General features: G+C 40.8%; 2 protein-coding genes across 4 annotated transcripts in view; one reads left to right on the plus strand and one right to left on the minus strand.

Moving 5' to 3' along the window:
• Positions 1–3320: 3320 nt before the first annotated feature.
• On the plus strand, positions 3321–39452 carry LOC132430008 (organic anion transporter 7). Of its 3 annotated transcripts, none has more exons than XM_060019084.1 (10): positions 3321–3970; positions 4628–4731; positions 19756–19910; positions 20013–20181; positions 21319–21442; positions 32312–32427; positions 33090–33304; positions 34931–35039; positions 35620–35710; positions 36610–39452. In XM_060019084.1, exons 1-9 carry the CDS (start codon positions 3569–3571, stop codon positions 35660–35662), a joined length of 1437 nt encoding a protein of 478 aa, XP_059875067.1. In that variant the 5' UTR covers positions 3321–3568; the 3' UTR covers positions 35663–35710; positions 36610–39452. The 3 variants fall into 3 exon arrangements, with proteins under 3 accessions (XP_059875067.1, XP_059875066.1, XP_059875068.1); XM_060019083.1 differs by having other exon boundaries at positions 35507–35710; positions 36610–39447; XM_060019085.1 differs by lacking the exons at positions 19756–19910; positions 20013–20181 and having other exon boundaries at positions 35507–35710; positions 36610–39450.
• Positions 39453–49579: 10127 nt separating this feature from the next.
• PLAAT5 (phospholipase A and acyltransferase 5) overlaps positions 49580–72089 on the minus strand; it is a 23304-nt gene continuing 794 nt past the window's right edge. Inside the window, 6 exon segments of the mRNA XM_060017482.1 lie at positions 49580–49672; positions 51744–52001; positions 53935–54026; positions 54029–54047; positions 70508–70607; positions 71896–71989. Coding sequence (XP_059873465.1) covers positions 49580–49672; positions 51744–52001; positions 53935–54026; positions 54029–54047; positions 70508–70607; positions 71896–71989 — 656 coding nt within the window.

Below are 72089 nucleotides of genomic sequence, written 5' to 3' on the forward strand. Positions count from 1 at the left end.
AAACTGTCAGTGTTTGCAGATGACATGAAACTATACATAGAACATCCTAAAGGTGCTACCAGAAAACTACTAGAGGTCATCAATGAATTCAGTAAATTTGCAGGATACAAAATTGATACAGAGAGATCTCTTGCATTCGTATACACTAACAATGAAAGATCAGAAAGAGAAATGAAGGAAACAATCCCATTTACCATTGCATCAAAAAGAATAAAATACCTAGAAATAAACCTAATTAAGGAGGCAAAATACCTGTACTCTGAAAACTGTAAGTCGCTGATGAAAGAAATTGAAGATGACATAAACACATGGAAAGATATATGAAAGTTCTTGTACTGGAAGAATCAATATTGTCAAAATGACTATACTACCCAAGGCAATCTACAGACTCAATGCAATCCCTGTCAAATTACCAATAGCATTTTTCACAGAACTAGAACAAAAAAATCTTAAAATTTGTATGGATACACGAAAGACCACCAATAGCCAAAGCAATCTTGAGAAAGAAAAACGGAGCTGGAAGAATCAGGCTCCCAGACTTCAGACTACACTACAAATGTACAATAATCAAAACAGTATGGTACTGGCACAAAAACAGAAATAGAGATCAAGGGAACAGGATAGAAAGCCCAGAAGTAAACCTACGCACCTATAGTCAATTAATCTATGACAATGGAATCAAGAATATACAATGAAGAAAAGATAGTCTCTTCAATAAGTGGTGCTTGGAAAACTGGACAGCTCCATGTAAAAAAATGAAATTAGAACGTTCTCTAACACCTTACACAAAAATAAACTCAAAATGGATTAAAGTCCTAAATGTAAGATCAGATACAATAAAACTCCTAGAAGAAAACATAGAACACTCTTTGACATCAATCACAGCAATATTTTTTGGAGCCACCTCCTAGAGTAATGAAAATAAAAACAAAAATAAACAAATGGGATCTAATTAAACTGAAAAGCTTTTGCACAGCGAAGGAAACCATAAAAACAAACAAACAAACAAAAAAACCCGAAAAGACAACTCACAGAATGGAAGAAAATATTTGCAAATGAAGCGACCAACAAGAGATTAATCTCCAAAATATACAAACAGCTCATGTGGCTCAATATCAAAAAAGCAAACAGGGCTTCCCTGGTGGCGCAGTGGTTGAGAGTCCGCCTGCCGATGCAGGGGACACGGGTTCGTGCTCTGGTCCGGGAAGATCCCACATGCTGCGGAGTGGCTGGGCCCGTGAGCCATGGCCGCTGAGCCTGTGCGTCCGGAGCCTGTGCTCCGCAACGGGAGAGGCCACAACAGTGAGAGGCCCGTGTACAGCAAAAAAAAAAAGCAAACAACCCAATCAGAAAGTTGGCAAAAGATCTAAATAGACATTTCTCCAAAGAAGACATACAGATGGCCAAAAACACATGAAAAGATGTACAACATCACTAATTATTAGATAAATGCAAACTACAATGAGATTTACAATAGCCAGGATATGGAAGCAACCTAAATGTCCATCAACAGAGGAATGGATAAAGAAGATGTAGTACAGGGCTTCCCTGGTGGCGCAGTGGTTGAGAGTACGCCTGCTGATGCAGGGGACACATGTTCGTGCCCCGGTCCGGGAAGATCCCACATGCCGCGGAGCGGCTAGGCCCGTGAGCCATGGCCGCTGAGCCTGCGCGTCCGGAGCCTGTGCTCCGCAGTGGGAGAGGCCACAACAGTGAGAGGCCCGCATAACGCAAAGAAAAAAAAAAAAAAGAAGATGTAGTACATATATACGGTGGAATATTACTCAGCTGTAAGAAAGAATGAAATAATGCCATTTGCAGCAACATGGATGTACCTGGAGATTATCATACTAAGTCAGAAAGAGAAAGACAAATATATCTCTTATATGCAGAATCTTTTAAAAAAATGATACAAATGAACTTATTTACAAAACAGAAACAGTTTCACAGGAAAGGTGGGGGGAGGGATAAATTGGGAATTTGGGATTGACATTTACACACTGCTATATTTAAAATAGATAACCAACAAGGACCTACTGTATAGCACAGGGAACTTTGCCCAGTATTCTGTAATAACCTAAATGGGAAAAGAATTTGAAAAAGGATAGATACATGTATATGTATAACTGAATCACTTTACTGTACACCTGAAACTAACACAACATTGTTAATCCACTATACTCCAATATAAAGTAAAAATTAAATATATAGGTAGAAAAATAATAAAGTCAAATTAATTGCCAAAAATAGAATTAATTAGTCATAAAAAGGAATGAAAGAATGGCATATGTTACAACATAGATGAAACTTGAAAACATTATGTTAAGTGGAAAAAAAAAAAACAGAAAGAAGCCAGATACAAAGGCCCACATATTTCATAACGTGATTTCTATGAAATACATAAATTAGGCAATTTCATAGCGACAGATGTAGATTAGTGGTTGCTAAGAGTTAGGGGTAAAGTGGGGAATGGGGTGTGACTCCTCGTGGGTACAGGTTTCTTTTGTGGTGACGAAAATGTTCTGTAATGAGAGCGTAGTCATGGATGCACAACTGTGAACAAATAAATCGATGTAAGTGTATATTTTAAAGAGAATTACGTGTTATATGAATTATACCACAATAAGGCTTCAAAAAATTTTAATGGAAAATTTAGTGCTAACAAAGGTGACAGTTTTCCTATATTGCTCTTCAGTTCTTCCATAGCACATTGTGCATTTGCCATACATATGTTTTATAATATCAGATTGTAGTTATTTACATACCTCTCCCTTACTCACCATAGCCTTACACTTAAAGACCTTGCCTAACACAATGCTGTATTCCTAGAACAGAGCAGGTCCTCACAAATGTTATCCGAATGAATCTATAAGCCTGTAAAAAATAAACTTCTCTATGCACTGACTTAGCCCTCTGCCCTCCATCACTACCCACCCTGACCCCATTTTGAGTAATTTATTTTCAATGTGAAATCATGGTTTGATTTGACTTTCAGCAGAATAATGTCATTTACCAAAAGAAAAATATTGTATCATATTTCACTTGCTTTAAATGAACTCAGGACTATTTTCATTAACTCTTTTAATCAAAAGTCAGTACTAAAAAGCAAAGCACTTACTTTCAGTACTTTTCACAGAAAAACAAAACACGTTTCACTTTCGAGTCTGACAAATGACATGTTCTGAAAGGGACTGCAAACCATGTAGCAGGTTTATTTTATTTTATTTACAGATGTGTAGCTCAAAGTCCAGTGTCACTTTGGGACACTGCTGATAAAAAGAATTTTCACAAAGTAGACCTTTAAACAGTTTTGTCAATTGCTGGAAGCATCTCAGCAAAATATTTCTCTGTGACTTTAAAGAAGACAGTTACCGACCAGATCCCCAAACAAGCTGGAGAAATAGCTTCCATGGCCTTGCTGTGAAGGTGAGACAGGGCCCATCGAGCTAATACTGAGATCAGGATCAATACACACTTAGTGTGTGACATAGTGAAAGGAAACTTTTTCTCCCTTTGAACTTCTCTAAATAGTCATTTTGCCTCCCCTTGGGGCTCACTGCTCAGCTCAATGGCCTTTCAGGACCTCCTGGATCAAGTTGGAGGCCTGGGGAGATTCCAGATCCTTCAGATGGTTTTCCTTTGTATCTCCAGCCTCATAGTGTACCCTCATATTCTATTGGAGAACTTCACTGCAGCTGTTCCTGGTCATCGCTGCTGGGTTCACATCCTTGACAATGACACTGACTCTGCTAATGGCACTGGGACCCTCAGCGAAGACACTCTCCTGAGAATCTCCATCCCACTGGACTCAAACCTGAGGCCAGAGAAGTGTCGTCGCTTCCTCCTCCCCCAGTGGCAGCTCCTTCACCTGAACGGGACCTTCCCCAACATAAGTGATCTGGACACAGAACCCTGTGTGGATGGCTGGGTGTATGACCAAAGCTCCTTCTCCTCCACTGTCGTGACTGAGGTAAGAGGCCCCATTTACATCTTATGAGTGCATGGTCTGGGTGTTTAAGGGTAACAGAGTAATGAACAAGCTTCTAGAATTTTTAGTCACTATTAGGTGCTCATTCTTCATTCTTTCAGCAAATATTAATTACTTCTTTACTGAATGCCGGACACCTATATATTTCATGAGTCTAATGAACTCAAAAATAGATGTGACCTTGCTATTATATGGCTTTTATTATTTAAAAGACCAAAGGTTAAGCAAGTAATTTATGCGATGTGTTTACAAGGTCAGTAATGCTCAGCCTGGCTTGAAAATTAGAAATATCAGGGATATTGATCAAAACCTCCAAGCGCTGTACCCCAGAGCAACCATATGAGAAGATCTGTAATGAAATTCTGGCCTCAGTAAATTTTTAAATCTCCTCAAATGATTGCACTCTGTGGCCATGTTTGAGGATCACTTATTATGGAATTAAAAAAGGCATAAATATAACCAACAGGTTTAAGCTGATACCTGAATGATAAAAGTCAACTAAAGTAAAAAAGGAAGCTGGAGAGGAAAAAAGGGGCTGAAACAAAGAAACGTGTAAATCATTTAAACTGTTTCAATCAGGTTTCCACTGAGGGGTTATAAGTTGTGGAGCTCTCCTTTGTTGGTTTCCTTCTCTTCCAGTGGGACCTGGTATGTGAATCTCAGTCACTAAAATCAATGGCCAAATTCTTATTCATGGCTGGAATGCTGGTGGGAAGCATCATATATGGCCATTTCTCAGACAGGTGAGTGTCTCTGGATCACAGCTCTCTTTACTCATGTATTTTCATGAACTCATAAATCATTCTTCAATTAAGCAACACTTATGATTACTGTAGCTTTGTAGTATAGTCTGAAGTCAGGGAGCCTGATTCCTCCAGCTCCATTTTTCGTTCTCAAGATTGCCTTGGCTATTCGGGGTCTTTTGCATTTCCATACAAATTGTGAAATTTTTTATTCTAGTTCTGTGAAAAATGCCATTGGTAGTTTGATAGGGATTGCATTGAAACTGTAGATTGCTTTGGGTAGTAGAGTCATTTTCACAATGTTGATTTTTCCAATCCAAGAACATGGTATATCTCTCCATTTATTTGTATCATCTTTAATTTCTTTCATCAGTGTCTTATAATTTTCTGCATACAGGTCTTTTGTCTCCTTAGGTAGGTTTATTCCTAGGTATTTTATTCTTTTTGTTGCAATGGTAAGTGGGAGTGTTTTCTTAATTTCACTTTCAGATTTTTCATCATTAGTGTATAGGAATGCCAGAGATTTCTGTGCATTAATTTTGTATCCTGCAACTTTACCAAACTCATTGATTAGCTCTAGTAGTTTTCTGGTAGCATCTTTAGGATTCTCTATGTATAGTATCATGTCAGTATGATACTGGCACAAAAAACAGAAATATAGATAAATGGAACAGGATAGAAAGCCCAGAGATAAACCAACACACCTATGGTCACCTTATCTTTGATAAAGGAGACAAGAATATACAGTGGAGAAAAGGCAGCCTCTTCAATAAGTGGTGCTGGGAAAACTGGACTTTTACATACTGTAAAAGTATGAAATTAGAACACTCCCTAACACCAAATACAAAAATAAACTCAAAATGGATTAAAGACCTAAATGTAAGGCCAGACAACATCAAACTCTTGGAGGAAAACATAGGCAGAACACTCTATGACATAAATCACAGCAAGATCCTTTTTGACCCACCTCCTAGAGAAATGGAAATAAAAACAAAAATAAACAAATGGGACCTAATGAAACTTAAAAGCTTTTGCACAGCAAAGGAAACCATAAACAAGACGAAAAGGCAACCCTCAGAATGGGAGAAAATATTTGCAAATGAAGACAAAGGATTAATCTCCAAATTTTACAAGCAGCTCATGCAGCTCAATATCAAAAAAACAAAAAACCAAACCAAAAATGGGCAGAAGACCTAAATAGACATTTCTCCAAAGAAGAGATACAGATTGCCAACAGACACATGAAAGGATGCTCAACATCATTAATCATTAGAGAAATGCAAATCAAAACTACAATGACACATCATCTCACACCAGTCAGAATGGCCATCATCAAAAATTCTAGAAACAATAAATGCTGGAAAGGGTGTGGAGAAAAGGGAACCCTCTTGCACTGTTGGTCGGAATGTAAATTGATACAGCCACTATGGAGAACAGTATGGAGGTTCCTTAGAAAACTAAAAATAGAACTACCATACGACCCAGCAATCCCACTACTGGGCATATACCCTGAGAAAACCATAGTTCAAAAAGAGTCATGTACCAAAATGTTCATTGCAGCTCCATTTACAATAGCCAGGACATGGAAGCAACCTAAGTGTCCATAATCGGATGAATGGATAAAGAAGATGTGGCACATATATACAATGGAATATTACTCAGGCATAAAAAGAAACGAAATTGAGTTATTTGTAGTAAGGTGGATGGACCTAGAGTCTGTCATACAGAGTGAAGTAAGTCAGAAAGAGAAAAACAAATACCGTATGCTAACACATATATATGGAATCTAAGAAAAAAAAAGGTCATGAAGAACCTAGGGGTAAGACGGGAATAAAGACACAGACTTACTAGAGAATGGACTTGAGGATATAGGGAGGGGGAAGGGTAAGCTGGGACAAAGTGAGAGGGTGGCATGGACATATATACACTACCAAATGTAAAATAGATAGCTAGTGGGAAGCAGCCGCATAGCACAGGGAGATCAGCTTGGTGCTTTGTGACCACCTAGAGGGGTGGGATAGGGAGGGTGGGATGGAGGGAGATGCAAGAGGGAAGATATATGGGAACATATGTATAGGTATAACTGATTCACTTTGTTATAAAGCAGAAACTAACACACCATTGTAAAGCAATTGTACTCCAATAAAAATGTTAAAAAAAAACACACTTATGGCAAATTACACTGCCCTGGGGCTTCCTTGCTCCCCAGGGATCTAGAAACACAAACAAATGGAGAATTATAGTCCATCTGGTGAGGGCTATTTTATCAGCTGTGAGCACTGTGTATGGGATACAGAAACAACATCTCCATCAGACATGGGAGCATTTTAGGATGAGGTTTAGAACAGAGGTGCCACAACATGTGGCTTATAAAGACGAGAAAGAGGTACCTATGGGAACAGAGAGGAAGATGTTTCACATCATGAGATTCAACCTGCTCAATGATACAATATGGAAAACAATGTTGCATGCCTTAGCCAGGGGGCCGTGTTCAGTCCCTCTTAGCTGAATGCTTGTGGATTTTCAGAGCATGGTCATCATGTCCCTGTTTCTCAGGTGTGATGGGTAGACATTCCTAAGAAACCTGTGTTATACATAGCAAAGTGTCTTGGTGGTGTATTCCAAAGATCTTGATTTTTATTTTTGCTGAAACATTACTTTAAAGGTAAATTTTTCAACCATGTAGGGAATTAATCTAATGACAACTTCTGTCACCATTTGTGGTATTAGAAATTGGAATACCCTGTGCCTGACCATACCACTTCTGAATTAGACAGCCAACCTTTGCCACCACCCAAGCCTGTCTCCTCTAAAGGGTATGGGGAATTAAGGTGCCCCTTACCACTACTAGCATAATGCCATCTGTTATCTCAGGTGAAAACTGTGAATTCTGAATTTATGACCTTATAAAAGGTACCTTATAAAAGTTTTCAGAGTCAGAATGTTCATTTCTAACAGTTCTATAACACAGAACTACTCATCTTGCAGAAATAAAAATAAAACAATATATCTATGCTGATTGATTTTTGAAAAAGCTTCCAAGACCATTCAATGCGTAAAATATGGCCCATTTAACAAATGGTGCTGTGACAATTGGATATCCACATGCAAAAGAATGTGAATAAACCTAAAACCATAATAAATATTAACACAAAATGGATTAGCAACTTAAATATAAGATCTAAAACTCAGGAAAAAACAGGTGGAAAGCTACATGACTTTGGGTTTGGCAATGTATTCTTAGATATAATACCAAAAGCCTGAGTAACAAAAGAAAATATATAGAGATAGGACTTCATCAAAATTAAAAACTTTTGCACATCAAAGGACATTATCAAGAAAGTGAAAAGATAACCTATCTGATGGGAGAAAATATTTGTAAATCATATATAAAGAATAGATAGGCAAATAGACCAATGGAATAGGGTTTAATATCTAGACTATACAAAGAACTCCAACTCAACAACAAAAAGACAAAATACTCAATTTTTAAATGGGCAAAGGACTTGAATATACATTTATTTTGTGAAGTTATACAAGTAGTGCATAAGTACATAAAAAGATGCTCAACATGATGTCATTTTAAAAAATGCAAGTCAAAAACCACAATAAATGGGCTTCCCTGGTGGCGCAGTGGTTGAGAGTCCGCCTGCCGATGCAGGGGACACGGGTTCGTGCCCCGGTCTGGGAAGATCCCACATGCCGCGGAGCGGCTGGGCCCGTGAGCCATGGCCACTGAGCCTGCGCGTCCGGAGCCTGTGCTCCGCAACGGGAGAGGCCACAACAGTGAGAGGCCCGCGTACTGCAAAAAAAAAAAAACCCACAATAAAATGCCACTTCACACCTACTAGGATGGCTATAATTCAAAAAAAAAAAAAAGGAAAATAACATGTATTCACAAAGATATAGAGAAATTAGAATCTTGTACATTACTGATGGGGAGGTAAAATGGTGCCACCACTATGACAAATACTTTGGGAGTTCTTCAAAAGCTAAATTTAGGGAAACCACACGACCCAGCATTCCACTGCTAGGTATAAAACAGAAAGAACTGAAAACAGGAACTCAAACAGATAGCTTATACAACAACGTCATTGCAGCATTATTCACAATAGCCAGAAAATGAAAACAACCCAAGTATCCATCAACAGATGGATAAAATGCCATATGTACATACAATGGAAATTGTTCAGCCATAAAGGAAATAAAGTTCTGAATCATACTAAAACCATGAAAACATGTAAAGTAAAATAAGAAAAGACAAGACAAATATTTATGATTCCACTTATATAAAATATGTAGAATAGGAAAATTCATAGAGAATAATGTAGAATATAGATACCAGAAGATGGGGAGAAAGAGGAATGGAGAGTTATTGCTTAATGGGTACAAAGTTTCTGTTGAGGATTTTGAAAAATTTTGGCAGTAGCTAGTGACGATGGTTGCACAACATTGTAAATGTAATTAATACCAGTGAGGGATCTATACAGTCAAAAGTGGTTAAAGTAGCAAATCATATTTTATATATTATACTGAAATTAAAAAGAAACTTAATCAAGAGCATGAGAAGACAAACCACAGACTTGGAAAAAATACTTGCAAAAGACACCTGAAAAAGAATCGCTATCCAAAATATACAAAGAACGCTTAACAAAAGGAAAATGTACATTCCAATTTAAAAATGGTCAGAAAACTTGAAAGGCACCCCACCAAAGAAATTATACAGATGGTGAATAAGCATATGAAAAGTTGCTCCACAACATATGTCATTAGGGAAATGCAAACAATGATATACTACTGCACACCTATTAGAATGGCAAAAAGCAAAACACTGACAACACCAAATGCTGACAGAGACGAGGAGCAACAGGAACTCTCTCTCATTCGTTGCTGATGGGAATGCAAAATGTTACAGCCACGTTTGAAGACATTTTGTCAGTTTCTTACAAAATTAAGCACACTCTTGGCAAATAATCTAACAATCAAGTTCCTTGGTACTTTCTCAAAGGACTTGAAAAGTTATGTCCACACAAAAACCTACCTGTAGTTGTTCACAGTAGCTTTATTCATAATTGCCAAAACTTGGAAGCAACCAACATGTCCTTTAGTAGATGAACGCATAAATAAATTGTGTTACATCAAACCACAGAATCTTACTCAATGCTAAAAGTAAATGCGCTATCAAGCCATGACAAGACGTGGAGGAACCTTAGATATGTATCACAAAGTGAAAAAAGCTAATCTGAAAAAGCTACATATTGTGTGATTCTAACTATATAACGTTCTGGAAAAGTCAAAACTATGGAAACAGTAAAAGGATAAGTAGTTGGTAGGGGGGGAAATAAATGAATAAGCAGTGTACAGAGGTATTTTAGGACAGTGAAACTACTCTTTATGATACTGTAATGGTGGGCACATGTCATTATACGTTTGTCAAAACCCATAAAATGTACAACACCAAGAGTGTATCCTAATGTAAACTATGAACATTGGGGGATAATGACGTATAATTGTAGGTTCATCAATCGTATCAAATGGATCTTTGATATTTAAAATCCTTGTTGGTTAGTTCCAAAATTTGTCTCATCTCAGGAGAAGATTTGAAAGATTTCCATTCTCTTGGGAATGAGTTCCATTTTCTTGGTTCTTCACATATCAAGATATTTTGAATTATATCTTGAATATTATAAATATTAAGTTGTGAAGATTCTATTTTCCATTATTATTCATCAGTAATACTGATTCCTTCATTTTAGCAAGTAATTTTCATGCCTGAAATTAAACTAAAAACTGTTTCTTATGCAGCATCTCTGACCTCAGTTTAGATCTTTGTCCTTAGTTGAACTTATTCTGCAGGTGTATGTTTCAGGGGCCATCTGGGGGATGTGTGGTAGACACAATTTTGGGATCCCCTCTTTACCACTTTCCCTTGCTGGAACCCCCACTTTTCTCATTGTTCCCAGTTTCCCACCATCTGTGCCCTGATTCTCCAGATTGCAGGATGGCAGGTTTTTTTCATGCACCTCATTCACTTTACTGTAAGGACTGCACCTTATTCCGGGCTAAGAGCCATGGAAACAGGATGTTCTTTATATTGTTCTCCCTCTGCTCTTATCTGAGAGAGTATACACTCCCCATTACAGTCTATCTGCTTTTGTTCACTCTCACCTATGTTCCAGTAGCTCCTTTTTGTGTATGTACCTGCATTATATTTCTTTTCTGAGGGAATGGAGGGCAAATAGTAGGGTTTAAGGCCTTTATTCCTGGAACCAGAAATGTATGCATCAGAGGCTTTTAAGAGGAGTATTATAATAGAATATTTTAAACCTAATTCTTGAATCTCCATTAACTGAGAGAGCCAGAATCATGTTAGGGAAGACATTTTAAAAGTCTGTCAAAATAGGCCTTAGGAAAGATGGTGGGAATTTGAATTAGGAAGGTGTCTGCAGAAATGGTAACAAATAGCTGGATTTGGGTCATAATTTGAGGACAATGTGGTAGAACTTCCTGATGCTTTCAGATTTTTAAGGAGGTGATGGTGTGGCAGAGGGTCAAGGAAGATATCTATGTGTCCAGGCTGAGGAAATGGATGAATGCTGATACCATTTAGTGAGATGAAGGGAATGAGGCACATATAGAGGAGAAAGTCAAGACTGCTGTTCTGGGGGAGGTGGCCAAGATAATTGGAGTAGGAAGACCCTGAGCTCACTTCCTCCCTTGGACACACCAAAATTACAACTATTTACATAGCAACTATTGATAAGAAAGACCAGAATCTAGCAGGAAAAAAATCTTTTACAACTAAAGATATAAAGAAGGAACCAACCACAAAAAGACAGGGAGGAAGGGCAGAGATTCAGTATAGTCAATACCTATACCCCCAGGTGGGTGACCCACAAACAGGGAGGATAATTACAATTGCTGAGGTTCTCCCCAAGAAGCCAGGAGCCCAAACTTTACATTGATCTCCCCAGCCTTGGGGTCCTGCATCAGGAAGATGAGCCCCCAGAAGGTTTGGCTCTGAAGGCAAGCAGAGCTTAATTTCAGGGGAGCCAGAGGGTTGTGGGAAATAGAGACTCCACTATTAAAGGGCTCACACAAAATCTCACATGCTCTGCGATGCAGTGCAGAAAGAGAAATTTGAAAGGAGCCTGGGTCAGACCCACTTGCTGATCTTGGGGAGCCTCCCAGAGACGCAGGTAGTAACTGGAACTCACCCTGGGGACATAGACACTGGCATCAGCCATCTAGGGAGCTCATTCTACAATGTGGACACTGCTGCTGGCCAGTGCCATTTTGGAATCCTCCCTTTCCCAGAACCTGGCCCTGCTCACCAGCTTGTCAACACCAGTACTGAGATGCCTCAGGCCAAGCAACTAGCCATGTAGGGACACAGCCCCACCCACCAGCAAGAGAGCAGCCTTAAGATCCCCTGAGGCCACAGCCACCCCAGCACACATCCATTTCCACCAGAGGACCCAGGACCCAGCAACACACACCAGTGTGCCATCACTAGCCACAGGACACCCAGGGCCCTGCAACCAGAGAATCTGGAACCCACCAGATGGCCAGCTTCACCCACCAGATGGCCAGCACTAGCCCTGGGCCAGCCACACACATGGCAGTGGACAGGCATCAACTCCAGGACCCACTGGGCCCCAGCCCTGCCCACCAGCAGGCAAACTCCAGCCCCAGGACCATGGCAGCTCCACTGCTCACCATGTCAGGACCCAGCCCATTCACCAGCAGGCTAACACCAGCTCCAAGACACCTTGGACCCCTCAGCCAGCTGCCCCAGGATCCAGCCCCACTCACCAACAGGCCAGAAACAGCTTTAGAATAACCCAGACCTCACAGCCAGGTATGTCAGGAACTGACCCAAATGACGAGCAAGTCAACACTAGATCTGGAACACTGGTCAAAAAAGCAGCCACCCCAGAACACACCCACCAGAGGGTCAGCACTAGCCCTGGGACAATGCAGGACTCTGCATCAGCCTCCTTACAACAGAGCCCAGCCAACCAGCAGCCAGCAGCCTCTGCACAAGGCAGGGCCTGGCAACCAACTGGACTGGGGACCAGCAACTCCTATGAGACTGTGCACAGTAGGCATCCACAACAACAGAAGGACCCATGCAGCCCACATAGGGGGCACCTCTAGAGCATATAGCTCTGGTGACCAAAGGGAGTTGCACCGCTGGCATGGATAGGACAACTCCTACAAAAGGCCACTTCTTCAGGTCAGGAAACATAACCAACCTACCAAATACATAGAAATAAAAACAGCAAATTATAAAGAGAGCTAGCACATATATATGGAATCTAAAAAAAATAAATGTTCTGAAGAACCTAGGGACAGGACAGGAATAAAGATGCAGACAAAGAGAATGGACTTCAGGACATGGGGAGGGAGAAGCTGGGATGAAGTGAGAGAGTGGCATGGACATATATTCACTACCAAATGTAAAATAGACAGCTAGTGGGAAGCAGCCGCATAGCACAGGGAGATCAGCTCAGTGCTTTGTGACCACCTAGAGGGGTGGGATAGGGAGGGTGGGAGGGACATGCAAGAGGGAGGAGATATGGGGATATAAGTATACATATAGCTGATTTACTTTGTTATACAGCAGAAACTGACACACAATTGTAAAGCAATTATACTCCAATAAAGATGTTTAAAAAAAACCCAGCAAATTAGGCAAAATGAGGAAACAGAGGAAAGACATTCCAAATGAAGGAACAAGATAGACCCCAGAAGAACTAAATGAAGTGGAGATAGCCAATCTACCCAATAAAGAATTCAAAGTAATGATCATAATGATGATCAAAGAAATTGAGAGAAGATTGGATGAACAGAATGAAAAGTAAGAAGCTTTTAACAAAGAGTTAGAAAATATAAAGAAGAACCAAACAGAGATGAAGAATTCAATAACTGAAATGAAAAATACACTAGAAGGAATCAGTAGAGTAAGTGATAAAGAGGAAAAAATCAGCAAACTGGAAGACAGAGTAGTGGAAATCACTAAAGCTGAACAAAAGAAAAAGAAAAAACAATAAAAAGAAATAAGTACAGTTTAAGAGACCTCTGGGACAACATCAAGTGGGCTAACATTCACATTATAAGGATCTCAAAAGGAGAAGAGAGAGAGAAAGGGGCAGAGAACATATGTGAAGACATAATAGCTGAAAACTTTCCTAACCTGGGAAAGAAAAGAGACAGCCTGGTCCAGGAAGTACAAAGAGTACAAAACTCAAAAAATAAGAAACAAGAAAACTGTGAAAGAAAAAATCTCATTGGTTAAGGCATATATACAGTAAAGGTAGTAAATGAACCAGGTATAAAGCTAAAGGTTAAAAGAAAATTAGTTAAATCATCTCTATGTGCAATAAGTATTTAAAGGATTCCAAAAACAAAAAGAGGGGTTCCCTGGTGGCGCAGTGGTTGAGAGTCCACCTGCCAATGCAGGCGATGTGGGTTCGTGCCCCGGTCCGGGAAGACCCCACATGCTGCAGAGCAGCTAGGCCCGTGAGCCATGGCCGCTGAGCCTGCACCTCCGGAGCCTGTGCTCCACAACAGGAGAGGCCACAACAGTGAGAGGCTCACGTATCGCCAAAAAAAAAAAAGATGTAAAATATGACATCAAAAACCATAATTGTTGGGGGGAGGGGAGTAATAATGCAGGGTTGTTAAAATGCATTTAAGTTAAGAGATCAGCAGCTTAAAATAATCACACATATAGAGAGACTGATATATATATATACCTCATGGTAACCAGAAACCAAAAACCTACAATAGATGCACTCCCCACCTCCCCAAAAAAGAGAAATGAATCCAAAGATAACAATAAAGATAGTAAAACCTATCACAGGTAAAATCAAATCACAAGGGAAGAGAACAAAAGAGAAGAAAGGAACAAAAAAGAACTATAAAAACAATTAACAAAATGACAATTAGTACATACCTAACAATAAGTATTAAAAATGTAAATAGACTAAATGCTCCAATTGAAAGACATAGTGTTGCTGAATGGATACACACACCTAAAAACAGACCCCTATATATGCTGCCTACAAGAGACTTACTTCATATCTAGAGACACATACAGGCTGAAAATGAGGGAATGGAGAAAGTTATTCCATACAAATGGAAATCAAATGAAAGCCAGAATAGCAATACTTATATTAGACAAAAGAGACTTTAAAACAAAGACTGTAACAAGAGGCAAAGAGGGCCATTGCATAATGATCAAGGGCTCAATTCAGGAAGAAGATATAAAAATTATATATATATATATATATATATACATACACAAATATATATGTATGTATGTGTGTGTATATATATATATAAAACATAGGAGCACCTAAATACATAAAGGAAATATTTACAGACATAAAGGGAGAAATCAACATGGCACAGTAATACTAGGGGACTTCAACACCTCAATCACACCAATGGAGACATCTTCCAGACAGAAAATCAATAAGGGCTTTAAATGACACATTAAATCAGATGGAGTTAATAGATATATATAGACTATCCCATCAAAAAGCAGCAGAATACACATTCTTTTCAAGTACTCATGAAACATTTCCCAGGATAAGTTATATGATAGGGCACAAAACAAGTCTCAGTAAATTTAAGAAAATTGAAATCATATCAAGCATCTTTTCTGACCACAATGCTGTGAGACTAGAAATCCAATACGAGAAAAAAACTGCAAAAACCACAAGAATGTGGAGGTTAAACAAATGCTACTAAATAACCAATGGTTCACTAAATAAATCAAAGAAGAAATTTAAAAATACCTAGAGACAAATGAAAATGAAAACACAACAATCTGAAATCTATGGGATACAACAAAAACAGTGCTAAGAGGGAGTTTTATACAAGCTTACCTCAGAAAACAAGAAAAATCTCAAATAAACAACCTAAACTTACACCTAAAGGAACGAGAAAAAGAAGAACAAACAAAACCCAAAGTTAATAGAAAGAAAAAAATCATAAATATCAGAGCAGAAATCAATAATACATTAAAAGTATCACAAACCACGATCAAATGGGACTTATCCCAGGGATGCAAGAATGGTTCAATATCTGTAAGTCAATCAATGTGATACACCACATTAACAAACTGAAGAATAAAAATCATATGATCATCTCAATAGATGCAGAAAAACCTTGACAAATTCAACATCCATTTATGATAAAAAAGAAACCTCTCAACAAAGAGGGAACATACCTCAACACAATAAAGGCCATATGTGACAACAACACAATAAAGGCCATATGTGACAAGCCCATAGCTAAGTAGCATCATACTCAATGGTGAAAAATTGAAAGCATTTCTAGTAATATCAGGATGAAGACAAGGATGCCCACTCTCACCAATTTTATTCACTTTTATTTACATAGATTTGGAAGTCCTAGTCACAACAACCAGTTGAAAAAAGAAATAAAAGTAATCCAGGGCTTCCCTGGTGGCACAGTGGTTGGGAGTCTGCCTGCCGATGCAGGGGACGTGGGTTCGTGCCCTGGTCTGGGAGGATCCCACATGCCGCGGAGCGGCTGGGCCCATGAGCCGTGGCCACTGAGCCTGCGCGTCCGGAGCCTGTGCTCCGCAACAGGAGGGGCTGCAGCAGTGAGAGGCCCATGTACTGCAAAAAAAAAAGAAAAAAAGAAGTAATCCAAATTGGAAATGAAGAAGTAAAACAGTCACTGTTTGTAAATGCCAAGATACTATACACAGAAAATCCTAAAGATGCTACCAAAAAACTACTAGAACTCATCAATGAACTTGGCAAAAGTTGCAGGATATAAAATTAATACAGTAAGTTGCAAACTTTCAAAGATGCGAATGTGCCCAGAGTAAGGGCGAAGAGGGAGAAGAGGAAGAAAAAGTAACTGAAGAACCAAAGAGATTCATGATGCAGGAAATGGCAAGGGGATTTTCTTTCTTTGAGGAGGCACTGTTAGTTTTTGAGACACAGGACCAAAATGTAGAACAGCACATGAAGTTTGCAGCAGCCATTCAGATGGAATCCAGTGCTACTGTGTCATCTATGATGAGGAAAAAAAAAAAAGATCTACTACCAAGACATCACTGGATTGTTTTTTCAAGAGGGTAGATAGAATTGAATCTAGCAAGGAACCAGAAGCTGTGCCGTCAACGACACCCATGAGTGCAACTGCAGCTCGCCCTCCATCTCCTATTGCTGACGATCTTTCAGCTCTACCATCTCCCAGCTCCCCTCCCTCCTCCAGTCAGTAACTCTTCTTGCCTGTTCACTCGATGCCAGCTCCTGTATGCCAGCTGTTGTACTGTACTACTGTACTTTTCAAGGTACTGTACTATAAGATTAAAAACGTTTTCTTTATTTTTGTGTTTGTTTTTTATGCATTATTTGTTTGAAAAGTATTATAAACCTATTACAGTACAGTACTGTACTGTACAGCTGATTGTGTTAGTTGGGTACCTAAGCTAACTTTGTTGGACTTACAAACAAATTGGACTTACGAATGTGCTCTCAGAATGGAACCCGTTCATATGTAGGGAACTTACTGTATACAGAAATCTGTTGCATTTCTATACGCTAACCAAGAAGCTATCAGAAAGAAAAATTAAGAAACAATTCCATTTACAATTGCAACAAAAAGAATAAAATTCCTAAGGAAAAGTCCAACTGAGGGAGTAAAAGGCCTGTACTTGGAAAATTATAAGGCACTGATAAAAGAAACTGAAGACAACAAAACAAATGGAAAGGTAAACCGTCCTCAAGGATTAGAAGAATAAATATTGTTAAAATGACCATACTGCCCAAGGCAATCTCCAAATTCAATGCACTCCCTATCAAAATACCAACGGTATTTCTCATAGAACTAGTAAAAATAATTCTAAAATTTGTATGGAAACATGAAAGACCCCAAACAGCCAAAACAATCCTGAGATAAAAGAACAAAGCTGGAGTATCATGCTCTCTGGTTTCAAACTATACTACAAAGCTACAGTAATCAAAACAGTATGATACTGGCTCAAAAACAGACACATAGATCAGTGGAACACAAGAGAAAACCCAGAAATAAACCCACATTTATATGGGCAATTAGTCTCATCAAAGGAGGCAAGAATATACAATGGAAAAAGACAGCCTCTTCAATAAATGGTGTTGAGAAAACTGGACAGCTACACACAAAAGAATCAAACTAGACCACTCTCTCACACCAAGCACAAAAATAAATTTAAAATGAATTGAAGACTTATATGTAAGGCCTGAAACCATAAAACTTCTAGAAGAAAACATAAGCAGCACACTCTTTGACATGGGTCTTAGTAATTTTGAGGGGCGGGGTGTATGTCTCCTCAGGCAAGGGAAACAAAAGTAAAAATAAACAAATGGGACTACATCAAACTAAAAAGCTTTTACACAGGGAAGGAATCTATCAACAAAATGAAAGGCTACTACTTAATGGGAGAAGATACATACAATAAGGGTATAATATCCAAAATATACTGGAATTCATAGAATTCAACATCAAAAAAGCAAACAACCTAATTAAAAAGTGGGCAGAGGATCTGAATAAACATTTTTCCAAGGAAGACATACAGATGGCCAACAGACACATGAAAAGATGCTCAGCATCAGTAATCATCAGAGAAATGCAAGTCAAAATCACAATGAGAAACCGCCTCACATCTGTCAGAATGGCTATTATCAAAAAGACAATAAATTGATGAGGATGTGGAGACAAGGGAACGCTTATGTACTGTTGGTGGGAATGTAAATTGGTACAGCCACTATGGAAAACAGTATGGAGATTCCTCAAAAATTAAAAATAGAACTACCGTATGACCCACAAATTCCACTCCTAGGTATTTATCTGAAGAAAAAAAAAGCAATGATTCAAAAAAATATATGCACCCCTAAGTTCATTGCAGCATTATTTACAATAGCCAAGATATAGAAGCAACCTAAGTGTCCATCAATAGATTAATGGATAAAGAAGATATGTTTTATATATATATATATATATATATATATATATATATATATATATGAAACATATGAAAGAATGAAATCTTGCCATTTTCAACAACATGGATGGACCTAGTGGGTATTATGCTAAGCGAAATAATTCAGGCAGAGAAAGACAAATACTGATTTCACTTAAATGTGGAATCTAAAAAAGAAAACAGTGAACAAACATAACAAAACAGAAGCAGTTATAGATACAGAGAACAAACAAACAGGTAGTTACCAGAGGGGACAGGTGTGTGGGGAAAGAAATAGGTGAGGGAGATTAAGAGGTATAAACTTCCAGGTGCAAAATAAATGAGTCAAGGGTATGAAATGTACAGTGTGGGGAATAGAGTCAATAACAGTGTAATATCTTTGTATGGTGACAGACGATTTATCGTGGTGATCATTTTGAAATGTATAGAAATATGGAATTACTATGTTGTGTAACAGGAACTAACACAGTGTTGTAGGTCAATTATACTCCAAAAACAAATTCATAGAAAAAGAGATCAGTTTTGTGGTTACCAGAGTCAGGCATGAGGGGAGGGGCAACTGGATGAAGGTAGTCAAAAGGTAGAAATTTCCAGTTATAAGATAATAAGTACTAGTGATGTAATGTATAACATGATAAATATAATTAACACTGCTGTGTGTTATATATGAAAGCTGTTAGTACGGTAAATCCTAAGAGTTCTCATCACAAGGAAAATTTTTTTCTATTTCTTTAATTTTGTATCTATACGAGATGATGAATGTTCACTAAACACTGTGATAATCATTTCATGATGTATGTAAGACAAATCATTATGCTGTACACCTTAAACTTGTCCAGGGCTGTATGTCAATTATATCTCAATAAAACGGGGGAAAAAAGGAAAACAGAAAAAATTTTAAAATAAAATAAAAATAACAAAACATCCCCTAAATTTCAAAGTGTGTCTTCTTTTTGTTCATTTCTACAACAGGTTGTTACTATTACTATATCTAACCTGTTTCCATTTCTCAGGTTTGGGAGGAGGTTAATGCTCAGATGGTGTTTGCTCCAGCTCGCCATTACTGACACCTGTGCAGCCTTTGCTCCCACCTTCCTCATTTACTGCTCCCTACGCTTCTTGGCTGGGTTTTCTACCATGAGCATCCTGACAAATATTTCTGTGCTTAGTAAGTCAATACTTTGGGTCTTTGACATTTTCCAAGCCTTAACTTTGACTTTGAAACTCTAACTTTGTTTGAAGTCAAAATCCTGTTTGTGTTTTCTTTCAGTTGTAGAATGGACAGGGCCCCAATTCCAAGTCATGGGAATGACCATGTCCATCTGTGCTGCTTGCATGGGACAGATCGCCCTAGGAGGAATAGCTTTTGCCATTCGAGACTGGCACACCCTTCAGCTGGTGTTTTCTGTACCATTATTTGTCTTCTTTCTTTCCTCAAGGTATAAGCTTTCTTACATCCTTTGTCTTAGAGGATCCTAGATGCAAGGTACCTGAAATTAGGATGCAAGAATTCTGGGTGGTCTTAGTCAACACTTGAGCACATGCTCTACTAATCTGTGCCCTATGTACAATTAAAGAAGCAGAACGGGTAGGGCTGCCAGATAATACCAAGGGCATTCAGTTAAACTTGAATTTTAGATAAAACAACAAACTTTTTATATAGTACGCCAAATATTGTACGGAGCATAGTTACGCTAAAAATTATTCATTGTTTATATGAAATCTCTACTTACCTAAGAATTCTGTATTTTCATTTACTAACCAGATAAAATACAGTGTCTCATTAAAGTAAAATTTCAAATAAACAGCAAATACTTTTTAGTGTATGTCCAAAATATTGCACGGGACAGTCATACTCAAGAATTACCCATATTCACTGTTCATCTGAATTCAAATTTAACTAAACACAGTGGGTTTTCTTGTTGTTTGGGGTTTTATTTATTTATTTATTTATTAATTTTTGGCCGCCTTGGGTCTTCGTTGCTGCGCGCGGGTTCTCTCCAGTTGTGGCGAGTGGGGGCTACCTCTCGCTGCGGTGCGCGGGCCTCTCATCACAGTGGCCCCTGTTGTTGCAGAGCACGGGTTCCAAGGAGCACGGGCTTCAGTAGTTGTGGCACACAGGCTCAGCAGCTGTGGCTCGCGGGCTCTAGAGCGCAGGCTCAGTAGCTGTGGCGCACGGGCTTAGTTGCTCCGCGGCATGTGGGATCCTCCCGGACCAGGGTTCGAACGTGTGTCCCCTGCATTGGCAGGCGGATTCCCAACCACTGCGCCACCAGGGAAGCCCAAACACAGTGTTTTATTTGCTAAAACTGATAATATCCCCCTGAATCATGGGGGGAGGGCACTATGACTCCAACTCTATATTCCCGGCAGTCAGTGAAGGTGTACTGCATGGAGAGGTCATCTTCACAGCTTCCTAGTTATGGTACAAAAGAACCTAAGTTTATATTTCCTGGTATAACAAAACAAGAGATAGGTATTAGATGGGAGGGGAGAGGCATTTCAGGAAAAAGCCTCTGTGAGAAAAAAATGGGAAAATGAGAGTTGATGGCACTTCTGTCCTCTTCTTTGATCAGGTGGCTGGCGGAGTCTGCTCGGTGGTTGATGATCACCAACAAACCCGAGGAGGGCTTAAAGGAACTCAGGAAAGCTGCTCACAAGAATGGAAGGAAGAATGCTGGAGACGCTCTAACCATGGAGGTGAACAGGAGAGGGAGTTGGTTATGGAATATAGGAAACACATGACCTGACATATACACTAGTCGGCGGCCATAAAGTGAATAAAGGGTGGGAACACTGGTGTGGTTTGGGATCTTCTTACCTCATTGTCCTGGTCTTCAGTAGCTGTCAACAGGGTTTGAGTGAACATTAGGATGCTCATGCCGAAAGGACTGGATGGAGATATTTTACTCAACAGAGGCAGATCACGCATATATGTGGAAGCTAGAAAAATGGTACAGTATTTATGATTGTAAAGGTTGTTACTGTTCTCACTTTGTGTTAGAGAAAGTAACGGAAACTAATCCATTTCTTTCCAATTAACACTTCAATGTTTTTTTTTTTCAGGATAGTAAGGCAAGTTGAAGGGCAGCTTAGTGACCATGCAGAACAGAGCATAAGGAGGCTTATTTGTCAAGTCAATCATATATGCTTCCATTCATGGTATATTTACTGAAAGGGCATTCTGTTCTATATAGGAAATATGGTAATGACCACAATAGTCCAAATCCCTGTTTCGTGGCGTTTACATTCTACTTATTACAAGTTCCAAGAACATGACTGAGTGGAAATGCTTCAGAGAGACTTTTCTCTTTTTTTATTTTCCTCCCCAGGTATGGAAGGCAGACGCTGCTGTATGTCATAAAGTAGACCATTCATCATGTCATGAATGTATAAATTATTTATTGAAAAATTATAATGTAGTAGGCGTGGTGCTTGCTCATGAATAGCTGTATGAGTCAGAATTCCATTTTTCACAGAGTTTTAATATTAAAAAGAGAAATTTTAACATATATTTTAAAATAACTTTTATTGTGGTCAAAATGCAGAGAATGAAATCTACAATTTTTAACTGTACAATACAGTATTGTTAACTATAAGTACAATGAGCTCTAGGACTTTTTCATCTTGCATGACTAAAACTCTGTACCCATTAAACAACAATTTCTCAATTCCCTTGTCCCCAGTCCCTGGTGACCACCATTCTACTTATTGTTCTATTATTTTAATATTTTAGATACCTCCTACAAGTGGAATCCTGCAGTATTTGTCCTTCTATGAGAACTATTTATCCTTTTGTGACTGACTTACTTCACTTAGCAAAATTTTCTAGATTCATCTATGATATAGCATATGGCAGGATTTCCTCATCTTTATGGTTGAATAATATCCTATGGTATGAACATACTACATTTTCTTTATCCATTCATCCGTTGATGGGCATTTAGGTTGTTTCCATACGTGAATAGTGTGGCAATGAATATGAGTATGAAAATATCTCTTCAATATCCTGTGTACAATTCTCTTGGCTATATAACCATAATTGATATTGCCAGATCATATGGTATTTCTGCTGTTAACTTTTTTTGTTTGCAACGATAAGAGAATGAAAAGAATGCCAATAGAGACAAGGAGAAATCATCTGCCCTCATTTAACAGGAAAAAGAGAGTGCTAGGAGCTAGACAGCCAAAGAGAAGCAATAAAACATTTCTGCAAATAAGTTCAATTACATGTGTCATAGATTTTTAAAAAAACACTTTACTGAGGTATGATTAACATACAAAGAGCTGTACATATTTAATGTACACAACTTGATGTATTTGCAGATGAGTATACATCTAAATATCATCACCACAGTTTACACAATAAACATATCCATTACCTCCTAAAACTCTCTCTGCCCTTTATTCATTATTTTTTTGTGATAACACTCAACATAAGATCTACCCTCACAGCAACTTTTAAGTATACGGTACAGTATTATAACCCTAGACACTAGACTGTAAAGTAGATCCCTAGGATTGATTTATCTTGCACAACTGAAACTTTGTACTCTATGACAAATATTTCCCCATTTCTCACATCCCCCAGCACCTGGCAAACACCATTCTACTCTCTGCTTCTTCGAGTTTGACTCTTTCAGATTCCTCGTATAAGTGGTATCATGTAGTATTTGTTCTTTTGCACACGGATTATTTTACTCAGCATAATGACCTCTAGGTTAATTATGCTGTGGAAAAGGGTGGAATTTCCTTTTTATTGCTGAATAATATGCCATTTTACATATATATGTGTATACACACACACACACATATATATATTTTCTATTCATCCATGGATGGACATTTAGGTTGTTTCCATATCTTAGCTATCGTGAATAATGATCCAGTGGACATGTGAGTGCAGCTATCTCTTCAAGATCTTGATTTTAATTCCTTTGGATATATACCCAGAAGAGGGATTACAGGATAATATACTAGTTCTATTTTTAATTTTTTGAGGAAACTCCATACTGTCTTCATAGTGGCTACACCATTTCACATTCCTAACGGCAGTGTACAAGGGTACCCTTTTCTCCACATCTTCACCAACACTAATTACTTTCTTTTATAATTGCCGTCCTAACTGGTGTGAAGTGATAACTCGTAATTTTGATTTGCCTTTCCCTAACAACTAGTGGTGTTAAGCACTTTTTCATGTACCTCTTGGCCACTTGTATGCTGTCTTTGCAGAAATGTGTATTCAGTTCGTATGCCAATTTTTAAATTAAGTTATTTGGCTTTTTTACTATTGAGTTGTACGAGTTTCCTATGTATTTTGGATATTAACCCTCGATAAGACATATGGCTTGCAAATATTTTCTCCCATTCTGTAGGTGCTTTTCCATTTCGTCAGTTATTTCCTAGCTGTGTAGAAGCTTTTCAGTTTGATGTATTTAGTACGATTTGTCTATTTCTGCTCATGGCCTGTGCTTTTGGTGTCACGTCCAAAAAATTATTGCTAAGACCAATATCAACAAACTTCTTTCCTATGTTTTCTTTAGGAATTTTACAGTTTAGATCTTACATTTTAGTCTGTAATCCATTTGTGTTGATTTTGTGTATAGTGTGAGTTTCCAGTTTCATTCCTTTGCATGTGGATATCCAGTTTTCCCGGCACCATTTATTGACAATATCCTGTCCCCATTGTGAATTCTTGGCACAGCTGTCAGAAATCAATTGTCTGTATGTGCATGAGTTTATGGCTGGGCTCTCTATTCTGTTCCATTGGTCTATATGTCTGTTTCTGTACCAGTATCACACTCTTGGTTACTGTGGCTTCATAATATATTTTGAAATCAGAATATGTGATGCTTCCAGCTTTGTTTCTGTTCAAAAATGCTTTGACTGTGGGGACCGCCTATGTTTCCATATGAATTTTAGGATTGTTTTTTCTATTTCTGTAAAGAATGCCATTGGGATTTTGACAGGGATTTATTGAATCTGCATATTGCTTTGCGTTGTATGGACATCTTAACAGTATTAATTTATTTGTTTAATCCATGAACATGATGTCTCTCAATTTTCTAGTATCTGCCTTAATTTCTTTCTTCAGGGATTATAGTTTTCAGTATACAAGTCTTTCACCTCCTTGGTTAAGTTTATCCCTAAATACTTTATTATTTTGATGCTACTGCAAACAGGATTGTTTTCTTAATTTTATTTTTAGACAGTTTGTGGCTGGTGTATAGAAATATAACTGATTTTATATGTTAATTTTGTATCCTGTAACTTTACTGAATTCATTTATTAGTTCTAACAATTTTTTGGATATGTATTAGGGTTTTCTACAAATTAGATCATGTTGCGTTCAAACAGACAATTTTACTTCTTCCTTTCTGATTTGAATGCCTTTTATTATTTTTTTTCTTACCGAATTGCTCTGGCCAGGACTTCCAGTCCTACATTGAAGTGTGATCCTTGTCTTGTTCCAGATCTTAAGGGAAAAGCTTTCAGTTTTTCACCATAGAGTATGATGTTAGCTGTGGGCTTTACATACATGGCCTTTCATGTAAGTTCCTTCAATACCTAATTTGTTGAGAATTTTTACCATAGAAGTGCATTGAATTTTGTCAAATGTGTTTTCTGCATTTATTGAGGTAATCACACGATCTTTAGCCTTCATTCTGTTAATTTGGTGTATCGCATTGATTTGCTTATACTGAACTATCCTTACATCCCAGGAATAAAGCCCACTGGGTAATGGTGCACGATCCTTTCAATATGCTGTTGAATTTGGTTTGCTAATATCTTGATGATTTTTTCAACTATGTTCTTCCGGAATATTGGCCTGCATTTTTCTTTTCTTTTCTTTTCTTCTGGTATCTTTGTCTCACTTTGGTATCAGGATCATATTGGTCTGACAAAATGAGTTTAGAACTGTCCCTGTCTTCTATTTTTTGGGAGAGTTTGAGAGGATTGGTATTAATTAATTAATATCTAACTAATTAATCTTCAAATGTTTGGTAGAATTCACCTATGGTGTTAGGCTTTTGTTTCTGGAATTTTTTAAATTACTGCCACATACTCTTTATTAGTTATTGGCCTATTGAGGCTTTCTGTTTCTTCTTGATTCAATCTTTGTGGGTTATATGTCATATCTTTGTGTTGCAGTGATCCTTTTATCATTATAAATTACCTTCTTTGTCTCTTGTGACAGTATTTGATTAAAGTCTATTTTATGTATACAAGTTGACTATCCCTGCTCTGTTTTGGTTATTATTTGCATGGAATGTCTTTTTTTATCTGTTCACTTTATGTCTACTGTGTTTTTAAATCTAAAGTGACTGTCTTACAGATAGCATAAAATTGGATCTTTTTTTAAAAATTCATTCAGGCACCCTATATCTTCTGATGGATGAGTTAATCCATTTACATTTAAAGTAATTATTGATAGGTAAGTACTTACAATTGATAAACTGTTTCCTCTCTGTTTTATTGTTCTTTTTTCCTCTCTTCTATTGCTATCTTCCCTTGTGATTTGATTTTTTATAGTGATGTACAATACTTTGATTCTTTTCTGTTTTTATTTTGTATATCTACTGTAGGTTTTCTCTTTGTTGTTTCCATGAGACTTGCATACAACTTCTTATAGTTATAACAGTCTATTTTAAGCTGATAACAACTTAAATTCTATTATGAGCAAAAACTATACTTTTACTTTCCCTAAACACATGTTTGATGTTATTAATGCCAGAATTCACTTCTCTCAAATCATGTATCTATTAATAATTTTTGTGGTTCTAGTTATTCTTAACAGTTTTGTCTTTTAACTTTTATACTAGTGTTAAAGAAATTTACATGCCACCATTACGGTATTAGATTATTCTGTATTTGTCTTATATTTACTTTAACCATAGAGATTTTTACTTTCATATGCTTTCGTGTTGCTGTTTAGTATCTTTTTTCATTTCAACTTCCTTTAGCCCTTCCTGTAAGGCACGTCTCTTAGTGACAAATTCCCTCAGTTTTTCTCTGGGAAAGTTTTTATCTTCCTCATTTTTAAAGGACATTTTTGCTGGGTGCTCCATTCTTGGTTGGCAGGTTTTTCTCTCAGTACTTTGAATATATTATTCAACTCTTTCCTTTCCTACAGAATTTCTGCTGAGAAATCCACTGATGGTCTTATAGGAGTTTTGTTGAGTGTGGTGAGTCACTTTTCTCTTGCTGCTTTCAAAATTCTCTCTTTATATTTCACTTTTGAGTATTTAGTTATAATATGTTTCCATGTAGACCTCTTTAGGGTCTACCTACTGGGAGTCCTTTGTGCTTCATGAATCTGAATATCCACCACTCTCCCCAGAGAAGGGAAGTTTTCATCCATCATTTCTTTAAATGAGTTTTCTGGTCCTTTCTCTCTCTCTTCTCCTTATGTGATTCCTATAATGTGTATATTGATTTTTTTATATTGTTCCATAAGTTCCTTAGGCTGTCTTCACTCTTTTCCATTCTGTTTTCTTTCTGTTCCTCTGACTAGGTAATTTCAAATGGTCTGTCTTTGAGTTCATAGGTCCTTTATTTTGTTTGATCAAATATGCTGTTGAAGCTCTTAATTGAATTTTTTAGTTCATTTATTATATGCTTCAGCTCCAGAATTTCTGTTTGGTTCTTTTTTATGGTTTCTGTCTCTTTGTTGAACTCCTTATATTCTTTATGTGTTGTTTTCCTTGTTTCATTTTGTTGTCTTTCTGGGTTCTCTTGCAGCTCACTAGCTTCTTTATGATTATTGTCAAATATTTGTAGGCAGTCTGTAGATCTACACCTCTTAAGAACTGGTTACCAGTGCTTTATTTTGTTCTTTTGGTGATGTCATGTTTTCCTGATTCTTTGTGATCCTTGCAGCCTTGTATTGGTGTTTGTGCGTATGAAGAAGCAGTTATTTCTTCCAGTCTTTACAGTCTGGCTTGGGCAGGGAAGCTCTTCACCAGTCCCTGGAAATTCTGGGCAGGCCACTTGGCAGAGACTACAGGTGGGCCAGTTAGCAGGGTTCAATAGTGGTCCTACTGCCTCGGTCCACATACGGCTGTGCCTTCAGCCAGGGTCTGCAGGTGGGAGGGCCCACTGCTAGCGTCCATGGAGAGGCAGAACTTGTTCTGGGGTCTGTGGACAGGCCTGGTGCCATTGTCTGTGGACAGGCTAGATGCCAGAGTCCACAGGTACTGTTGTTGGTAGTTTCATTTCAGGGTCCCTGGATGGACCTGCTGCTGGTCATGGGCCAAAGGCAGGTCTGGTGATGGGATCCACAGGCAGACATGTTGGCGTGGTGCCTGGGGTTATTACACAGATGCAGTGGCCCTGAGAGGCGCTGAGATGATAAAGTGCCATTGGCATAGTCCTTTTTTTTTTTTTTGGTAAATATTTATTTATTTTTGGCTGTGTTGGGTCTTCATTTCTGTGGGAGGGCTTTCTCTAGCTGCGGCAAGCGGGGGCCACTCTTCATTGTGGTGCACGGGCCTCTCACTATCGCGGCCTCTCTTGTTGCAGAGCACAGGCTCCAGAGGCGCAGGCTCAATAGTTGTGGCTCACGGGCCTAGTTGCTCCGCGGCATGTGGGATCCTCCCAGACCAGGGCTCGAACCCGTGTCCCCTGCATTGGCAGGTGGATTCTCAACCACTGCGCCACCAGGGAAGCCCCAGTATAGTCCTTTTTTTAAAGAAATTTTGAAATTTAGGTGGAGCTCTATGGCACTCTGAGACTGTGTCAATATATACCTGACTTACAGGAAATTATTTTGTGCCAACTAACATCTTGGAAGTATCTTTAGTTCCAAGCCCGCACCTAGTATTTTGTCTACCAGGTTGGCCCAATCCAAAGAATTAAAGCTTAAATCTTACAGGAAAATTATTTACCAGGTAAATAACAAAAATAAGTGTTACGATCTGGAAGAAAGAAAGGAACAATGCATTATCAGGGTAAATGGCAAATGACAACCACCTCAGTGGCAAGAAGAAGAAAGACAACATTGTACAAGGGGAACAAATGAAATTCGGTTTAGGAACTGGATTCTATGCATGAATGAGTACCCAAGATCGCCTTAATTCCATTTTTTTTAATTTTGTAAAGATTATTCAGAAATTTGTGGTCTTAGTCATGTTTAACCTCCATCTGACAGATTGCCAAACACATTCACTCCAGACAATCCTTCTTACTTAAAGCTGTTCCCCTTCATATCAATAACAATCCACTGATTAATCCAGGTTTGGCTGTCTTGGAGTCCAGTAAATGATAAACGTTTCCTCTGCCTAAATCACACCCAACTGAGGGAGAGTTAATGTGCTCAGAAAGATGACAATAAAAACTGATGTTTTTCACTACAGTGAAAACTGAAATAGAGGAAGTGTCTAAATTTCAAGCAACAATAAGTTTGCTAACACTTCAACCCACAACTGAACTTATTCACAAGTGCCAGGTTTCTCCACAGATGCAGAGCCTGCATTGCTAAATATAAGGTGTGACCCAGGCAGCAAATCTGAATGAATTTTCATTCTAAAGGCATTCTGGGTCACTGAAGCATATCCATTGCATTCTCCTAATTTACCAGGCAAATACCTCAGTCCTCCAAGGGGCAGTGAGGGTAGGTATAAAGTGGTCTGTAGTATTACTCTTTCAAAGTCTTTCTTCTTGGAAACATGAAGATTATGAAGAAAGTGCCCCTACCCTAAGCCACCAGTGTTTCTCAGGCAACTTCTTTTTGGTCAGTTCTTATTTCAGTCATCCTTTGGCAGATTCATTTTTCCATCTTTTCCTTCTTTACCTTTTAATAAATTGTCCTCCTCCCCTGCTCATTTCATTCTACTGGTTCTGGTATTTCAATGCAATTGTGGTCTTATCTACCTTCCTTCCTGCTCTAAACTCTGTACACTCCAAATTCTGATACTCTCACCTCTGCTCTGTCCAATTTCCTCCTCCTATTCCTGTGTGACATCTACAGTCTTTTTCAGTCTCCTTTTCTATTGTCCTAATTGTTTCAGACCCAGTAGAAACACAAGAACTCATGCTCCACAGTAGCCCAGCCTGAAATACACTTCAGGCTGTATAAGAAATACACTTTCTTAAAGGATCCCAAGGCGCACTGTCCAATGAAACCATTAAAAAGTATTCACTTGAAACTCGATTCTCACAAACTCAATGATGGCACACTTATGTGATGGTAAGTGACATGGCAACTATGAGAGACCAACACAAACTTCTCCCCTGAATCCTCCGCAGGTTTCTCTTACATCCATAAAACTTCAGAGTTTTCCCAACTATTCTACATTAAGAGATGTTTCTTTCTAAATATCATAAATTGTAATTTTGAAGAAATAAATGTCCATTTTCTCCATTTCTGATCTCATTGACAAACATCTTCTCAAAGCTCTCCCAATCCATGTTTTATACCTATATCGGTTCTTGAATTTCAAGTCTTTCAGCTTCTAAATGCATTCCACCTTCAGCCAGTTTCTTCCACCCTCCCTGTCTTCCCTCTTTCTTTTTGTCTTCCTCTTTCCCTTCCAAATTTATTTCAGGACTACTTGATGACAGATCCTGTGACAGTCGCAGAGGGGAGAAGTCTACACTTTCTATCTTCAGAAAGATCACACTCAACAAGTAAAATGGGCTTGATAAAGTCTCTTTGAATTAAAGCAAGGGTGGAATGTGACTGTCAAGGAGGGACATAAAATCTGAACTGCAGATATGTGGGCAATGAATGCATCTTGGAAGTAGTTATATATGAAATGGGTCTTACAGGTTAAGGTAGAACTATCCAGGTTTAAACCAGGCAGAGAGATGATTAAATTTGCAGTTGAGAGCAGTCCAAATGACTTACAGAGGGGTCAAACCAGGGTGTGCTGGTAAATGTTTAACACTTAACATTACAAGAGGAAGAGAAGCATAGATCTCAGATTTGTGGCAATTATCACTTTCCGTGGTGCGACTATCACCACCTCAGTGAGTTTCATGCCACCAACAAGACGGCAACTGCTTTACAAACCATCTAAAAATTGAACAAAGGGCTTTTGTGAATTTGTACACACTGATTCCAGAACGCCACTGGGCAAGGGTTCAGACGAGGGCTGTTTCATGCTTTTTACCCCAGGATAGTGTTATGAGTGGTACAAAGCATTTTTTAAGCAAGAAAATAGTGAAGATCAGAGAGAAAAGTACCTTTTAAAAAGTGAAGATACAGCAGGTTCCCATTTGAATACGGGCCTCTTTTCCCCTGAATAAGGATTTTACCAGGTAGGAGGAGCTCCTTGAGCTCCTGTAAGTGATCTGGCATCGCCCCCCAAATACATCTGCCAACACTATTCACGTCTCTGCTTGCTCACCAAAAATGAACGGCCAGTGTAAAATAACCACACCATATCCCAAACTTTAACTTTGATATTGGATGTAATTTAAGGCTAGTCTTGCAGGCATTGCACCCCTCATCTGGCCCAAGTTTAAAGTATTATTTGAGCACATTCTTACATTATCGTCCATGACAATGGCCTGTGGTCATGGGATTCTGGTGTTAGATGCGATCCTGACTCCTCTCTTCTAAAAGTGTTAAGTCCAAGATTTCACTATTTGGGCTTGTTCTTTAAATGAAAGGACATTCTTGCATGTGTAGGTCCTCAGTTAGGGTGGCCTTTCATTTCTCTGAATTCCTCATGGAATTATTCCAATGGACTTCATGGTACGTTTTCATCTGTAGAGGTGGGATAAGAATTAAGACTATATTGTTTGAATAACTAATAAGTAAGTATCTGAGGTATGCTGGATATAATTCCTTATGCATATTTTTAGCCTCATGTATGGACCAGGAAATCCTTGTGAGGGAAATGCCATTATTTTTCTCCACCTCTTCTGCTCCTACTCTGATTCTTCTACCTATTCTTCTTTTTAATGACAAGTAAATTGAGTTTTAGAAATATTTAATTACCTTCCTCAAGGTATATACCTAGCATGTTGCAGGGCTATTAAGTAACTCCAGATTATAACCAACTCTGGGTTTAAATCATTCTATACCAAGAGCTCTCCTAATTTCATCCTCAGTTTTAATTCTAGGCATCTCATTCACGGAGGCACAACATGCCAGGATTTCCCCCAAAGTGACTGAGAAAAGAACCAAAATAAAGATTCTCAGGAAATGTTCTTTTTCCTGAGATAAACAGTTTCTCTGCACAGGACAGCCAGCTGATAACCAAGCTTAGTTCTCAGGTCTTTCATGCCCATCTGGCACAAATGGAGCTTTGGAACAAAATCCAAGCAACTCTGCATTTGATTCCCTTTCTAATCTGAGTATCTAAGGTACACTCCCTTTCTGATGCCCTGTAGTCCTCTCGAATCTTGTGTTTGAATATTTTTGTTGCTACATCATTTCCTTCAGTCCCCTTTAACTCTGTAATTCTCTAGTCATACCACTTTTACTCCTGTCATTACATCCTCAGTGGCTATATTTTCAGTAGACGGAAAGGGACATCATCTATCTTGTCATCTGCTGAGGGCCTCACAGTGCCTCCCGTTGTGTGACAACTGAACAGTCTGTTGTTATTGTTGTTGAAGGTCGTGAGATCCATCCTGCAGGAAGAGCTGGAGGCCGCACAGACCAAACCTTCTGTGTTTGACTTGTTCCGCACACCCAACCTGCGTAAGAACGTCTGTCTCCTGTCCTTTGTGAGGTGGGCTTCTCAGAGTGCATGAGGGACGCTAAAATAGTGGAGACATGAATCTATCCCATATCAAAGGATACAACATGTTGTGGGAACAGATTTGAGACAAAATACAGAGGAAGCCATAATGATAATTGCTGTGTTTAGAGTAGTCAAAGGGTTATGAAAAATACTGACCCAGAGCTATTTATACAACGGCGAGTTTTGTTTATCATATCACCCTACCAATCTCATCACCGGAAACTGAGACTGAGAACTTCAGTCATGGTACAGACATTGGCTTTAACTTTCTTCACTTGTTTGTTTCCATTTTAATGGAGGTAAAATTACAAGCAGTAAAGTGCACAAAAATATACAGCTCAATGAATATTTCCATAAGCAACCATCACCCAGATGAAGATATAGAAAAAAGCGCTAAAACTCTAGAAGGCTCCATCATGCATCCTCCACAAAAAACACTCCAAACCCTCCCCCCAAACTTAACAATAATTAGGAGCTCCAATTTTAGAATTTTAAAATCATCACCTTGCGAGGAATTATTCCATAAAATATACCATGTTTTTATACTTTAAAACCAACCATTGGCTGCGTGGCTAATATTTATTATCATCATTTGTAAGACAAAGGCTCTACACCTTATGATAAGTGTCTTTCATTTTTGTTCACCACAGATTTGCAAACTTCATGTCCTTTTTTGGCCTGATTCTCCACCTCCAGGACATAGGGAGCAATGTTTTCCTGTTCCAGGTTCTTTTCGGTGCAGTCAACCTCCCAGCCAATTATGTTGCATTTTTGGCACTGAATCACCTGGGCCGTCAAGTAAGCCAGACGCTCTTCATGTTTCTCCTTGGAGTCTCCATTCTGGCCGTCACATTTGTGCCTCAAGGTGAGAAGAGAGCACAGGTTGAAATAAGAAAATGTCTTACCTCAGAGATTTGAAGACAGGATCTGAAGGCAGAAGGAAGTGAAGACTAGGGTTCTAAGGATTTTCCAAAACCAATCTGAGGATTTAGGATAGATTCTGTCATTAAGTGGCTGAGAAATAGGCAAAGGTCAGTAAAAGTCAGTTCAGACATGTGGTTGTCTTCATCATATCAGAGATGTGTTTGGTAATTTGTGCCATTTATTGCTGACAGTTTCTCTGGGAGAGCAATTGATCACTTTCTCTTTGGCCAATCACACTTGTAACTGTAAATGACAGTATTATGTCACTATATATAATTATATCTCATGTGAGGACACTTCCTTGGTCTGGTCTCTTTCTTATTACTACAGTTTCAGTGAAACTTTACTCCCTGATTCTATGTATCCACTCTTGTGTCTGGAATTAGGTCGCCATAACTGCAACCCTGGTCCCAGGGTGTCATCTTGACTCTAAGGTATTTTTAATCCTTTGTCTTCAAGCATAGAAGGTACAGAGAGTAGGAAAAAGGCGTTAAGCTGTTAACAGCCTCTATTAAAATCAATTTTACTAAATTAAATGACCATATGTAATTCATGGGGGAACCCAGGTGGTCACCATGCTTCAGCTAGCTCCCAGCGCAGTGATGCACTTGACAGGATCCCATCTTGAATATCAGCATCAACGCAAATTTGCTGCCTTACAACAGAGCTCACTCCCACGTTGTCACGCTTTCATGATTTTTTGTTTGTTTTGCGGTACGCGGGCCTCTCACTGCTGTGACCTCTCCCGTTGCGGAGCGCAGGCTCAGCGGCCATGGCTCACGGGCTCAGCTGCTCCGCGGCATGTGGGATCTTCCCGGACCGGGGCACGAACCCGTGTCCCCTGCATCGGCAGGTGGACTCTCAACCACTGCACCACCAGGGAAGCCCGAGTCCCATTCTTCTATTACTCTCTACTGCATTACTAGCCCCATGTCAACATTGTGTAAACACCCAGGTTTTGAACTCCTGGAGGATATTGGTGAGCCTTACATCCATCAGTAATTGCTCATATAATAGTCCTATGTTATACATGAAAGGCAGAAGAGACACTGGACAGAGTAAATGAAAGCAAACTCTTGCTGGGTTTTTGTTCCCCTCTCCATCTTTGGCAAATTTCTGAAATCTCTGATATGTAGGAAGAGTTGATGCAATAACTCAGGTTTTTAATTTCTTATTTAAGTTGTAATATTTCTCAGCTATTAGGCTGTGCACATTCTCTGCCCCTGTGTGCTTTCTCTACCAGGTATTTAACACATGCAAGTGTCTCCAACTGTCTTTTTCTTTTTTCTTTTTAAATATTTATTTATTTACTTAATTATTTGGCTGCACCGCGTCTTAGTTGCAGCACGCGGGACCTTCATTGCCATGTGCAGGATCTTCAGTTGCGGCATGTGGGATCTAGTTCCCTGACCAGGGGTCGAACCCAGGACCCCTGCATTGGGATCGTGGAATCTTAGCCACTGGACCACCAGGGATGTCCCCCAACTGTGTCTTTTTCATTTATAATTTGGTGGATGGTGATTTCTTCAGCTCAGATTTCCTGAGTCTCACTTGTCTTCTTCTCCAGAAATACAGACCTTGCGTGTGGCTTTGTCAACTTTGGGAATAGCAGTTTCTTCTATGGCTCTCATGTGTTCTTTTGCCCATGGAAATGAACTAGTCCCCACCATTGTCAGGTACACAATCTCATGGAAGCTCTATCAGGGTCAAAACAGACCTTTCCCAGCTAATCAAGACTTATAGTGGAAAGAAAACTAATCTGATTCATTATCAAAAGCATTGATTATAATAGTATTAATAATAACAAAAATTATAGCCAAAATTTTTGTTAAAATCTCACTTTTGTCAGGCATGAGTTAAGCCCTTTAATGTATCATCTCCCATAATCTGCTGAACCGTTAAAGGGTAGGTGCTGTTGGTAAGAGTATTTTTTCAATAATGAAAACATATCTTAATGCACTTGTGCACTTGAAAAATTTGTGAGCAAATAAGAGCATATTTTAAACGTTAAGAGTAGGTCATCAGCCTTCATGTGTCTAAATATTGCTGAGGTGTCTCCCATAATCAAAGCAAAATAATAAATCACAAATTACTTGTATGGATTTATACCAGATTATTTTTGTATTGTTGTTTGCACTCCAAGGGTAACAGCCTCAGGATTCATGGGAATTGCTTCTAATATTGGGGCAGCCCTGGCTCCCCTCTTGATGATCCTAACAGTATATTCTCCCCACCTACCCTGGATCATCTATGGAGTCTGCTCCATCCTCGCTGGCCTTGTTGTTCCACTCCTTCCTGAAACCAGGAATAAGCCTCTGCCTGACTCCATCCAGGATGTGGAAAAGCAGTGAGTAAACCGCTGGCTCTCCCTTCGGGTTGCTGTGTGATACAGGTTCGCGCTAGGAGGGCAAGGCACCATGCAGGGTCATTGTCCCCAGGAGAAGGCTTACACCTAGACTACCCCAGGTGGTCAGTGCGTTTGGTATAGCTACAGCCTCATCCCTCCTCACAGTGACCTCAGACTCCCCCGAGCCTCCCTAGATCACACAGACCAACACCAGTAGGCACCAGTAGGTTTAGTGATGAAGAAGCCAAAATTAATGCCCTAGTGTGACATACATACCCTTGAAAGTGTTTCACAAACATGCACAGATCCAGACACCAGATTCTCATCCCTCAGATCCTGGCAGCCCTCAGCCCAGTGAGGGCAGTAACCTCCCTGAGATTGCTGGTGTCTGTAGGTCTGTGACCTACCCTGGTCGCTGAAGATCTGAGGAAGATCAGGGAGAGGACAAGATCCCCTTCCACAGATGACAATATATCTCAGGGGAAGGAGTCCTACTGTGCTGCCCGTAAGATTCAGACCATCTGGTTTTCACTGGGAATGAAAGTGTTAAGAAAAGAGAGGAAAAGGGTGGTAGTTATTGGTATTTTTAAGTGATCAAGAATTTGAAAGGGTTTAAAAACTTTAATATACTTCCCTTGCCTCTTCCAAAGACCCCGTTAGCCAATACCATGGTGTCCAAGGGTGAGCGCTGAAACTATCAAAGCTGCCTCTCCAGATTGTGCCCTGAGAACTTGGCTTTTTTCTTCACAAAATTTACTCAAATTCTCAGGGCAGGTGTCATGGTTTTTATCAAAACTCGTGGACCAAGAATCAGCTTGCTCTAAAGAATGCAGGACATAGATGTTTTTCCATGTTTTTAAAATTTTGTTCGTTTGTTGTTTTCATTGTATTTGTTCTAGGAGAAAAGGCTCAAGAAAAGCAAAGCAGGAAGATACTTCCATGAAAGTGACCCAGTTTTAAAGGATTCCAGGAACTAACTGCTAATCAAAGAGCAAGATAAACAAGAAAAATTAGGATCATTCCCAGATATTGGCAAAATTTGGAAAACAAATAAATAAAAAGATATAAAGGAAAAATGGACCCCATTTACAATTGCAGTTCTAAATAACTATATATAAAATGCCTATGACTAACCATAAGAAGAAGTTTGAGGAAAGTCATAATACTTTTAAAGGGACCATAATAAAATATGTGTATAATTGTAGAACCCTAGCATGTTTCTGGAAAGAAAGATAGAATAGTATTTAAAACATTGATTCTGCTCTAATTAATGACAGAGTAATTGATGTAATAATTACTTAGGGGACAATTTGAAAAAGTTCCAAATATATCTACAAATTAATTATAGACAAGATCCAGAAAAATGAAGTTTATGGAGGGAAAGTGGTGCAAGTATTTGGGGTCGCATACGCTGAAATGAAATGCAGATGTATTTACAAATCAAAAGAAGTCCAGAATGAGACGGTGGTGTGGAGAACACTCAAAATTTGATAATTTGGGCATCATAAATCACTGGTAGAAAAAATGATTATGTAATAAATATCATTAACTAACTTTAGAAATAAATGACTAATAATTTGATTTCATTCTCTAAACCAAAAAAATATATATTCCATATGGTTAAAATGACAAATGGAACAATTAAGCCATGTTATTCAATAGAAAACGTGGATACAAAGTCTTGGGATTAAGAAAATGTTCTGATAAGTAAAGCAAATGCCAACGATTTAAATATAGGTAGATTTGACTAAATACTCATTTAAAACCTCTATTGGACAAAACTCGAAAAACTTATGGGAGACGTCTAGAAAAAATATTCACCAAAAGGATAAAAGCTGTTAACTTTTAGTGGTGTACCTTTTTTTTTTTTTTTTTTTTTTGTGGTACGCGGGCCTCTCACTGTTGTGGCCTCTCCCGTTGCGGAGCACAGGCTCCGGACGCGCAGGCTCAGCGGCCATGGCTCACGGGCCCAGCCGCTCCGCGGCATGTGGGATCTTCCCGGACCGGGGCACGAACCCGCGTCCCCTGCATCGGCAGGCGGACTCTCAACCACTACGCCACCAGGGAAGCCAGTGGTGTACCTTTATGAGATTTTACTTGCTTCTTTGTAAGTTTCTGTACTCTAAGTTTTAAAAGGATAATGCAACATTCTAAAATATTACAAGATACTATCAAAAATAAACTGCAAAAGACAAATTAACAATTTTGAAAATTATTATATATTAATATGTAGGATTCTAATAAATATTCATGAAAAGAATACATAATTCAATATTAGATGGTCAAAAGCAAGAGCATATAATTTTCAAAAGAAAAAAATCCTATGACTAATACATTTATGAAAAACTACAAAACGACTGAAATTTGAAGACATACAAGCTAAGTAAAATACCAACTTTTCTGAGGAATGTAAATGGAAACTTGTTAATTGATGGTGGAGTTATAAAATAACATATACCATACAACTGCACAAAACAGAATGGTGTCATTATAAAGAGCTTTAAAAATCTTTCATTGAGTCAGCAACCATTTATTCAGCATGTAATAGTTACCAAGCAGTATGATAGGAGCCTTGGATACAAAGAGGAAATGAAAAAAAAATGTCTAAAAACAGATGTAGCAGATATTAGTCTCTGTGTACTGGCGTGGCATCACATTTTTATTTTCTATGGGCAAAGAAAATTTATTTTAAAGTCCTCATTCCCTCCAGGCTGGTAGAAAATTGCAAATCAGTTACTTTGGGGAATTATTTCCACAAGACTTCCACACCAGAGCTATCCAGATTCCAGGAGTATCTACGGTTACAAGGAGGAGCTGCACTGGTTATCAGTTACCTGTTCAAAGAGGTTACTACTGGACCAGTGGACACTCAAGTGCAGCAATTCTGCCATTCACACCACAATGAAATGTTGGAATCTGGGGCTTCTCATCTGACAGCTCAACTCCTTTTACAGCCACAATGGAAGGGGTCTTCTGTTTCCATAGAGTGTTGCCAGGGCTCAGGACTGGGTTCCTGCTCCCCCAGAACCTACAAGCACTCCTCCATCCTCAGACTTCCTAGACACTCAACTTCTTTCTCTTATTAGCTCTTCCACACAAACCTTCTAGTTACCCCATGGGCTTTAGTTTTTGAAACACAATCAAGTCAATCAGTCTTACAGTCTTCTTTTTTTTTCATTTCAGTTCTTTTTAAAATAAATTATTTTTTTTATTTGTTTATTTTTGGCTGCGTTGGGTCTTCATTGCTGTGCAAGGGCTTTCTCTAGTTGCAGCGAGTGGGGGCTCCTCTTCGTTTGGTGCACACGCTTCTTATTGCGGTGGCTTCTCTTGTTGCGGAGCTCAGGCTCTAGGTGTGCAGGCTTCAGCAGTTGTGGCTCAGGGGGTTAGTTGTTCCACGGTATGTGGGATCTTCCCGGACCAGGGCTTGAACCTGTGTCCCCTGCATTGGCAGGTGGATTCTTAACCACTGCACCACCAGGGAAGCCCCAGTCTTATGTCTTCTTTTGCCTTTTTCCTGCCAAATGACTTCCAAGAGATCGAGAAGCACAGAAATTACCACTTGCAGAACGTGGGAAAGAGAGAAAGGGAATGCCAAGGAATTATCAATAATGAATGTCATTGGTTTATCTGGTCTTCTTCCTAATGAAATGTTCGATATCCCATCAGGAGAAAGACTAGACAGCATCTATTGTGCATCACCCCAAAGGCTAGCTTAGCTGCCAGTCCATAAAATCTGATGTTTCATGGCAGATAAAGTCCCACAGGTCCTCATGGGTCTTTGACATTACACCAGCAGCTGTGGCCCAGCAGATGCTCTGTGATAGAGAGAGTAGAGTGAGGTATATTTTGGTGGAGAAGTATAGTAAGCACAAGTATAGAAAATTGTGGTGAGAGGGTTGGGGAATTTTCCTTTCAGTCTGACACAGAGTTGCAGGGTCATTCTTCAAAAACGTCCAATCTGTCATTGTTCTGCAACAGGATTATCAGTGAAAGTGTTTCGTTTACTCTGTATTTTGTAGTATTTCTTAAAAGGATTTTTATAAAAGGAAAAACTGAATTCAGATAACTAATGACATTTCAAATCAAGTGAGGAAGTGCTATATGGCAAATTTTGCCTCCTAATTGTAGTATCAGAGCTTCTTCCTGGACATAGACACAGACTACCCACTAACAGAGGCCTTGTCAACCACACCCTCTTGAACCATGAGGCTGTATATAATTTTTGACAATCGTTATATAAAATCTGATTCTATTAATTATTCAGAAATAGTATCATGGAATCTATCATGGTTCCTAAAGAAGGACAGTACATAAACCAAGTGCAGCTATTTTTAGGACAGCAGGTGATTTATGTAATGACGTGGCATGGAAATCTCTGCTGAAAGAGGCTTCCGTCGGTACCCTCTCTAAGTTATTACGCTTTACTATTCTCCAAGTTATTAGGACATCACTGAGTGGAATATAGTCTTGTAGTGAACCTGAGAAAAGGAAATGTGTGAAAACTAGAGACCTGCAATTGCACTCATGCAATTTAGTAAAGCTGGGGTTTGTTTGTTTTTGTTTTTTACCATCCTAGCGTCTTTCTTTTCAGAAAACTTAAAGATACATTCGTTGATCCCTGTTTCCCAGAATCTATTTTCTCCAGAGTCCATGAGCTGCTGCTGATCACAAGACAGAGACTAAGTGGCTTAGTCACCGTAAGCCATTGTCTGTATAGCATGTTCTGTAGGAGCTGAAAACTCTTATACAAGGACATCTCAACTAAAGAGCTGCTTTTTGTCATTTATCAATGTGTTTCACTTCCTAGATATAGAGATATTGTTCCATTTTAGATAACCTGTGGCAATGATAGATACAGCATACCAGCCCTATGGGCAAGACAGATGGGCTACAACAAGAGAATGACTTAACGCACACATCTATTCCTTGGCCTGGTCCTTGGTCAGAGCGATGTACACCCTTCAATGTTACACTCCTGAGGGACTGCTCATACACAATAACTCATCCTTGTGGCGTTAACTGGGCTCATTCTGGGACTCGATACCAGACATTTCTGAAGGGCTCTTCCATCTCTACCTCCTCCCGTAGCTTGCCTGGGCACTCTGTTGCAGCAATACTGGTTCAACATTTAGCTGGAACCAGTCATGCCTTCCTCACAAACTTATAGATTGTAGTTCTAATACACCTCCTGCATGAAAATGAATGGTGAAGAGGTTTTTTTAATCCCAAAACACCAGACGCAAAACAAAGACTGATCTGTTAATTTACCTTCACTGAAGTATCACAAGAGTGTTGGGGGTCCCCAAGAACACATTTGAGTTTCCTGATTTCCTGGAAGGAGTAACAGAATTCTGAAAAGCTCTTATAGTATGCTTATGGCTTATTACGGCGAAAAGAAAAATTAAAATCAGAAAAGGAAAAATGCCTTAGGTGGAACCCAGAAGGAATCAAGCACAAGCTTCCTGTTGGCCTTCCCTGTTTGGAGTTACGTACACCGCTTAATTCTACCAGCAACACGTGTGTGGTACATGACAAGACGTATGAAGAAATTCCAGCCACAGAAACTCACCCAGGCCTAGGTGTCCAGGGTTTTTATTGGGCGTCTGTCTTGTAAGTTGGACAGCCCCAAGTGACTGCCCTTAACTACTCAGTTCTAGTCCCCCAAAAGGTCAGACTGATATAAAATGACCCATGGCCCCAGGTTAACAAAAGCACTCATTCACCGTAAATCAGATTCGTAGCGAAACTATCTGTCACAGCCCAAGTCCCAAATATACAAATAAACCCTGATCAAATCAAATATTCAAAAGACTTATAGGTTGTCTCCCAGGAGAGAGAAAAAGGCCAGTCCTTTCCTCAGATAGAGCAGGTTTTGAACATCCTAGGCCATTGAGTTAAAGTCTTTACTGCACACCAAGAGACCGTGGATACTGTTTCTTCATTTTGGGTTAAAATTGTATTAGGTCAGGAAATGTTATGATTTTCATTCTGATTTCATTATGATGATAGAAATAGATTTAGTGGATAGAATTGACCGAATTTGACATTGTTTGAATTCTGAGGGAATGACAATAAAGAGTTAAGGGAAAACCAGACATTTGATTTGGATGAAATGAAAATTAATCCATTTACATGGATGTGTATCCATTTGTATGGATGAGGGTAAAATGTACAGAGACAGCAGGAGAAGCAAGCAACGATAAGTAAAAGAATATCTGAAGTAGACAATATCTAACATAGATTTCCTCGCTGTTCCTAATATCTCTTTTGCTGGTTATATTTCCTCCATGCTCCCTTTTCAAACCACAACTCCAAGAGCTCATCCTTCGTCTGTCAAGATCCCATCAAAAGATCAGAGCCTTGACTGATTCAGAGAGTCCAGATAAAACAAACCATTCTTATTTATCTACATAGACACGGAAGTGACAAGTAGCCAAGGATACAAGCTCTTCATCGTTTTTGTCCCACAACCCACAAAGGACGTCACACAAAGGGATCAGAAGACTACCGTCTGAGTTGTGGGACACCCCACTGATGCAGAGCTGATGCTAGTCTGCAGCTAAAATATCTATTTTATACTCGGCAGCTCCTTTCTGAGGGAGGCAGAGCAGGAAGGCTCATACCTCACTAGAACCCAAATGGCAATAAGAAACCGTCTCTTAACAGGCATTAGCAATGTCATCATCACTGCTTAACACGTGCCCTCGGTCTGCACAATGGACTCCATGACGACTCCATGACTTCATGACATCACAACTGCAGTTGCCAGGGAGATAATGCCTCCCTAAATTTCAGGGGTCCACAGTGGAGCACCAAGCTTCATTGGACTTTTTTGATTGATCACACAAAGCTATTTAATAATGTGATATTTTTATTAAGCTCTTCTTCCTCCATTATCTCCCTGATTACTGTAGTAACCTGCTTCCCTCTACAATGCTATCCTCTACTATCACAGAGGAACTACGTGACAATGCTGGGGAAGATAGATGGTTCTTGGTGTGCACTTATCTTACTAATCTGCTTCGAATTACGACATTTCCCCATTGGGAACATCCCTTACAGTAACCAGAATTCTACACATATATAACATATTGATTCCCACAATACGTTCAGCAGTATCAATCACCACTACTTGACGTGTATCAGCCCTGAAGTTCCCACCCACAAAATTATAACAGTCCATTGTCCAATCGGAAAGTTATTTCCATATCCAGTTAAAGTACTTTCCCAGTGTAACATGAGTACCTCCTGGCAGCACAGTGAATTATTCCTCAGTATCCAAAAATATGAAGAGATTCCTTTGTTGCCGTAAGTTCCCCAATACACCTTCATCAGTGCATAACGTCTCTGGTGCTCCTTAGGAACTGATGAATTTTAGACTTTGCCCCAGTTCTGTTTTTCCTTGAACGGATAAAGTTTGACTACAGGGATTACGTCAAAGTCATTGAATCAATACCAGTCCACTCAGCATAGGCGGGAGGGAGCCACATTTTGCACTATAAATGAGAGAGCTCACTGATCTTCAATCTGGATCTTAAAATTCTGTTGCCATTTGCTGGCCTGTTATCAATAGGTGACATCCATCATGAGAACGTTATCAGTCACTTCTGTGGGTACCCCCTAAAGTAATCATCAGATACGTAAGAGTCCTACAGTACGGATCTTCAATTGGCCTGTATAACTGCCCAGTAGCCTAAAGAGCATATACCATAGTTTGTGTGCAGGCTTTAATTCTGTGGTTTTTATTGCCCAGGAGCGGAATCATTTTCCAGAAACACAAGAGAATATGTTATCGTCCAAGGAGCAGGAGAAAACACACATTTCCTATGGAATAACCTAAGGGGGGAAATCTGTTCACCAGTGCTACCCGTGTGTCTCACCACATAGAAAGCTTCTCTAAGGAATCCCAGCCATGAGTCTGGACAGAACGATCAGCTTCTGTGCACTAGATCATGTTTGGGGTCCTACTGGGAGAGGAAGAGCAAAGATCTGAGATCGTAAGGTGTACTGCGGTCATTGGCTGTTTCTGCCCGCCTGACTCCTTCACTTCCGAATCCACAATAATCACACAGTTCTGGAGAACTGGCCCATCAGGGTATTTTGACGCTGATGTTATAAAGGCCTAAGTCCAGATGTACTCTTTTCTGTTCCAGGATTTGACAGTCACTTCAGCCAGTAAATTCGTCACTTCGCTTAAGCACTTCGGTTGTTGAGTATTCTGTCCCTTGAAACTAAGAGAGTCCTGACACAGGTCTACTTGTGGCTCAGGGAATGTCCAGGGGTGAGACTTCAAGACGTCTCTAACAGGTTATTTCCCTGTATTTGGAGGATCACAGCTCAACCATGCCAAATATCCTTCTTTCCACACTTTTCTTAATATTATATGTCTGGCCGGGTCCTCGTGTTTGGGGTCTGGGTAGTGCCCTTAAACCGACAAGGCTCAGTGAGCCTCTCCCGCCTCGCCCTTACGGAGCCCAGCCTTGCAGAGCAGAAGTCCTGAGTGTGAGTCCCCAGAAGGCAGTTTCATCAGTTTAGAGCACTGTTTTCCTATTGCCCTGCGAAGCCCCAGGGCTGCCACCCATGGGGCACAGAGGAATGGAAGAACAGAACCCTCAGCGTCTGCATGTGAGTGAGAAATACTGAAAGTTCTTGTTTTATCGCCCTGAGCCGAGATGGCGGTGAAGGCGGCTGCTACAATGTGCCAGACTGGGATCCCCGAGACGCCAGAGCTGCCCTCCCGGTGGGTTTCAGCGTCCGGGCAAGCTCTGCTGCAGCCACTGTGGGGGGGCCTGTGCAGCATCAATCCTGGAAGTGGATTCCCACCAAAGAGGTTCTGATGATCCACGGCTCCCGAGTTCCTCCCGGGATTGAGTTTTTTCCCGCCACCTCCCGGTAAAGAGCACACACCTTGTTGCTTCAGCCCTGTGAGAGACACTGAATTTGGGTCATCACAGTTCAGTGTCTGTACCCTGCAGGGACTTTCTGTCCCAAAGGTATCATAGGTCAGCTCGAAAGCTTATCCTACTCATGAATATCTATTACTATTCACCCAAAAGCCAAGGTCTCGTATTAGGATTATATGCAATTAATTCTACCTCTGCTGTGAGCCCCGTGGATGACTAGCCCTTTCTCCCTGCCCACATTTCCCTTTTCAATTATGCATCTCCGGGCCTTAAATACCCTCTTCTGGTATTTATCTCTGGGTTCATGATAAAGCAGCTCTTGATTTTAAAGTCCTTATTTTGCCAAGTGGAGACATTACTGCTATAAACATTTACCCAGTTGGAGCACCGTGTAAAGCTGGGTGAGTGGGTGCTACGTGTTCACGGGGGCCAAGTCTGTAATGGAGATAATGAACACATAGAGCCACAGGGTGACTGAAGGTCGTCCAAAAGTATTTAAAACAGCACAGGGATAAATGAGGAGGCTGCGATTAACATATACACGCTACTATATATAAAATAGATAATCAACAAGGAACTACTGTATAGCACAAGGAACTCTACTCAATACTCTGTAATGACCTATATGCGAAAAGGATCTGAAAAATAATGGGTATATGTATACGTATAACTGAACCACTCTGCTGTACATCTGAAACTAACACAACATTGTAAATCAACTATACCCCAATATAAAATAAAAATTACATTAAAAAAATTTTTTAACAAAATTCACTATAAATTTTTTAAAAAGAAAGAAACGGCGCCTGGGACAGCATGAACGCTCCGCGAATGTCACTGCTGTCCTTGTCATTATTACTTTATTGCCCTCAACTGTTGGCGGAGCCTGTCTGCCAGGGCTCCGGGTCTAGCACACGCCCCCCGGGCTGCCCACGTGAAGCTCTGGGCCCTGCCCAGCCCAGAGCTGCTCCATTTTTCCCGTTTCACTCATCAGGCAGCTCGATGATATTATGCCTAAAGGGAGGGTTCTGATGCTCATGCAAAGTGCAGAAGCCAGGGCTCTGGAAAATCCACTAAAGCCAGCCAGACCTCCCTTGTCTTTCCAGCTCAGAACTCTCCCTGCCAACACGCTCACGGCTCGCAGGATCAAGCAAAGGTTGGGGGAGCCATCCTGCATGAAGACGGAAATACCAGGAACTGTGGCCTCCACTGGTTTCTTTTCAAACGCCCTTCTTTTGAAACGGACCTGGCAGAACCCCAAATTACTCATTTACAAGGCACCCCCCCATGTTGCTACAAACTCAAATATGCTTTAACTTTGAAGTTGAACTTTAAGCAATCTTTCTGAAAGCACACGGAAAAAATTCGTCTTTTTATATTTAACCTAGCAAACCGAATATATTTTAATACCCACCATAATCAAACAAAAAGAAGAAGAAAACAAAAAAACGAACCACTTTGCACCAAGAAACATCGTGTGGTCCACAAATAGTTGTCTTCTGGTTAAAGCATCTGCCCAGTTAACGATGGGCTGGTGGGCTTCAAAAGCACTGGGAACTAGGCTTCCCTGGTGGCACAGGGGTTGAGAGTCCGCCTGCCGATGCAGGGGACACGGGTTCGTGCCCCTGTCCAGGAAGATCCCACATGCCGCGGAGCGGCTGGGCCCGTGAGCCATGGCCGCTGAGCCTGCGCGTCCGGAGCCTGTGCTCCGCAACGGCAGAGGCCACAACAGTGAGAGGCCCACGTACCGCAAAAAAAAAAGCACTGGGAACAGACACTTCAAGAGAACAGAACTTTGAGTGCCTCAGAAAGCATTCTTAGAGTTTGTATTGTTCGGCTAAAGTGATAAAAGAAGTTTCAACAGGAACAGCGTAGGGTCAGAATGGTCTATTAGCGTCAGCATGCCATGCATCCAACACCCCCTCCCCTTGTGCTGTGCTTGACTACGCGTGACATAAAAATCCCAGTCCTGCAGAGTCAAACGTCATGATTCCCTTTAAATCTTTACATTTTGAACAAGCTCCCCTCCCGCCTGACTGCGGGAAATCCAGTTCCGTCCCAGAAGGTTCCAGAGGACTCCCACATGGAAACTCTGGTCTGCTTGCTCCCAACGGACTCCCTCTGGGGGGTCCCTGAACCTCTCCTCCCCGTAGCTGCAGCCCTCTCGGGTGCTAAAAGCCGTGCACACTGGCCCCTTCCTTTATCCCCCCCCCCCCCCCGCAGCGAGCAGGTGGCTTGCAGCTAACAGAAGGTGATTATAAGCGTAAGACAAAAACATAAAACTAGGAACTGGGGAGCAGCTCATCCCTACTCCCGGTGTCACTAGGGGGTCCCCTCTGTCTGGTTCTCTCCTCAGCCTCTGGCCTGCTGCCCCAGAGATGGGGTTCATTCCCCACGTGTCAGTTGGCACGCCTGACTGGTATATTTTCCCCTCGTTATCTCCCACTCCTGGCCAGCAACACCAGATCCCTTTGTCATCACAATAACCTCTGCAGAGGTTATTCAGGGTCTCCCGAAGTCCATCTTTCCATCCTTAAGCAAAACATCTGGGTTGTACGTAGCACCTGCCGGGCCATGTGTCACTTAGACTGGGCCTCCCTAATTAAGGAACACAGAACGTTTCTGTTCTCTGTTCCCTGTGATATGCCAAGCGAACCGATGCCACCACTGTCCCCACTCACCCATGCCCCCAAAGCAAAAAGGAATAAACACTAAAAAAAAAATAAGAACACAAACAAAAGATCAGCATTTAACATCTCAGAAACATTTGCATTCAGATGACTTTCCCTTGGAATCTCCCCTCCAACAGTGGGTATGTGCCTTATATCTACAAGACCAAATAGGCTCACCAAGGGGTCCCCCTCAAAGCAGAGTTGTTTTTACCCTAGAATGCAGGAACCGCTACAGGGTTTTTAGTAACACTTCAGGAAACGCTCCCCTCTTCATCTGCAAAATATGGCGTGTGCATTCCAGAGCTCATGACTTTATGGACCACTCAGAAGCAGGGGGAGATCACTGTCCAGCAGGTAGTCTCCACCCCATGCTCCACTGTGTCTTGCATCCCCCCAACCATCTCAGAACTGCTCACTGCCAGCCCTGACCAGCACTCATGGGTTCAGGCAGAGGTGGGCGGAGCCAGGGCTTGGCACGTGGCAGACACTCCAAAATATCTGTTGGATGAATGAGTGAACATAAGCCCTGAAATGCTCCTGAGGGTCTCTGCCTCACTGGGTACAAACCAGAAAGGACCCAGGGAAGTGTCTTTCTGTCCCAAACATAATAAGCGAGAGACAGATGAGTGCTGTATTTCGAAGTTACTACGTACGCCCTGGCGTGGGGGAGTTGTTGGTCTGTTAATCAAACAACACCTGGTTCCCTTGATTAATGATTAATATGGTCTATGAGTTCAAAGTGATCTTCAGATCAAAAGGTTTACTAACCCATGACTGAGTTAATTCAAAGCTAAAATTTATAAAGTATAAATTCCCGGCACTTGGGTTCTCCTCCAAAGGAAGATTCCAACCTAGACCGTATCATGAATAAAGAGACTGAGGGAGGGGTACCGGGAACTCCAGTGATCTTGTGGGGTGGGGAGGAGGTGATTACAGGAACTAGGGACAATGGCTTTATCCTAGTCGTGATTCACAGAAACGGGGGCGAGCTCCACCTACCAGCACCTGTAACTGCTGTGCAAAGCAGAGAGAGGGGCCGCTCAGGACGAGCAGAGGGAAGACAATCAAAGAGACACACCCAGACTCCAGCATCTAGGAAACAGAGAGAGGCAGTCAAGCTTGGACTGCTAAGAACAGAACAGAGCGGGGGAAACTGAAGAGTTTCCCTGCAGGTCTGTTTCCTCCAAACAGGAGAAAGACTCTAGAAGATCCTAACAGATCTTACGTAAGATGCTCGGGGGTTCCATCCTGCTCTCTTCACGTTCCTCATGTTTCCCCAGGGCATTTCGAGAGCCCTTCTCTGGCTTTCTGGGTGGCTTCAGCTCTCAGCTGGCACTAAGGATCTCCAGCCATCATCATAGACCTTCCATCATGTCCACATTGTTCAAAGCACAAAACCCACTCCTTTCTCTCCCTCATTCACACCGAAGTCCATTGATTAAGTTATTTTAAGTATTCCTCTGAAATCGGTGAAGATAGAAACTTCTAATTTTCCGGTGCTTATGAGACAGAAAAGCAAGATAAATGCTCTCGTTGATTAAACTTTAAGTTGGGAGGTTTTTTAGACAATAAAGAATAAAGCTATGGATAAACACCAAGGTCCTACTGTACAGCAAAGGGAACTATATTCAATATCCTGCGATAAACCATAATGAAAAGAATCTGAAAAAGAATGTGTGTGTGTATGTATAAGAGTCACTTTGCTGTACAGCCGTATTTAACGCAACACTGTAACTCAACTTTACTTCAATAAAAAAAAATAAAAGTCATGTATAATTTTTAAAAGAAAATATTTCTTGGGAAAGGTGTTCCTAGATCAAGGCACAGGTGGCCCTGAGCAGCGAGTTACAGGTTTCCTAAAAGGCCTCCTCCCCTGACTCGCACTGTGGGTCTGAAAGGGCAATAAAACGACCTTCTGCAAAGAGTTCTTCATTCCTGGGAACGTTCGGCAGAGATTTCCAGGATGTTTCAAGCGCCACAGACTAGGTTCAGCCTAAAAAGTAAGTAAGGCTCCTTCCTCCAAAGAGAGTAAGATGAAGTATGTGACATGCCTAGCACAGTGCCTGGCACCTAATAGACGCAGAATAAATATTAGGTTCTCCCCACCCTGAGAGGCCAGGGGTCGATGAGCACATATATTGGATGTATTTCTGGCGGGGTAATTGGGTACATTCTAGATTCTTCCAGAAACTCACAATTTTCTCACACGGGGCGGTGGGGAGAGCGAGGCAGGGGAGGGAAGGAGGCACGTTCTCTCTGCCGACGTCAGTAGCTCTTCCTCTTCTTCAGAGGCTTCAGGCCATTGCTGCTTTGGGCCTTAGGCTGTCCACCACGGCTGAAGGCACCGCCCCTGCAGCCTTGGCTCCCTCTGTCAGCATGTGCTCTACCTGCAAAGCTGACCAGTTCATAGGACCCTCCGTGAGGCTCCTAGGCTCGCACCCTGCCCCACCCCTACCTCACCACACCCCGTCAGGAGCTGGCCTGCCTAAGAAGCAGCCACCCTCGATTCCCAAAGACCCTAGAGCTGCAAGAAACCTGGAGAAGCCAGGACGGCCTGAGGTGCACATCAGAGGCAGGAGCGAGCCCTTTCCCCAGGAGGCATCCAGGGCCCCTGGTCCCCTTCCTCCCCCCGAGAGCCATTCAGCCCACGGTCTGCCACTAGCACGGGGCTCAGAGGAGCACAGCCACTGAGTCCCTTATTCTACACACAGGGAACCTGAGAGCCAGGGAGGGGAGCTCACTTGGACAAAGTCACACAGTGAACGGCATCCGCACTTAGATCTGGGCTCGGGTCTCATGCACGCCAGGCCCAGGCTCCTTAGCAGGACCTCCTATAACCCCCTTGCGCCCTGGGGTCTTCTTTCCATGCACAGATGCTCAGGAGACAGGAGATCCCTCACACCAGAGCCCACCAGGCCCGAGCACTAGTACAAGGTCTCACAAGCATGGAATGGCTGGGAGAAGAGGCAGAGCAGGAAGGAGGAAGATGCAGAGAGTGGAGGGGGGGCCAGTGGGCGGGGCTGCTAACCCTCGCTGAGAAACGGGAGAGGGACAGTAGAGAGACCAGCACTGGGATTCGAGCCCCATAGGTCAAGAGAACACAGGTAACATAGAAAAGAAAATGGGAAAATTATGTTCCACCTTTCAATCTTGATCCTTCTAATCTATTAAAAAGGCAACAGTACACACTTCCTCCTCTCATCTCATGGGGTTTTAGTAAGGTCCAAATAGTGACAAGAGCAGCTCAAATTGTCACAGGTATTTAGGCTTCCAAAGCTTTTTCACACATAGCGTACCACATTTAATTTATCGCCATCCTATATGTGGGGGAAGCGGGCGAGGGGGCGAAGGAGGCCAGACCCAAGTACACACAAGCCAGGCAGGGAATGTGGGTGAAGCTGGTAGGTGACATACCGATGCCCCACACCCCTTCTAAAGGGGGAGCTCCTCCTCGGCCCTGTAGAGTGTTAGCAAGTTGGAACGAGGGCCCAGGGGCCTGATCAAGCGTCTGTCCTACAGAGTGAAGTAAGTCAGAAAGAAAAAGACAAATACCATATGCTAATGCATATCTATGGAATTTAAGAAAAAAAAAAATGTCATGAAGAACCTAGGGGTAAGACAGGAATAAAGACACAGACCTACTAGAGAATGGACTTGAAGATATGGGGAGGGGGAAGGGTAAGCTGTGACAAAGCGAGAGAGAAGCATGGACATATATACACTACCAAACGTAAGGTAGATAGCTAGTGGGAAGCAGCCGCATAGCACAGGGAGATCAGCTTGGTGCTTTGTGACCGCCTAGAGGGGTGGGATAGGGAGGGTGGAAGGGAGGGAGACGCAAGAGGGAAGAGATATGGGAACATATGTATATGTATAACTGATTCACTTTGTTATAAAGCAGAAACTAACACACCATTGTAAAGCAATTATACCCCAATAAAGATGTTAAAAAATAAAATTAAAAAATAGGTTGTCCAAGAGAGGCTGGGAATCCAGATCTTTTTATATAAAATTTCTATATTCTTAAATGTTTGCAAGTCATTCAAATTAAGAAAAAAAAAATACTAGTCATCCAAGCTAAACACATCTGTGGGCCAGATGTGGCCCGCGGGCTGCTAGTTTGCAACTTTAGCTCTGAGTATCTACCGCAGTTTTCCCCCTTTTTGTAAAGGAAGAAAACAGTTTCAGAAATAAGATGATTTGGCCGAGGAGAGCATGCCAGTTTAAGTGGCTGAGGAGGGATTCCACCTGGTGGTCTTACTATGCAGCCCAGTGCCCCCTCTACTCCTCCATGCGTCAGTAGAGGTGAAAACACCTCCTGAGCCGTCCTGGAGCAACGGAAGGCCCCACAAGCCCAACAAATAATAATGAAAACACCGATCACCAATTGGACCCCTGATGCAGCAACAAGCCCCAAGACCCCGGGTCAGAGCCGGGCGGGGGCAGGGGGTGCCACACCTGCTGGCTCCTGGGCACGCCGTACCTCAGGTCGTTGACAAAGCGCTTGCAGTTCCCGTCGATCAGGCTGTACTGCACTATCTTTCTGGTCATCTTTTTCGTCTGCTGGATGACCTTGTCCACGGGCAGGGGCAGGTATGTCCCATCCAGCTCATTGTTGACCTTCCAGGAGCAGCCATGCAGCACGTCCTCCAGACAACTGTATTTCACCACCGCCCGGTTGCTGAAGACGGACGTGATGCTGCTGGCCTCAAATTCCTCACCTAGAGGCCAAAGACAAGCCAAAGTTGGAAGCTGCAAGGGGCAGTGGGGCAGAACACCGGCTCACTCCAGCCACTGGATCAGTGGCTCCTCTTGGGGTCCTGGTTTCACCGTCTCTAAAAGGCACAGCAGAGGATGGGAAGTTGGACTAAATGAACTGCAAAGGGCCAGCTTTCCGCACTCCCCGGTTTCAACCACCACTCTCAATCTCTTTCTCATCAAGCTCCAGGGGTACCTTATGGTGTAGGCCCAGACTCCACTCCGTGTACAGACCTGATCAAGTCCTAGGACTGGGGTCTTGCTTTCCTAACCAGACTCCAGCAATCTTCACAAACATGTGACGAATACCCTTACAGGTAAGAGTCAGCTCCTGGACAAGGGGCTGTCATGCGGTTCCAGGATAGGCCTCCCTCTGCCACCATGCAGACCCGCTCCAACCCGCTTCCACCCAGAGGCACTCTGCCTTTCCCTCTGCTCAAGTATCAGGATTCTCACTGAGTGTTTGTTTGAAAACAAGGTTCCACAGCTTGGAAAAACAGAAACGTCTGAAAACTGCTGTATTATCATATTCAGTCCTTAGAGGAGAGAGAGCTCCAGAGAAGGTCTGGAAGCTGCCCAAGGCCAGGTGGGTGGTAATTTAATATCAGGACTGTTTTTCTGCTACAACCATATGGATAGGCAAACGTGGGAACCCTCCCCCTCTGTAAGTTGTCTGAGTGCAAGATATGTCCCTTGTTCCTTTCTGAAGTATTTGAGGACTATCTACTGATTTTGCAAAAGTTGGCAGTAGGCAATTCGGCTCTCAGGAACAAAGATGGCAGAATTCATTTTTGAAGGAAGATCTGATGGGGGGCGGTGGTGACAAAACTGTTAACTTGTACAACTCTTTGGTTACGCAAGAGGAAGGCTCCTGGACTTAGTCTGGAAAGGAGAGGTGAAAGATGAATGCGATGTGGAGCGATTTTTCATTCTTCGTGTAGGCATCCAGGCAGGAAGGGGGACGGGTGTGGGTGGATGGGGTGGGGAAGCAAAGCGAGGGGGAGGGACTCTGCTCTGCAGGAAGGTCTCAGCCAGGTGAGGGGCGGGGCCCACCAAGGGGGACAGGAGACAAGGATGAGAGCTGTGAACAAGGTGCGGCCACAGGCATTTGGTACCAGAGCCCTTCTGTAATCGAATCTTGAACGGGCAGTACTTGCACAGGAGGCAAAATCCCCAAAGCATCAAAGATTACCCAGAGGAGCCCCTGCCTCCCCTTCTCCCAGCTCCCCCATCTCCTGAGGCCACCATGTGACCAATGGTTCTGGATGTCCAGTTTTAAGCGGTTTCACATTCTGTGCTGTAATCTTCCACTATCACCACTTCTGCCCCCATCGAATCTCCACCAAAATTTAATGAGTCACCCGTTTAATCTCAGCCCTGTGTTAATGCTGCAATGAAAGGAGAACGATGCCCACACTGGGGGTGGAGCAGCCTGGCATGGGTTGGAAAAGCAGGGAGACAAGGTGAGGATGGAGGTGCCAGAGGTGACCAGGAAGCCAGATATGGATGCAGCATTTGGGGCAATAGGAAGCAAGTGACAATCAGAACGCGTAAGCATCTGCACCCCTCCCAGGGGACCCTCAGAAGGATACTGAACTGCTGTCATTACCAAATGGAGGCTCTGGTTCTTACGCTTCTATTTTAAAAGAAAGAGTGGTCTAGGTGGTCAGGGAACTTAGGAATGATCTTTATACTTTTATCTGTCGTAGGGCTGGACACTTAGTGGTTTTTGGTGGACAGAGACCAAGCTCTATCACACAGTAAATTAAGGTCCAGTCGTGCTTTGGGTGTTCTGTTGCTAAAGTAAGGCAGCAGCTGAGGAACACAGTAATTAGCTGTCCTTCTTTTTACTTTGCTAACTTCAATAACAATATTTCAATAGAGTATTCACTCTGACTTGTGGGAGCAGGTGGACCACACAGTCATCTTCCACATAGACGGCCCGGTGCTCGTAGCCAACCCGGAAAATCTCAATCAGGTCTCAGGTCTGGGTCTTGGTTTACCCTATGATGGAAATGGAATGGAATGGAATGAAATAAAATAAAATAAAGTAGACTTCACATGCCCAAGGAAGTCCAGAGACCTCCTTGTTTGGGGATCAGCTACAGCTCAGCCTGAAGACACTGCCTTTCATCACTTTACAGAAACCCAGGCTGCAAAAAGCTCTCTTCACACAAATGACCGAGGCACCCGCCCACTCCTGCTACCGCCCTCGTTATTAAAGCCACCGAGGCTGACAGTCCCAGCTCCAAACGCACAGCTCCGTCTGCATACATGCCCTGTGATAAGCGAAGGAGCTCCTGTAAGCATTTCTCCTTGAAACTCCGCACCATGCGAGCTTTCTCAATAGAGGGCGCTAGAGAGACACTGCAAGAGGAAAAGGTTCTCCTGCAGGTTCTGGCTTTGGGCTGGGGAGTTACACCAAACTCCCATTCTTGGGATAAATCTCACCTAGTAATGATGTATAATCCTTTTTATATGTTGCTGAATTCAGTTTGCTACTATTTTGTTGAGGACTTTCACATCTACATTCATAAGGGATGTTAGTCTGTAGTTCTTTTCTTTGCCTGACTTTAATATCAGGGTAACATTGACCTCAGAATGAGTTGGGAAGCATTCCCTCCTCTATTTTTAGAGTTTGTGAGGGACTGGTAATTGGTAATTCTTCTTCTTCAAATGTATGGTGAAGCCCTCTGGGCCTGAATTTTTCCTTGTGAAAAGATGTTTATTTACTAATTCAATTTACCTGTTATAGGTCTGTTCAGATTTTCTAGTTATTCCTGAGCCAGTTTTGTAATCTGTGTCTTTCTAAGAGTTTGTTCATTTCATGTAAGTTTTCTAATTTGTTAGCATAAAGTTATTCATAGTATTCCTTTATTATCCTTTTAATTTCTGTAAGACTGGTAGTAAACCACCTCTTCCATTCTTGATTTTGGTAACTTGAGTTTTCTTTTTCTTGGGCAATGAACGTAGCCAAGGTTTTGTCGATTTTATTTATCTTCTCAGAGAACCAACATATGGCCTCACTGATTTTCTCCATTTATTTCCGTTTTCTATTTCATTGATTTCTGCTCCAATACTTATTATTTCCTTCCTTCTGCTTGCTTTGGGTTTAGTTTGCTTTCCTTTTTCCAGTTTACTGAGGTAGGAATTTGGATTATTGATTTGAAATCTTCCTTTTTTTTTTAAAGATTTTTTTGATGTGGACCATTTTTAAAGTCTTTATTGAATTTGTTACAATATTGCTTCTGTTTATTATGTTTTGGTTTTTTGGCCACGACGCATGTGGGATACTAGCTCCCCGACCAAGGATCGAACCCACACCAGCCCATATTAAATTTTATTCTAAGCACTGCTTTAACTGCATCTCATAAAACTTGATATGCTGTTTTCATTTTCATTCAACTCAAAATATCTTCCAATTTCTCTATTTTTTCTTTTACCCATGGGTTATTTAGAAGTATGTTTTTTAATTTCCAAATACTTGTAGATTTCCCAAATTTCATTCTGTTATTAATTTCTAATTCAATTTCATGTGAACAAAGAAATATTTTATATTATTTCAATCCCTTTAAATTTGCTGAGACTTGCTTTATGGCCTAGAATATGGCCTATCCTGGGGAACATTCATATCTGCTTATGAAGAATATGTATTCTGCTATTGTTGAGTGGACTATTCTGTAAACGTCAGTTAGGTCAAGTTGGTTAATATCGTCGTTCAAATCTTCTATATGCTCACTGATTTTCTGTCACATTGTTCTATCCAGCATTGACAGTGTAGTATTTAAAACCCCCAACTATTATTTCTGAATTGTCTATTTCTCTCTTCAATTCTATCAACTTTTGCTTCATGAATCTGGGGATTATGTTGTTAAATGTGTGTGTTTGTAACTGTTATATCTTCATGATGAATTAACGTTTTATCATTGCGAACAGTTTCTCTTTTTTCCTAGTAATACTTCTTCCCTTAAAGTCTATTTTTTCTGGTATTAGTGTAACCACTCCAGCTGTGGTTCTGCTTGCGTCTTTTTACATCCTTTTACTTCCAACCTATTTATGACCTTGAATCTAAACTATGCCTCTTGTAGGTGGCATATAACTGGATCTTGTATTATCAAGTCAGATGATCTCTGCCTTTTCTGGACTGTTTAATTGAGTCACATTTCTCCCTGTGGATTGGATTTCTCCCTGTCCCTTTCAGCCTCCCTCCCTTGTGCTGTTATTGTCGTATTTATTACATCTTGGCATGTTAAAAGGCCAATAATAAAATTTTATAATTACTGTTTAATTCGATTGTCTTTTTAATTAGGATAAAAGCTAAAATATATATTTATACTCTTTGATAATAATAACCAATGTAATTACCTTTATGGGTGCCTTTTTTCTTTTCCTTTTTGCCACACCGCATGGCTTGTAGGAGCTTAGTTGCCTGACCAGGGATTGAACCTGGGCCCTAAGCAGTGACAGAGCAGAGTCTTAACCACTGGACCACCAGGAATCTCCCATGCTCTGCATTCTTTCATGTGGATTAGTTACTATCTGGTGTGACTTCCTTTCAGCCTGAAGAATTTTCTTTGCTATTCCCTTTAAGGCAGTCTTCACTTATCTGAGACTACCTTTATTCTACCTTCTTTTTTTTTTTTTTTTTTTTGTGGTACGTGGGCCTCTCACTGTTGTGGTCCCTCCCGTTGTGGAGCACAGGCTCCAGACACGCAGGCTCAGCGGCCATGGCTCACGGGCCCAGCCGCTCTGCGGCATGTGGGATCCTCCCGGACCGGGGCACGAACCCGCGTCCCCTGCATCGGCAGGCGGACTCTCCACCACTGCGCCACCAGGGAGGCCCCTACTTTCATTTTTGAAAGACAGTTTACTGGGTATAGGATTTTTGGTTGACATTTTTTCTTTTGGAACTTTTCAAATGCCATTCCACTGCTTTCTGGCCTCCGTCGTTTCTGATGAAAAGCCAGCTATCAATTTTATTGTGGTTCCCTTGTACATGATGAGTCTTTCTTTCTCTTGCTGCTTTCAAGATTTTCTCTTTCTGTTTGGCTTTCAGCCGTTTGGATTCTGATTCCCCCCCAGGGCTGGTGGTTGCCGTTGTCTGTCTGTTTGTTTAGAGGTTTGCCTGGATTGGTTCTGTGATGTCTGTTTCCCTCAGAGCAACCACTGGTGTATCTGCTTCAGTTTTGTTTGTTTGTTTGTTTTTTCTTGCTCTTATTTTCAAGCCTGGCATAAAAATAATGGTCAGCCAGTGACTGGGCAGAGGTTAAGCCACATCTTGGGCCAATAAGGCATCACTCCTTTCCTACGGAGCTCGGTGTGGTTTGGAGAATTCATTCAGGTTCTCAAGTTTAGAAGTCTGTCCCAGCTGTTACTTTCTGCATTCACAAGGCCTCGTGTTCCTCCAGGAGCTAGAGACTCACGCAGGCCCCTCTGTTCTCTCCCGAATGTGTGTGCAGCCTCGTGCATCCCTTAGAGAACAGCAGCTTTTCTAGACCCTCTTCAGCTGTCTCATTACCTGGGTTTCCGTATTAAAGGTCTGGCTGGTCTGTTAGTCCATCATGTGTCCCAACCAGTATTGCAACCTCAGGCTAGGCCTTCCATGATGTTTGTCACTGAGATAACTATTGTTTTCCACAACATCTCTGGGCGTGGAATTTTCCAACAAATAAAGTTGCCCTCTGCTGCCACTGCCAGTCCTCCTGGCAGGTCCCACCCACCCAGGTAACAACTTCCCCACCACAGAGCTGGGGGAGGTGGGGGACTTACTAAGACACTACAGCTCTCCATTGTTCTGAGATTCCAAGATTCAGTAGGCTTTCTTAATTCAACACTTATCAATTTGTTGTATGCCTTTGGTCAAATTCCAGAGTCTTTAAATGGTTGTCTTTGATGGTTCTGTCCAGCTTTATTTTTGCTGTTTGGGGATATTTTTCTGAGATGCTCAGTTAGCCACTCCAGATGTCCTGCCCACTTGACGGAATGAATTTTTATGGGCAAAAAGCAGACCATCTACTCAGTGATATTACATGGAAGGAATTGAGGCCAAGAAAGGGAGTGGATTTTAGAATTTTTATGGGCAAAAATCAGGCCAAGAAAGATGAAGTGCTTCGTCCAAGGTCCTAGGCAAGTCAGTGGCAGAGCTAGGACCAGAACTGGGGTCCTGGACCAAACCAACTCCTTCTGCCTTAAAGAGAAAATACGGTGGCAACTGAGCTCCCACTAGAGGGCGCTCCAAACTAGCCTTCTCATCTGGAAAGCAGAATCACTATCCTTGCTGTTTTTTCCTCGAATTATCTGCCAGTAACAAGACAGCACAATTCATTGTGATGCTAGTCTAAGCAAAAAAAAAAAAACAAAAAAAAAACAAAAGAAATCCACGTGCTGGTCATCAAGGATATTGAACAAGCTTTGTGGTACAGGAAACAAAAAATTCTGGGGTTGAGGGGAGTGGATTTTAGAATTTTAAGTTTTCTTTTGTTCCTTAATACTCTCCACCTGCAATATTGCCTCTGGATAGGGGTAGTCAGGTGGAAACTTGAATGGGATTCACAACAGACTTAACAGTCACCTAGAGTTACCTGCTCTCTTGCTGAAGTTTCTCCCTCTATAAATTGATGGTATTGAGCTTTGAGTCTCAACCTTGGCTGCACACGGAAATCACCTGCAGAGCTTTTAAAAATTAAGATTGATGTGGAGTATGGCCTGGGAACCAGAATTTTAAGAGCTCCCCGGGTGACTCTAATGGCAGCCAAGGTTGTAGCCATATTGGGAGCTTTTCCAAGGTCCCATCCTTCCTTTTTCCTTAACTTTAGCCTGTCCCCAGCATTTCATGAACCTTAGGGAACCTGTCTATATCCTCCAGGGCGAACTCCACTCCCAGCTGATGCTCCAATCTTCAAATCCAGATTAAGGTTTCCCTGCCCCTTTTTCTCTCTTTGGAATAAGATATGACTTTGAAATCTTCCATCCATCTGCTATTTATTTCCTTTGCACAAGCTGGCAACCCAGCTCTGGCCCTTCTCCCGGAAATAGGCACCTGGTTGGAAAAACCAGTCTTTCATAAGGCCGCTGGATGATAACAGTTTCTGAAAGTCTTATAACTAAGACAGGGGTGGTGCAGGTAAGTGGGTGGAGGGCTCGTTCCTGCCTGCAGCATGTGGCAGGGAGGCAGGAACAAAACCACAAAGACAGAGCTTTATTTTGAACTCCTGGGAGTAAAAATGTAAAGTCCCTAGCTGTTTCTGAAACACACTGATTCTTGGGTCAGTTCCTGACCAGGCACTGGAGCAGATGTGGGAAGCTGGGAGCAGAAGAAAATCATCATGATACAGGTATTAGGAATTTCACTTCCAGCTCTGATCCTAACCCAGATGATACCTCAGAAATAAAACCTGAAGCCTCAGACACAGACATGACACCAAGGAGAGAATTCGAGTTACAACGGTAGGCAGAGAAAAGCCAGCTCTACCATCCACCAGTCCCTCCATCAGGAAACTTCCACAAGTCTCTTAGATAGCCTCATCCACCAGAGGGCAGACAGCAGAAGCAAGAACTACAATCCTGCAGCCTGTGGAACAAAAACCACCTTCACAGACAGACAGACAAGATGAAAAGGCAGAGGGCTATATACCAGATGAAGGGAACAAGATAAAACCCCAGAAAAACAACTAAATGAAGTGGAGATAGGCAACCTTCCAGAAAAAGAATTCAGAATAATGATAGTGAAGATGATCCAGGACCTCGGGAAAAGAATGGAGGCAAAGATCGAGAAGATGCAGGAAATGTTTAACAAAGACCTAGAAGAATTAACGAACAAACAGAGATAAACAGTACAATAACTGAAATGAAAAATGCACTAGAAGGAATCAATAGCAGAATAACTGAGGCAGAACAACGGAGAAGTGACCTGGAAGACAGAATGGTGGAATTCACTGCTGCGGAACAGAATAAAGAAAAAAGAATGAAAAGAAATGAAGACAGCCTAAGAGACGTCTGGGACAACATTAAACGCAAGAACATTCGCATTATAGGGGTCCCAGAGGGAAAAGAGAGAGAGAAAGGACCCGAGAAAATATGTGAAGAGATTATAGTCGAAAACTTCCCTAACATGGGAAAGGAAATAGCCACCCAAGTCCAGGAAGCGCAGAGAGTCCCATACAGGATAAACCCAAGGAGAAACACTCCGAGACACATAGTAATCAAATTGGCAAAAATTAAAGACAAAGAAAAATTATTGAAAGCAGCCAGGGAAAAACGACAAATAACATACAAGGGAACTCCCATAAGGTTAACAGCTGATTTCTCAGCAGAAACTCTACAAGCCAGAAGGGAGTGACATGATATACTTAAAGTGATGAAAGGGAAGAACCTACAACCAAGATTACTCTACCCAGCAAGGATCTCATTCAAATTCGATGGAGAAATCAAAAGCTTTACAGACAAGCAAAAGCTAAGAGAATTCAGCACCACCAAACCAGCTCTACAACAAATGCTAAAGGAACTTCTCTAAGTGGGAAACACAAGAGAAGAAAAGGACCTACAAAAACAAACCAAACAAAGATTGGTTTTGACATGTATACACTGATGTGTATAAAATGGATGACTAATAAGAAAAGAAAGAAAGAAAGAAAAAAAAAAGGTATAGGGAAGATAATCGTAAAAGATTTGGAAAAATTGTAAATACTTAAAAGATATCTGCACTCAGACCGCTTAACAAGCATCTTCAAGGTTATGTACCATCTAAAAGAAATGGAAAATAGAAATCATAGAAGATACGTTCTGTACTTAAGCAAGATTCATACTCAAAGAAAAAGTTTTACCCCAAGTCAACAGATTAGCATATATATACATATAAATGTTCATCTGTAGGGGTTTTGTGTGTATGTATTTATTGAAATAAAATGTGCATATTTCTTTAAAAAAAAAAAAAGAATGGTAGGCAGCTAAAAGTCATAGAAAGAAGACAGGGTTTGTTGTTAGGAGACCTCATTCAAATCCCAACTCTGCCACTTACTAGGTGTTCGACACATTCTCAGGAGAACTTCCGAGAGAGCAAAGATGTCGGTCTTTACAAAAGAACATTTTACAAATGTCGAAAGATGACTGTATGCCCCAATGGAGCGCCTCACTCCTAATTACTCTGTTATGAATCTGCCATGGTGAACTTTTTTCTAATCCCTTGCAGTGAATACGATGGTCTTATTCCCCCCAGAAATTCTGCCTTTATGTATTCAATCAACGAATATTTATCAAGCACCTACTAGTTTAAGCACTGGGAAAACAGCAGTGAATAAGGCTGACAAAAGCTCTGCCCTCTTTTGGAAGGAGACAGAGAGTCAATAAGCAAAATGACTATATAATGTGATACATGCTATTAAGGCAATAAATGGGGTGATGTGATGGAATGCTAAGACTACTTTAGTACCACATGTACTAAAGTGTAGCCACGGTAGATGGTCTGGATTCTTCTGATAGCAGACGTCTCATTTCTCTTTGGGTAACTTCTCCCTTCCTCCCCAGCCCTGTGATCCTAGTGGGGATGCCAATCATGGCACCCTTTCAACTCAGGCCAATCCGAGCCTTTCCCTTGGGATTTTTTTTTTTAATTATTATTGAGGTATAACTGGCATGCAACATTATATTAGTTTCAGGTATCCAACATAATAATTTGATATTTGTATATATTGCAGAATGGTCACCACCACAATAAGTCTAGTTAACACCCATCACCATACATAGTTACAGAATTTGTTTTTTCTTGTGAAGAGAACTGTTAAGATTTAGTCTCTTAGCAACTTTCAAATACGCAATACAGCATTATTAATTATAGCCGCCACGCTGTACATCACAGCCTGTTCGGTTTTATAACTGAACATTTGTACCATTTGACCCCCTTCACCCATTTTGCCCACCTCCCACCCCCTGCCTCTGGCGACCACCAATCTGTTCTCTGTATCTATGAGCTCGGGGGGGGGGGGGTTTGTTTGCTTGGTTGGTTGGTTGGGGTTTGTTTGTTTGTCTGTTTTCAGGATTTTTTGTGTTTAAAGCAAGGGAAGAGATGCTGTCTATTTCCTCTGGGGTTGCTAAGCGGGGCCTCCCTTCTCTAAACCGCATGGAAGAAGCTGTTGATGTAGAGGAAAATTGAGGCCATCGATCTGAAAGAAACCAAGGGGAGAGGTGGCCAGACAGAAAGGATCCCCTGGCAGCGCCAGGGGCCCAGATCCTGGTTCCAGTCTCTAAGAGCCCAGATCTGCCCAGGTTCCTACGGTGAGTCCTCCCTGACTCTAAGTTACCCTAGTAACCTTGCAATTTAAAAAATCTCTTCTTGACTTATACTAGCTAAAGCTGGTTTTCTATAATCCAACTGAAAGGGGAGTGGTGTGACATAGAGTGACTGTGGATACACTCTGGGCCCCAAGGGCAGGAGAGACCTCTATGAAGAGGTAAGATTTAGGCTGAGAAGGTAAAGGCACGAGGAAGAAAATTATGTGACCATCTGGAGGGTCACTCCAGGCAGGGGCAGGACAAAGACTCTTGGGCAGGAGGGTTTAGTGTGGCTGAATATGAAGGGAGAGAAGGTCTGATGAGACTGTAGAAGAAGAAAAGGACCCCATCGTGGTGGAGGTGGAGGTCTTTCCGACACCAGTTATAGACAGGAGACCATGAGGGCAGACGAGTCCTTCAGGATACTGGTTGTGAAAGGGAGGAGGGGCACCAGGTGAGAAATGGACAGAAACAGGGGTCCAGGGAGGGCGTTTTCAAGACAGGAAGGACTACAGCACATGAGTGCTGGTAGCACGGCTCCAGCGGGAGGGAGATATTGAAGGCGGCAGAGAGAGAAGATTAATCAGCAGCAAAGGGTCCTGAAAAAAGTGGGAGGGGCTGAGATCAAGAGCTCCCGAGGAGGAGCTGGCCTTCCCATAGAGAGGTCAGGGAGGGCCTTTCTGACCAGAAGACACGCACTGGTATGCCTGGGCTGCCATAACAAAATACCACATGCTGGGTGGCTTAAACAAGGGAAATTTATCTTCTCACAGTTCTGGAGGCTGGTGAATCCAAAGACCAAGGTGCCAGAAAGGTAGGTTTCACCCTGAGGCCTCTTCTCTTGGCTTGTAGGCAGCTGCCACCTCACTGCAAGCTCACATGACGACACATGGGAGATCTCAGTTCCCCAACCAGGGACTGAGCCCTGGCCACAACAATGAAAGCTCCCAATCCTAACCGCTAGACCACCAGGGAACTCCCAAGTGACTACTTCTTTGTGTGTGGAGAGAGAGAGCTAGCTCTCTGGTGTCCCTTCTTATAAGGGCACTAATCCTATCATGTTAGGGCCCCACCCTTATGATCCCATTTAACCTTAATTACTTCTTACTCCAAATAGAGTCATGCTGAAGATTAGGACTCCAACATATGAATGTGGTGGGGGGAGGGAGGGACCCACATACACTGAGTCCATAACAACATATGTGAGCTGGATTTGCAAAACCAGGAAAGAGCAGTCTTGGCAACCCAGTGAGTGCAAAGGCTCTGAGAAAGGGAGGACTTGGGTTCATGAAATGTACAGAAAAGAGGCGGGGATGGTTGGTACAGAGTGATCAGGGGGACGAGAGAGATACGAGATGAATCTGGAGATGATATACAGATCCAGACAATAGAAAGCAAAAAGGAGAGAATGTGGGCAGGGTGGGGGGTGGACGTGTGTCCATGGTGAGCAATCTCTGAGGCCTCATTTGAGTAAAAGAGCTGGCGCTCCTCATGTGCTGGGACCTCAAGATGCATTTATCTCATCTGTCCTATCTTGGCATTAATTCACCCCTGTCACACAAAGCAGTAAGTCGTTCCATGTATTTTAAAGGGTATGTACATGTCTTGATGAAATCAGCAGAAATAGGAGTCAAATGATAGAGCCTCAAAATGGCATGAGGTTAGTGAAGGTGAAAAGTAAGCACATCCGTCAAAGACCTACACATAGACCTCAGTCAGGTTAAGATGAAAACAGAACAGCTTGAAGTGATACATCCCAGCAGGTTTTGTCCTGACTCTCTGAAACAGGGGCAAGTGAATGAAACCATGTATTAATGTTACACAAAGTTTCCTATGGGGAGCTGGTAATGATGTTGCTTGTCATTTTATAAGATAAATTCCTCTCTTCCTCCTATTACCCAAATAGTTCACAAGCACCTTGAGGCCAAGGACAAGGCTAGCCTCCCAGATCTCTGCTGAGTAAAACACTGTAGAGAAGCAATGCCATACACTCCTTATTTCGCTATTAAGTAAAATCCTATTCATCTCGTATTACATTTTTGCCATTAACACTGAGTTCTACAGACCTGCTTTTGCTTATAACGTTATCAAAAGAAACTCCAGAGCCTAACCTTAAAAAATGCAAGTCCTGGTGGCGCAGTGATTGGGGGTCCGCCTGCCGACGCAGGGGACGCGGGTTCGTGCCCTGGTCCAGGAGGATCCCGCATGCCGCCGAGCAGCTGGGCCTGTGAGCCATGGCCGCTGAGCCTGCGCGTCCGGAGCCTGTGCTCCGCGGCGGGAGAGGCCACAGCAGTGAGAGGCCCGTGTACCGCAAAAAAAAAAAAAAAATGCAAGTCCTTATAAATTTCCATTTAAAAGGAATCTTCGCTTTGTGACCACCTAGAGGGGTGGGATACGGAGGGTGGGCGGGAGATGCAAGGGGGAGGAGATATGGGGATATATGTATATGTATAGCTAATTCACTTTGTTATAAAGCAGAAACTAACACACCATTGTAAAGCAATTATGCCCCAATAAAGATGTTAAAAATAAATAAATAAAATTAAGCGTTTAAAGTGATGGCCACCCTGCAGCTGCAGAGATAGCTGTATCTGTCCACGGCATCAAGCTTGCTAAAGAATCTGACTTGACAAAGTATCAAATTGAAAACACAAGAGTATCAGGTTTGAGGTACTGTGCAACATGGAGGCTTCCTGAATATTCATTAACCGTCACCAACTTGTTCTGTTCTCTGTTAATATAAATCAGTCCTTAGAATATCATCTGAACAAAGTGGTGTTGAGACATTCTAGAAATTGTTGTAGTTCAAGGAGGAACTGAAATTCCTATTGGTGGTTGGGCTTGATAACTCACCGGCCTGGTAATAATGTTGGAATCTTGACGTCTCTATACTCCTAAACCATACGATTGAGACCAACTCAATTGGCGCCTTCCTCTCCTATCATAGAATTAGAAATAAAAACCTTTGACTGTAAGGATTTTTATTTTACTAAAGAGATTAAGAGTCTCACCACCATTTGAACAAGTACAACGTAGCGACTCATAGTAAGTCCAGCAGTAACTGATGGCCAAGCTCTCTAGCAGACCCTGAGTACCTCGGATCACGTGACACTATAATCACTGCTAGAAGACACCTTCAAAACTTCGGATCAATCTACTCATGTTTTCTTATCATTTAAATTCTTTTAGAAGATAACTGTATATATCCAAGAGAACTGAAAGTGTGGACACAGGTCCACCCTTGTACATGAATGTTCATAGCAGCATTATTCCTAACAACCAAAGGTGGACGCAACCCCAACGTCCATCAACTGATGAATGGCTAAACAAAATGTACTGATCGTATATCCATACAATGGAACACTACTGGCCAATAAAAATGAATGAAATACTGAGACGGGCTACAACATGGATGGACCTTATAAACATTATGCTGAGTGAAAGGAGCCAGATACAAGAGATCACAGATTGTATGATTCCATTCACATGAAACGTCCAGAAGAGGCAAATACTTAGAGACAAAAATCAGGTTAGTGGTTTCCAGGGACTAGGGACAAGGGAAAATGAGGAGACTGCTAATGAGGCGGAGTTTCTTTTTAGGGTGATGAAAGCATTCTAAAATTAGACCATTATGATGGTTGCACAACTCTGTGAATCTACTAAAAACCACCACATGGTACACTTTAAAAGGATAAATTTTAGGTATATGTGAATTGTATCTCAATAAGGTTGTCATTTTTTAAAAAGGTAACTGACAGCTTAAGCAAAAGTACAATAACAACAATGTATGTTGGGATTTATAACATATGTAGAAGCAAAATGGATGTTAATAATGCAGTGACGCCAGATATGGAGAAATGGAGCTACGGTAAGCTTCTTATACTATAAATAAAGTGGTACAGTATCACTCAGAGGTAGACCATAATAAGTTAAAAATGTAGAATATAAAAGCTAAAACAAGAATTAAAATTACAAAACACAAGGAATTATATAGTCAATAAACCACAAATGAAATAAAACTGAATCACAAAAAACAATCAAAAAGAAGTTGGGGGAAAAAAGGAGAAAGGAAACAAAAAAACAGATAGGACAAATAGGAAATAACAGATAGGACAAATACAGATAGGACAAATAGGGATGGCAGACTTAAATCTCAGCCTATTAATAGTCACATTAAAGTACATAGTCTAAACGTCCTAATGCAAAGGTAGAGATTGTTGATTGGATAAAAAAATAAAACCCAACTCTATGCTGCCTACAAGAAACACATTTTAAATATAAATGCATAAATAGGTTAAAAGGAGAAGGAAGAAAATGACATACTATGCTAACACTAATTGAAAGAGCTGGAGTGACTATATTAATATCAGACAAAGTAGACTTCAAAGCAATGAATCTTTCTAGGAATAAAGAAGGTATTATTTGTAATAATAAAGGAATCAATTCATCAATAATGAATAACAATACTAAATGTTTACACATCTAATGATACGACCTTATGATTCATTAAAAACAAACTGATAAAACTACAAAGAGAAATAAACAAATCTACAATTATAGTCAAAAATTTCAGTACTCCTCTATGTAATTAATAGAAAAATATAAAGAGAAGACCTGAATAACACTATGAACCAACTTGACCTAATAGATATTTATAGACTACTCCACCAACAATAGCAGAATACACGTTCTTCCCAAAAACTAACAATATTTACCAAGAAGGACCACATCTGGGGCTGTAAAACAAGTCTCGTTAAATTGAAATGGATTCAAGTCATACAAAATACATTCTCTGACCACAACAGAATAACTTAATAACCAAAAGATATCTTGGGAAATCTCCAAGCATTTGGAAACTAAATAACATTTTTCATAACCCACAGGAGATAAAAAGGGGGGGGAATTACTTTGAATTGAACAAAAATGAAAATACAACATGCCAAAATTTGTGGGACACCACAAAGCAGTGCTTAAGGGGAAGTTTATAGTAATAAATGCCTATAATAGATAAGAAGAAAAGTCTGAAATCAGTGTCCTCTACTTCCACCTTAAGACAGAAAAAGAAGTGCAAATTAAAACCAAAGTAAATAGAAAAAAGGAAATAATAAAAATCAGAACAGGATCAGAGATATAGAAAACAGAAAAACAACAGAAGAAAATCAATGAAATCAAGAGCTGGTTCTCTGAGAAAATCCATAAAATTGTTAAAACTCTAACCGAATTGATCAGGGAAAAAAGAGAAGACGCAAATTACCAATATCAGGAATGAGAGAGGTGACATCATTACATGTCCTACAGATACTAAATGGATAACAAGGGAAAATTATGAACAACTTTATGCCAATATATTTGACAAAGCTCACTCAAGAAGAAACAGATAATGTGAATATCCCAAAATATATGAAGGAAATTGATTTTGTGGTTAAAAATCCTTCAAACAAAGAAAACACCAGGCCCAGACAGCTTCACTGGTAAATTCTAACCAACATTAAAGGAAAAAATAATACCAATTCTTCACAAGAATTCTGTGGAGTAGGAATACTTCCAAACTCATTCTATGAGGCTTGCATTACCGTAATACCAAAACAGACAAATACAAGAAAATAAAATTTAACAAATTAATACCCTTTATGAATATAAATGCAAAAATTCAAAGCAAAATTTTGTAAATTGCATAAAACAATATATAAAAAGAATAATACATCATGGTCACATGTGTTTTCGCCCCCCAGGATTTCTAGGTTGTTATAACATCTGAACACCAGCCAATATAATTCAAACTAAAAAAGAAAAATTATATGATCATCTCAATAGGTACAGAAAAAGCATGTGTTAAAATTCAATGTCTATTCCTGATTTTTTTTCCCAAAGAAACTCTCAACAAACTGGTAAAAGAAAGGAACTTTCTTAACCTAATAAAAGGCATCTATGAAAAACCTACAGCTTACATCATACTAAATGGTAAAGACTGAATGCTTTCCCTCTAAGTTAAGGAATTAGATAAAGATGTCTGCTCCCACCACTTCCATTAAGCATTGTACTGAAGATTCTGGCTAGTATCAGTACAATTTAAGACAAAAATAAAGGCATCCAGCTAGGAAAGGAAAAAGCGAAACTGTCTTTAGAGGTGACATGATATGTAAAAAGTCTAATGGAATCGACCCCCAAAAAGTTACTCAAGTAAATAAGTCAGTAAATAAGGTTGAAAGATACAAGATAAGTATCCTTATCTAAGTACCCTGGCAAAAGTCAATTATATTTCCAATTACTAGCAATAAACAATCAGAAATTGACATTTTTTTCACTTTAAATGTTCAAAATTGAAATTTTAAATTTTCTGAAATACCATTTCAATAGCATCAAAAAGTATGAAATACTTTCAAAAAGATGTGCAGGATCCTAAGCTGAAATTTACAAAACGCTGCTGAGAGAAATTAACGAAGACCTAAGTAAACAGAATACCTTGTTCATGAGTCAGGAGACAACATTGTGAAGACACCAATTCTCTTAAAATTTGATGTGATTCCAGGGAAAATCTCAGCAGGCGTTTTATAGAACCTAGGATAGCCAAAACTACTTTGAAGAAGAACAAGAGAATCGGAGGGCTAACACTCTTGACTTCAAGAGTTATTACAAAGCTACAGTAATCAACATAGTGTGGTATTGGCCTTACAATAGGCAAATAGGATCAATGGAATAAAACAGCCCAGAAAGGGACCCACTAGTATGTGGATAACTGGTTTTTACAAGGTGCAAAGGCAACTCAGTGGGAAAAGGATAGTCGTTTCTAGAAATCATGCTGGAATAGCTTGATAGCCACGAAGAAAAAAAAATAAATGTCGATCTATACCTCATGCCATATACAAAAATCAACTCAAAATGTATCAAAGATGTAAAGGTAATGTGTAAAAACTAAAACTTTAAAATAGCTGGAAGAAAAGAGGAGAAAACCTTTGTGACCTTGGTTTAGGCAAAGATTTCTCAGATACAACACCAAAGGCACAATTCATAAAAGAAAAACTTATAAATTGGACCTCAACAGAGTTAAAATATTTTGTTCTTCAAAAGATACTGTTAAGAAAACAAAAACACAAACCACAGACTGAGGGAGAATATTGCAAGTGATGATGAACTCCATCTGTACTTGTATACAGAATTTCTGAAGAACTCTCAAAGAGATAAACCAAGAGAAAATATAGGCAAAAGATTTGGATACTTCACCAAAGATTATATATAAATATAAGGAAAGCAAATAAACACATGCAAAGATTTTCAACATCATTAGTCATTAAGGGAATGCAAATTACAACAGCAATGAGATACCGACATACATATTAGGAGAGCTAAAGTTAAAGAGATTGACCAAACCAAATGCTGATGAGGACAAGGAGGAACTGGAACTCTCACATACTGCGGGTGGGAATGTAAAACGGCACAACCACTTTGGAAAACAGTAAGTTAAACAAACATCTACCAAATGATTTAGCCACTATATTCCTACATATTCACCCAAGAGAAAACATATGTCTATACAAAGATCTGTAAACAAATGTTCATAGCGGCTTTATTTGTAACAGCCAGAACTGGAAACAACCCAAATGCCCATCAACGGGTGAATGGATAAATAGTGGTCTATCCATACAATGAAATCCTGCTCAGTAATAACAAGGAATAAACTACTGATAACCTGCAACATGGATATAATTTGAAATAATTACGTGAAAGGAGGCAGACAAAAAAGAGCACATACAATATGATTCCATTTATATAAGTCTCTAGAAAACGCAAACTAACGCACAATGACAGAAAGTGCATCAGTTGTTGCCTGGGGATGGGAGTGGGAAGAGGGAGGGGTTTACAGAAGGGAACAAAGAAAGCTTTGGGAGTGATGGAGATGTTCGTTATCTTGATTGTGGTGATGGTTTCATGGGTGAATACATATGTCAAAACATACCCAAATGTATATTGCATATTCTGAATAGATGAAGTTTATTGTACGTCAGTTATACCTCAATAAAGCTCAATAATCAGCTCCGTAAAGCTGTTTTTAAAAAATTTTAAAGGCATAAGCAACATCCCAAATCAGTGTGCAATTCAACCTGCCACAGTATAAATAAAGTAAAAGACAATATTATGTAGGGAAGAAGTCGCCAGGAAGTTAAAGATATGCCTGGTCTGAGAATTCCCGAGATACCCACCTCTGCTGCCTGCTTTATTAACCTTCCCGCGCTCCCAGGCTCCAGAGCTGAATTCCACTCTGCTCTCTTCTGGTTGGGTGTGGACTCCAAGGGCTTCTCCCTAAATGAATTTTGTGATTATACAGTTAATAAACAAAACACTTTTTCACAATTATTGGAAATTCTGTATTACTTCAGATTTACGATTTTAAGATATCTTTTAGTTTTCAGATTATAGGAAACATTCCCCCCCCCCCCAAGCTTGTTTCTGTGATGCCATTTGCTGTCATACAAAATAATGGCTGTTTTTTGCTTTTCAGACAATTGTTTAAAATGCTAATGATAGCAATGAGTTGCTTTCAGGGGCTTTCCCCCCCTCCTCTGATAATCTTTTTTTTTTTTAATATTTATCAAAGTGATACTTGGACATAGCTTTTTAAAAAATGGTAACTGTACATAATGACTTATACGGAAATGCAACAGGCCTCTGCTCTTTCCCTTCCCCTCCCAGTCCTCCTGGCCAGAGGCAAGCCCCCGGAACTCTTGAGCTGTTTCTTCCAATAATTAGCTCCATGTTTCTGAGAAATCTTGTTGACAACACTGTAACTGCAAGTAATGTGAAAGAAATCAGTATATTTTGTCCCTAGAAACAAAATGTTACAGGAGAGGACTGAAACTAAAGGTAGGAGTATGCTTTTGGGGTAGAAAAGTAGAGTGAAATATATGGGGGCCAAAAAGACCTGGGTTTGAATCCTGGCTCTGATATGTGCTGTTCAACCTTGAGCTAGTAAACTAGTCTGTCTGAACCTCAGTTTGATTGTCTATAAAATAGAGATGCTAATATTTTTCTCGCAGAGTTGTCAAGAGGGTTAAATGAGAAAGCATATGTACACATCTAATACATTACCAACCCCCAAATGGCATTTTCTTTACCTTCCCCAAATTTTAATTCTTCTCCAAAAGTACAGTATATGGGAGTGGGGGAGTGGGGGAACCCCTCGTTTTCCATATTGCTCTTCTCCAAACTTTCAGCTCTCAGAATTTTAAACAGAAGCAACTATCATGTTTTTAATGAAAGCGAATTGCAGAAATTGGCAAGCAGGTTGCATCATTCATTAGTTACTGAGCCCAGCTGGCAAAATATTGTAAGCACTCTTGGAAAGCAATTCAGTTCTCAGGAGTCTGTAGAATGGCCTTGCGGCTAGAAACTGCTGCAAGGTAGCCTCCCTCCAGCAGGCCCCAGGACTGCCCTCTGGCTGTTATTACCAGGAGCACACCAGCCTTCGTTAGTGGTAGGCTGGTTCGCAAAACCAGCTCAGGATTTGTTTTACAAAACTGTCATCAAAGTCGGTTCTTCAAAAGGCTTCTAACCACCCAAAGACCCAGTCCTTACATACAAAGAATCTTACCCCTGCCGGACGCTGCTTCTGCCCTGTTCTAACGTGTCCTGCTGTGCCTGCTTGGGCAAGAGCTGGACCAACTCTTGAGATCCCACAGATGCTTCTAATTCAAGGGGAAAAAAAATGTTATTGAATATTTAAACCACAACTGCCTTCTATAGGGCGTGAAACCCATGAAAGGAGGATTGGAGCGAGCACCTTGA

The sequence above is a fragment of the Delphinus delphis genome, chromosome 8 (genome assembly GCF_949987515.2).
Source record: "Delphinus delphis chromosome 8, mDelDel1.2, whole genome shotgun sequence".
Lineage (NCBI taxonomy): Eukaryota > Metazoa > Chordata > Mammalia > Artiodactyla > Delphinidae > Delphinus > Delphinus delphis.

Excerpts from the sequence above, each read along its gene's own strand:
- LOC132430008 (XM_060019083.1), top strand. The coding sequence starts at position 3,569 with ATGGCCTTTCAGGACCTCCTGGATCAAGTTGGAGGCCTGGGGAGATTC. Across the intron at positions 20,182-21,318 it reads GTCTTCTTTCTTTCCTCAAG|GTGGCTGGCGGAGTCTGCTC; the intron begins GTATAAGCTTTC and ends TTCTTTGATCAG. Across the intron at positions 33,305-34,930 it reads CGTCACATTTGTGCCTCAAG|AAATACAGACCTTGCGTGTG; the intron begins GTGAGAAGAGAG and ends CTTCTTCTCCAG.